General features: G+C 37.1%; 1 pseudogene; it reads right to left on the reverse strand.

Moving 5' to 3' along the window:
* Positions 1-1,009: 1,009 nt before the first annotated feature.
* LOC118894019 lies at positions 1,010-55,492 on the reverse strand (annotated as a pseudogene).
* Positions 55,493-72,089: the final 16,597 nt, after the last annotated feature.

Here is a 72,089-nt window from a genome sequence, read left to right on the forward strand (position 1 = left end):
TCATAATTAGTAACTCTTTATTCCTTTTCCTGAAGAGCTTGGAATTCTTTTCTTTACATCTTCCATTCTTTCAAGTTTCCCAGGACTCATGGGTATGGGCTGACTTTTAGATGAATTATTTCTCAGCTTTGTCTGGGTCAAACCAGTCTCACTCTTTCCCACTGTGTGTTTATTACATGCCAGGCCCTGTTCTGTGTGCCAGGAATTCAGTAGTGAAGGCAGAAGGCCATTGCCCCTGCTCTCTTAGGGCTTACAGCCTAGATCCTGCCTTCTTGAGCCAGATCTCTTGGCATTTTGTCTTCAGGAAGCCATGATGTTGAGTAGCTGTTCCTACTGAACAGAGAATCTTATGGTACAACTACCATCCCTAACGTCACTGTGTTGAGAAGTCCTCGCCTCTTACGTTTATTGTCTCTCATCATTCTAGCAGCCTATTTTAACTTGGAGGGAGAATTGCTTTTTGCATTCTGTTCAATAGCTAATATGTCCATTCAGTCAAGCAACACTCTCTCTCCTTCCCCAATTATATCCATGTGTTTAATGTGTTTGTGGTAAACTATTGCATTTTTTCTTTATAGGGAGGCAGAATATAAATAACAAATATTCTAATGAATACCTGACATCATATGGGCATGCTTGTCTACTGATACCTAACACAGATCTATTAAATACATGCAGATCTGCCTGGCTCCTAGAAACTTATAATCTTTTTAGCACAAACCTCCAGTGTTCAAATTGATCTCTTATCTTTGCTCTTCCTTTTCCCCTTGCCTTCTTTCTGCACTCTTTCTCTTTCCTTTCCTTTCCCTTCCCTTTTACTACTGTCTGACACTAAACAATGTTTACATCAATGGATTAGATTCATATTTCCTGTGATATTAAGCCTTTAGCAGAGTATTCAGTTTTGGTTTCCTTCAGTCACTGCCCGATTTTGTCCTTACAGAGAAACCGTAGAGCTTGTTGCCCTACATGATGATGTCAACTTTTGCTTGAAAATTTATAGTCAGAGCTAATTAATACTGCTGATGGCTGGAGACATTTTTCCTCTCGTGGCAATTATGTTGAACTTGGTCAATGTGATGGCTGGTTGGATGTAGCCAGGAGGCTGTTAAAAAAAAATAACAAAAAACTTGACGCATTAAAACATTTTCAACCATAAATTTAATTAAAAAAAAGATGCCTTAACTTCTCATTAAACTTTGATGTGCTATTCCATCAGGCTTGGGGATTTGTTCATTAGAAATCTCTGCTGAAACAGCTTCTGAAGTGTGTTTGATTCAACTGAGGATTACTATGTAAAAGGGGCATTTGGTTTACAATATTTTTAGGAGAGTTAACCTCCTAAAAGACCACTTTTTCTTTCCTGACTGAAATGTGCCAGAAAAACATTTAACTGTCTGTGAGTTGCTGGGACCCTCCCAAGCCTGCCCGGGTGAGTCCCATCTGCTATGGGACATAAAACTCTGCCAGACTCCAAGAGAACCAGAAAGGGAGTTGATAAAGGAAGCAGGAAACCTAAACTCTGAAGGTTAGCGTCATCCTTAGATGAAGTCCACATCAAGTATTTTAAATACCACCAGAAGACTCTCCAGATTGACTCTTGTAAACTTTGCTAAAGTGGTCTAGGAATCTGCCCAATTTATTACTACTTCATAAAAACAAAGTCGACCATGCAGAGGTCAAGTGTGCATTGAACTCTCTCAGTTAATAATTGTTCAAGACCAGAGTCACAGTTTGCTCACCCAGCTTCTTGCAGTCCAAAGTTCCACTCAGTTCCCTGTGATACTTGGAGGAAACCTCAGAGTTTTGCCCCTTCCTTTCTCTTAGATGCTTTCACAGTTGGGAACATTACTGTTTTCAGCTGAAAGAGCAACAAAGTGTGAAGTGGCTTTAAGGTTAATGTGCCAGTTTTGTCAGCTATCTGTTCTCACTGTCAGCTCTGGCTCAGTACACCCTCTACTCCACTTTCCCACAGCTGTTATTGCCACAGAGATGGAAAAGACCTGGAAAGACTACTTGGCTCAGGTTTCTGCCTTCAGCAAAGTATGGTCCCACTTTGCAGGGTCCCCCAAGAGCACACTCTGGAGGAGCAGTCTCTGAAGGGTGATTTCCAGTAGCAGCACAGTTGGCTGAATTACAATGCAAAGGAAATCATATTTATCTTTGGGGGTTTTTCACTTCTCTCTTGAGACCCTTTCCCATCTTCTCATCTTCCTTTCCCCCATCCCTTGGTGGTGGCGTTCTCTAAATGATCGGAGCAGACCATTGGCTGTCTATTCAGGCTCTCCATCAATTTCCTTTCCTTGGGCTCTAATTTTTAAATGTTACTGTGTATCAGAATCATTGTGATTGTTAAAGGAGTGATTGTTAAAGGAATTCAGGATGAGAGTTACCTTTGGGGAAGAGTTGAGGGGAGTAGAATGCAGAAAAAAAATTTCAGTTCAAAATGGGAAAAAAAACCATGCACAGACACTTTGCTGAAAAGGATATATAGTAGGTGGAATGGTACAGTCTCTCTAGAAAATAGTTTGGCAGTTTCTTTCAAAACTAAAAGTGGACTTATCGTTAGACCTAGCAGTTGTATTCGTTGACATTTATCCAAGAGAAATGAAGACTTATTTTCACCCAGAAACTTGTACACAAATGTTCCTAGCCACTAATTCATAATAACCCAAACTGAAAAGTACCCAAATGTCCTTTAACGGGTCAGTGGTTAAAGAAACTAGTATATCCATATCATGGGATATGATTCAGTAATAAAAAGGAACAAATTATTCATACACAAAATAACTTGGATAGACCTCAAGAAAATTCTGCTGAGTGAAAAAGCTGATTTTAAAAGGATAAATACTTTATGACTCCATCGATGTATTATTTGTGAAGTAGCACAATTACAGAGATGGTGAACATACTTGTGGTTTACAGTGGTTGGGAACTGGGGGAAAAAGGGATGGGTAGGTCTATACCCATAGTAACCTGAGGTAACCTGAGGGAGTCTTGTAATGCTGCAGTTGATTTTCTTGATTATGGTGGTGGTTGTGTAAGGCCACATATATGATAAAATTATATAGAGCTATATACACATATAAACACATACACACACATACACAGTGCATGTGCAACTGGTGAAAATAAGCTCTGTAGACTATTTATTGGTTTTGATATTGAAATATAATTGTGTAGGATATTAATATTGGGGTAGGCTGGAGAGGGATGCATGAGATTTCCCTGCACATTTCTGTGCAACCTCTCATGAATCTAGAAGCTTTTATAAAAATTAAAAAAAAAAAAAAAGAATTTTAGACTCATTCCAGATGCAAGAGGAGGGTTTTTACAAGGGTGAGAGTGTCAGGAGTTGGAATTCATGGGGGGGCCACCTTTGAGCACTAATTAACAGACATCCACAGAAAGTCATCTCAGATCGTCCAATGCCCATTTAACTTGCAGACTTGTGAGTTAAATAAATGTATGCCCTCTATGCTGCTGAGATTTAGTCGTTGTTTGCTAAAAGCATTAATATGACCATAACACAGGTAAGATCTATTTTTATTATAAAATGTATTCCTATCGTGCCCAATTAAATGCCCAAGGAAGACAAAGGTGATAACTTACATTTATCTGCATTTGCCATGATTTTTGATAGTATGCTTGGAATATGGTGATACTCAAGAAATATTGATTGCTTTCTGAATATTGATAGTTACCCAGTTCAAGCTCATTTTGATAAAAATATTCCTGAGTCCTTTATCTCATATGATATCAGTAATGTTGAAAATTTCTAATTGTGAGAAAGTAATGGATCTTACTCTTGAAGCTTGGGAAGACCCCATGTTCAAGATATATTAATAAATATGATAAATTTGTTCCAAAATTAATGCCATCATTTTTTTCTGGTGAATTCGTATGCTTTGTGAACATTCTTCAAAAAATGTGGCTATATAAACCATCATCTTTCCGTTTCTCTCTTGGCTGTCATGACAGAGACAAGTTTAATGTTCAGTAATATCAGGTTTCACATTTTTTTTGTCCCAAAACTTTTCTTCCCACTTATGCTATATATTTTTAATCAATCAACAATTTAATTGGTAAATTAATAATTTAAAGTTTTCATGAGTCAATTACATGAATGTTAGAACATGCGACACTTTGTTTCCTGTTACAGTTTTCTGCAAAGTTACTAGTTTTAAGTAAATTTAATTGACGGGTAGCATACATACAGAAAAGTGCACGAATCATAAGTATACATCTTAATATACACAAAAAGAGCGTATCAATTAAACCACTACTTTCATTAGGAAATACAACATTGCTATCATAGCAGAAATTCCTCTTGGTCCCCTACCCAGTCACTACTCACCACTCTCCAAAGGAAATCTCTCAGAAGTTTTCACTAATTCTAATCCCACAATTAGGTTTGCATGTTTTTGAACTTGGTATAAATAGAATCATACAGTATGTACTCATTTTTGACTGTCTTATTTTGATCAATGTTGTGTGTGTTTGGTTCATCGTGTGGTTGTGCATAGCAACAGTTCATTTATTTTTATTATTGTGTAGTATTCCTTATGCAGATATGACACCATTTGTTCATCTATTCTACTTTTGGTGGAAATTTATAATGTTGCACAGTTTGGTATTACTATGAATAGCACTGATAGGAACATTCAGGTGCATGCTTTTGGTAAACATATTTATGAGTTGCTGTGGAGTGCAATGATAAGATCAAAGAGGATGTCTAGCTTCAGCATTCATAGGTATCACCAGTTTCCCCAATTTACACTCTCAGCATCAGTGTGTGTGTTCGGCTCAGTCCATATCACTCTGGCTGACCCTTAGTATTATTAATCTATTTAATTTTAGTCATTCTGGTTGGTGTGAAGTGATATCCTACTGGGTTTTAATTTGTATTTCCCTAATGAGGCTGAGAAATTTTTCATATGCATGATGGCCATTTGGATATTTACTTTGGTGGAATGCCTATATGAACACTGTTGGTCCTCTGTCCAGAAACCCCTGGATCCTGCATTTCTTCCCCAGCTTCTGGGTATATTTCCTTCTAATGGTTGTACTTGAGACTAACTCTCTTCAGAGAGCTATCCTTGGGCTCCTGGAGTTTGCTTATTCAGTTAGCTTATTTAGATTTTTCTTTAACGTTTTTGGCAGATTTTAGAATCGAGGTTATGCTTGCCTGTTAAAGAGCTAGGAATTGTTTCTACTTTTGCAAACTCCAGAAGAGTTTGTGTAAGCTTGTAGTTTCTAGCTTATGAGAAGTCATACTGAAAAAGTGCTCGCTTTTCACCTTGAGTTATAGTTTTTTCCTATTTCCACATACCACCAATGATCATAATTCTTAAATTGGGGGTCTCTGAATCCCTAAGGGGATCTCTAGGAGTTATGCAAAGCCACAGCGTGAACACATCACATGCTCTAGGACATCCATTTACATAAAAACATAAATTTATTTGTATAATAAAACAAATATGAATATATTATGGAATGCATCCTGTAATAAGAATAGGAAACAAATAGGAAGCAATAGGAAGCAAAATTCATGTGAATTTTTAAGATAAAACTTGACATCACTTCTTTAGTCCTAGTCCTCTCTGGATTATGCTTACTCTCTTCTACATTAAGGGCACTTTAGGGTAAGAATTTGGAGAAGCAATGAAATAATGTCTTCCATAATGACAGGATGACATCATGGCAGAGTAGAAAGAATGTATCTTTTGTAATCAAGAGATGTGGATTCAAATCTGAGGTCAGTCTCTTTCTAGCTATATTATATATATATATATATATATATAGCTTGAGTTAGTTAGTTAATTTATTTATATTTCAACAACTATAAAATTGGATACAGTAAAGGATGATTATATTGCAATACATGTACAGTGACTAGATATAAAAGTTACTTCCTTTTAGTTTTACTAAAGTTTGCAGCAAATAGTGAACGTCGAGGTCTGGAGCCTGTGTCAAGGATGAAAATGGGAAATGGAGAAGGGGAGACCGGGAGAAATAGAATCCAGAACCTCTGGTTGGGTTGGAAGTCACTAGGGTAGAGGTAGGGAGCTGGGTAAAAGTGAGTCATGAGTTGTGGATTCAAGGTTTCTTTTAGTTGCTGAGCACCCTCTATACCTATATCGAGCCAGTTCTCAACTTTTAGTATAGATGAATGTTCCCGGCCACATTAATTTGTCTTTTCTTTGAACCTCAGCAGAACCTAGCTGTGCTAAATAAGTACTTGCTCACAGAATTATCTGTTTTCAAATATAATCTTGTTCCCCCAGGGAGACCGTAGGTTTCCCCAGGAAAAGTACCTATCCTCAGCATCTAGCACAGTATAGTCACATACCTAGTAGAGATTCAAATTGTCTTATTGAACATGGAATATTTGAAAAGTACTAAACACATTGAAACTTGTTATAAAGACTTGATTCTTCTCCTGTGAGTGAACACTTCCTTCATTGGTCAATAGTTTATTCAAAGAAATGCGTGGCATTTCTAATAAGATCTATCTGGGATATATGTATATATATATTTAAAAATATTTTTTATATATTATATATGTAATATATTTTATATATAAGAATATATATAAAAAACATATATATATACATATATATATGTTTTTTCTCTGTTGGTGTTAAGGAACTATGTCTCTCAAGTCACTTGTCTGCATGTTTCCCTTTCTCTCTTATGAAAAATACAGATACCATTGGAACCATTGCGGGGAGCTTTCATTTGTTGCAAATACATGAGATCTTATCACCAAATATAGGCTAGAAAAAAGTCATTTGGTAGCTGTTATACTAGTAGAAAGTTTTTTATGAAATTATTCTCAGAAAGTTTCTGCTTTGTTCATTATGAACAAACCATTTAGCCTGGTCTCTCATCATTAGCAGAAAGTAATTGTTGGGAAATGTTCTCCCTGCATTTCACATAAGCAGGACTGGCCAATGGTAGACTTGCTGCCTATGACAAAATATTTTCTTCTGTCTCCCATAGTTTCTGAAATTCTGATAGTCCTTTGGGATAATGATGTGTGTTTTTAAAAGCTCTCTGTTCTACTTCAGTTAAGTTATCTGAATGAGGAACACATCACTATATTAACATCTTGTTTATTAATTTATCAACTTGAATAGATTTGGGAAACTGGGTGTTCAGTTTGTTTAGAGATCAAGACAGTGGTTCCTTAAGTTTTATATGGAATTTAAGAGTTAAGAAAGGCTTCCTATGAAGGCCCAAATCAAGGGCCCTTGGATCTGGATATTTGGGGACATAAAGAAGGTAGATAAAGACAGAAAGGAAAATACACCTAAAAGGAACATAAACTTAAACGCTTAAGGTTTTCTCTCCTTGACCATTTTCCCCAAGTTTAAAAAACCTTTAGTTTAGTAACTACATTTATCTAAGACCTTTAAAATCTAGCCATGGAGGAAGGAAGTCTGTAATTGCTGTAGCAGAAATCACCAATTAGAAAGTCTATAAGTGCTGATAGGTAGCATAAAAGTGTGGATTGGACTTGGTGAGACCAGTGGTGAAGTGGAGACAGTACACCCAATAAAATATTTTTCTATGAACCTAATTCAGCTGGTGAACCAATCAGTTCCCACTGCCTGCTTTTTTTTTAAAAATTGAAGTATAGTTGATTTACAATGTTGTGTTAATTACTGCTATACAGCAAAGTGATTCAGTTATACATATATATATACAGTCTTTTTTTAATATTCTTTTCCATTATGGTTTATCATAGGATATTGAATATAGTTCCCTGTGCTATACAATAGGACCTTGTTGTTTATCCATTCTGTATATACAAGCTTACATCTGCTGACTCTAACCTCCCACTCCATTCCTCCCCTAACCCCCGCCCCCTTGACAACCACCAGTCTGTTGTCTACATCCGTGATTCTGTTTCCATTTCATAGATAGGTTCATTTGTCATATTTCAGATTCCACATATAAGTGATATCATATGGTATTTGTCTTTCTCTTTCTGACTTACTTCACTAAGTATGATAATCTCTAGTTGCATTCATGTTGCTGCAAATGCATTATTTCATTCATTTTTATGGCTTAGTAGTATTCCATTGTACATGTGTACCACATCTTTTTTATCCATTCATCTGTTGATGGACATTAAGGTTGTTTCTATGCTTTGGCTATTGTGACTAGTGCTGCTATGAACATAGGCATGCATATATCTTTTTGAATTACAGTTTTGTCCAGATATATGCCCTGGAGTAGGATTGCTGGATCATATGGTAATTCTATTTTTAGTCTTCTGAGGAACCTCCATACTGTTCTCTACAGTGGCTGTAGCAACTTACATTCCTACTTACACTACATGCCTGCTTTTAATGATTATTACTTTATTTTGGAAGAATACAGTTATAATAGCAATAGATTTTTTTTTTTCTGAGCTGAAGGGAAAACTTCACAGGGCATCCTACTATGTAAAAGTCAATATTCACAATATTGGAGGCTAGAGTAGGAAGCTGTAAATGACTCCTTTTGTTGATTTATTGACTAAGCCAACTTAAGGTAATTTATTGAGTCTTCTATATAGTCAGACATCTCAGAGATGATTTTGATTACACAAGATAAGAGTGTAAGATGCTATAGTAAAAAAGAGAAAACATTAAAGACTGGTGTTTTGGGAAGTATTTGGAAGTATTAGGTGTACCTGGACTTTTTAAGACGGCGACTTGGCACCATCCGATAGTTCACGTTCCATGAGGCTGCTTTAGAATCAGGTCTGGAAATACATTTGCTTTGCATTCTTGGAGGCATATCCAACCTTGTCAGTTTCTTTTTCTTTCTTTCCTTCAAGAAATCTACAGCAGATACCTGGACATCTGAGAGCTGTAAATGTTTAGTGCATAATCCAAAACCTAGCACATATTTTCAAAGGGAAGCGCTTTTACTACAAGTACTTGTCTCAGGTATTCTTGATGTACTTCCCCAGCTATTCCCCCAACCCCTAATCCATTGTCAGTTTCCCAGAATAGAGAGGTAATTGCATGACATCTCTTTTAATTCCACTGCATTCTCCATTTTCCTCCTTTTCATCCTTTGATGTTTCAAATTCTTTTGTATAATATGGAAACCTTCACCACACAATATTTTATTGACATGGTAACATCATACTTTAGTAAATAAAGCCACAAGTGTGAGCTGTGTTGTTGAATTAACCATCAGTTTAAGAGCATCAGTGGAAAATGCCCTGGATTAAATTCTTGACATTGTATTTTAATTTTCTTATACATGAATTTCCCTATATACAAATTTCACTTTTGTTTTCAACCATTAGTAAATCCCGAGAAATGTTTCTTCAAAACCGAAGGCATCTGATTTTTTTTGAGGTGTGCCTTCCAAGTTGGAAAAACTGATTTTTTTGTGTGGTGCTATTGAATATGGAAAGCTGTAGTACCATTTGGTGCAGTGATTTTTCCATGACATCTCATGGCTCTGCCAAATGCGAACGTTGTGGTAGTATTCAATATCTTCAGATTGTAAGTTAACTTAATACAGAGACTTACAATACTGGCACTTCAAAAACCCAGATGGGCTGCAGAGTCTCAAAAAGTTTAACATTTTCTGACCTTCTGTGGTTGAAAAGAATTGGACTGGAAGCCGGAATATGTGGGTTCTAGTCTTGGCTCTGTTACTAACCAGCTGTGTAATTTTGGACAAGTTAATTTTCTTCTATGATCCAGGCTTTTCTCCATTATAAAATGAAGAAGTTAGGCTAAAACGACTTCACACTTCTCTTCCAATCTAAGCCTATGTTATACAAGTGATCTCTGGGTTCAAATCCTAGATTTATTACTTGCCCCAAGCCTGCTAGGGTAAATTTGTTTCTCCATTCCTCAGTTTTATTACTGGTAAATGGGTATGATAATAGTAACTTGTGAGGAATAAATGAGCCATATGCAGAGACTAGCACATAGTTAGTGTTCAATAAAGGGTGGCTATTATTATTGTGAGTCTGGGCCTAGCAAATCGAACACTGAATTTGAGTCAAATCACTTATATTTGAGGCCTACATTCTCCATTGACCAGGTGACCTTATAAGAAGTGACTTAAGTTTGAGAGAAATAACTTCACTGTTTCCAACCTCCCCCACTTAAAATTAAGAAAAATTGATATCAACAACAAAAAAATCTGAGCCTTTAGGAGTTCATGTGCTATACAAACAAAGAAATCATGATATCATCCCTATCTTTATGTTCTTTTTTTATAATTTTTTTATTGGAGTAGAGTTGATTTACAATGTTGTGTTAGTTTCAGGTGTACAGCACAGTGACTCGATTATACATATACATATATCCACACTTTTTTAGATTCTTTTCTCATATAGGTCATTACAGAGTACTGGCTAGAGTTCCCTGTGCTATACAGCAGGTTCTTATTAGTTATCTATTTTATATATATAGTAGTGTGTATGTGTCAAACCCAATCTCCCAATTTATACCCCTCCTTACCCCCTGGTAACCATAAGTTTATTTTCTACATCTGTGACTCTATTTCTGTTTCGTAGAGAAATTCATTTGTACCAATTTTTTTAGATTCCATGTATAAGTGATATCATATGGTATTTGTCAGACTTATTTCATTCACTATGACAATCTCTAGGTCCATCCATGTTGCTGCAAATGGCATTATTTCATTCTTTTTTTCTGGCTGTGTAATATTCCATTGTATATAAGTACCATAGCTTTATGTTCTTAAACACATTTCTTCCTTAGGGTTCCTGCACAGCAGAGTCACATTTCATTGCAGAGAGGCTGTGTGGGAGTGATTAGAAGCACAAATTGATCTGTAGATCTTGAAAGTTTTTTTACTAAATGTAGTGGCACTTATAACTTCAGACTGAAGTTAACTCTGTTTCTATCAAAAACAGAAATCTAAGTTTTTTTTCTTCTCTTCATTCTTGTGTTGATCTCTATCACATAACCATGCACTTTAGGTAAATTTTATGACATGTCCTTGGGCTCTCAGGAAAGTCCTAGGCCCCCCCTCAGTTTCTACTTCAATGGTAGATGTCTATCTGGATTTCTGTTGAATGTACAGAGGAAATAGGCAAGGATAGCTTTGAAAAAAAATTTAGTTACATGGCTATTTAAATACAAATAATACAGAACTTTTTATAATGGAAAAGTAAAAACCCCCTCCCTACTCTATCCTTTCCATTCCCAACTCCACTCCTCAGAAACAACTACTTATTCCCATTTCTCTACTTAGTTCATCTGGTGATGCCTCTATAATCCTATTAACCATGCTACTATAACTACTGCTCAAAATATTGACTTTAGAAATTATTTAAAATTTCCTCCTACTATAGAGATGCAAAATTTCTCATTCACCCATCTCTGTCTCCAACTTATTGCTAATATATATTTTTTGCTACTCTCCATTTTTTCACTTCAACTTCTATTCATATAATTTAAATATTTATTTCTTATTCCATAAATCATATAGAATACTTTCTTCTCCACCTTGGAAGAAGAGGATGTATTTCTTCTGTCTATTCTTATCACTTATAATGAACTGTGCACAGTCAAGTTTGATGACTTCTGTGATTTGTCCGTCGATTGGTCTTAAAAGTTTAAAAAAATGTGCTTATATCATTATGGGAAGTACGTTTGTTCACTATATACCCAAGTAATTTACAATGATAACATATCCTTTTCTGCAGTTCCAGGGTCACAATCTCTGTGACTCACAAAATATTCTAGCCTTGGTATAAATTTCAAGTTTATTTTTTTGATATATATTTCACCAATCATTCAAACTCGTGCTGCTGTGTTATAGTTTGCCTTTCATTTGGACCATGCCTTTCTTGCACAGTTATATTTCTTTTCCTGGAGTTCTGATTGCATTATTTTTTTTTTCCAGTTTTTGCAGTTGTAGGATTTTTCAAAGTATCTTAGATGACTATTAAAATTCTGATATCCTCTTGGGCAGAGGTACGGTGGCTATCTCTCAAATCATATGTCTATATGACAATATGAAAAAAATTGGTGTTTTATTGCTCTGGTAACTGAATGCTGAAGAAGGCCAGGGGGCCAGGTTCAAAAACAATATACAAGAGCAGTGCTTGAGTTCTGGACTCCTCTTGAATCTTGTTGCCAAGACGACTGAATACTGCCTTACTTGCCGTGGGTACCATCACCACTCTGCCTATCAAAAATGGCTTTATAACTTTGAGCCACTTATTTCTGAGAGGTTGATGGTGAAAATAAATTCCAGGAGACACCATTGTGAAATCTTTGGTTCTACAGCGATTATAATAATAACAAGATGCTTAGCGGGCTTATTGTTGGTTCATGATGTAGCTGAAGCAATATTTTTGTCTTTTGGGAATTTTGAACTCTAATTACTCTGGACACAACCATGGGGAACATATTTACCTCTGATCTCTGAGGTCTTTGTTCATCGTGAATCTTTCCAGATTGCCGAATCGAATGATCTCTGAGAAGAATGTGGTGATGAATTAGATGAAGATCACAGCTGGCTGATGCGTAATTGCCACTTGAATTTGAGGGATATTTAAACATATTAAAGCTGCCAGATGGTATGTGGTTCAGACTGATATGCTGTGGGATCACTGCAGACAGAGACACTGGTTGTTTCCTGCTTAACAGTGGTAGTGGGTGGGTGGTGATGTGGATGTGCTTGAATATATTTTAAAACTTTTCATGATTTAAAAGCTGAGGCAGAATCTGATTCTACTGACTATAGATGAAAAGACTTTATAGTTTCTTTTGCTCAAATATGCTCAGAGATGTTCACTGGAGTTGGAACACGGGAGTTCAGACACTTCTGTGCTTTTTCTGAGGAGAGTCCTTGTCTGACAAGGTCTTCTTCTTCACCAAATGCCAGGCTTTGGTGAAGAAGAAACATATGCAGGAGAGAGAGTGAGAGAAAGGCTTAGCACACCTAACAGTTAAATAGATTGAACTACAATGCTGACATTAGCCAAATCATGCTAATATCCAATGCCTGAACATAACCCCCTTAGCCAGAAATTTTTTAAAATAGAAGATCTAAATGGTTTTAATGTAATTTTATCAAGCCAGGAAGGAAAACCATTAACTACTCAAGTCCCTAGTATTAAAATGACTCTCAGTCTATGCAGGCTACTGTGGATCAGTAGGAAGGAATGTCAAAATGGGTTCTGACTTCACCTAGGATGGGATAGAAAGTTTTAAAAGTTGACTTTGGTACCATCAAGGACTTGCTATTGTCAGTTCTACTGTTCATCTACAAATGGCTCAATTCCATGTAAAAATGTGTTCTATTTTTAAAAGTCAAATGGAATGAAGTTAGGCAATTGAATGCCCTAGAGTCCTTTTGCATAGAAGCAATAGAACAGACTAGAATTTTCTTCCAAAGGTGAAGTAAATTAATAATGTTTTCTGGGCAATGGGTAAGATTATTCATTCTGATTTAGCCTAAAGGACTCAGAACTTTTTTGGATATCTGAGGGACTTCCTTATGGAAAAGGGACTTGATTTATTATGTGTAGCTTCAGGGAGCAAAAGTCACACCAATGGGTAGCTGTTAGAAATCTCGGAGGCAAATTAATGTCCCATTTTTAGCAAATGTACAAGATCAAGGAAAGTCTTTTATGTAATAATTTAGTTCCTGGTATTACCTTATTTTTCCTTTTATTTTCTCTAATTTCCTCATTTGTTTAAATTTATTTTGTCCTATTTAATTGTGAACATTTTTCTAATAATGATACAGAGCATTAAATAAACAAATACATAAATAACCAATGAATGAAACCTGCAGTATAGCAGGTTTTCACTCAGTATGAGAAGAAAAACCAAAAAGAAACTTCATAGTAGTGATGTAGACATTGCTGGTTGTCACACAATATACCCATGACTACAATGATACAGGGTTATGCCCTTTGAGGGGTTTCAAAGATTTAGCAATCTCTTTCATGCAGATATCTTATCCCATGGATTCTTGTATAATGAAAAGAAAGAAAAATCTTTTGGACTGTAAAAATAAGAGTGAAAAGAAAAGATATACCATCGAGATCCCTTCTTGGACATATCATTGCTAATCTGTGTTGCTTCTGCAAAAGACTGACTTTTTCATTTGCTTCTGAACTGCCTAGATAACAATCACAAATGATTATGCTTAGAATTTGGAAGACAGCTGTTTTATAGGGAACGTGTTTTACATCAGCTCGTTTATGTTGCAGCCCCAAATTTGAGACAGAAAAAGTTGGAAGACTTGACCACAGCACAGCCAATCAGTAGCCAAGACAGAAAATAGATTTCAGCTTTCTGTCATTCAGGGTAATTTGCCATTCACCAGAATATGCTCATGATGACACATACTAAGGTATGATCAAGTTGTAGCTGGACGCGTACCTAAAAGGATCATTTTGATGGGCATTTTATAAAACAATAAAGCCAAATTCAAGCACACTACACAATTGCTGCTAATGAAAGATATGCAATCTCATTTCAAACTGGTATTCAGTGGACCACGCACACAGTCCACAAATGGCCACAAAAAGAGATTTGGTTTAAAAATAAATCCAATCTGAGCCCTACCTTAGATTTAATCTCAATAACAATCCCAACATAATGACATTTTCTGATATTCCTTTTGCAGATATAGAACTATTTGTCATCCCATCAGATTTTCCTGTTTCTCCATTAATTTTGAAGAATATAGAGAACAAATGTATGGACACCAAGGGGGAAAGTGGCGAGGGGGTGGTGGTGGTGTGATAAATTGGGAGATTGGGATTGACATGTATACACTAATATGTATAAAATGGATAACTAATGAGACCTGCTGTATAAAAAAATAAATAAAATAAAATTCAAAAATTCAAAAAAAAAAAGAATATATGAAGCCCATGCCCCAATCTATTGAGAGAGAATGCAGAGAAATGCAGCTGCTGTTATCTGAAGGAGGGATGCAGTGCACAGGGCAGATAGTAACCAGGTGAGGTTACTTGCATCCATGTAGTTTGGAGAGGAGTCAGAAGTATGCTGTAGGAGAATCTGGGCCAAGATGCAAAGGATCAAGCAATGGAAAAGAAAGAAAAAGAAGAATGGAAAATAGGAAGAAGTCTGAGAAAGTTTAAACAATTGGATATAAAGAAAAAAATTACAAGATTTAAAAAATTTCATGACTTTCCCCAAACAGATTTACAAGAATGTAATTACAGTTCAAAATGCATATACATTATAATTTTGTAATTATAATTGTAATCTTTGTAATTGTAATCTTTCATAATTTTGTCTTTTGCAATTATACATTTTGAAGTCAGAAAATAGAAAGTGCTTAAGAATAATGTGAGACAAACTCTTAAAGCATCAGCTTTCATCTAAATTCCAAGTGCTGTGAGGAACAACCATCCAACATGAATCGTGTCTGATCAGTTTTCGTTTTTAGGTTTTTGTTTTTTTAGTTTTTTTAGTTTTTAAAAAAGACAGTTTTCTTAGAGCTGTTTTAGGTTTACAGTAAAACTGAAAGGAAGGTACAGAAATTTCCCATATGCCCCCTACCTGCGCACATACATAGCCTCCCCCATTATCAGCATCACTCACCAGAATGGTATGTTTTTATCAACAATGAACCTACATTGATACATCATAATCACTCAAAGTCCATTGTTTACCTTAGAGTTCACTCTTGGTGTTGTGGACTCTGGGTTTGGACAAATGGACAATGTCATACATCCATTATTATAATATCATACAGAGTATTTTCACTGCCTTAAAAATCCTTTGCCTATTCTTCTCTCCTTCTGCCCCTACCCCTGGCAACCACTGATCTCTTTACTGTCTTCATAGTTTTGCCTTTTCCAGAATGTCATATAGTTGGAATAATATAGTATGTAGCCTTTTCAGATTGGCTTCTTTCATTTAATAATATTCACTTATGTTTCCTCCATGTCTTTTCATGACTTGCTAGCTCATTTCTGACTAATATTCCACTGTCTGTAGGTACTACAGTTTATTTATCCGTTCACCTGCTAAAGGACATCTTGGTTGCTTCCAACCTTTGGCAATTATACATAAAGCTGCTATAAACATGGGTGTGCAGGTTTTTTGCATGAACATAAGTTTTCAACTCCTTTGGGTAAATACCAAGTAGCACCATTGCTGGATCATATGTTAAGAGTATTTTTAGTTGTATAAGAAACTAGTAAATTGTTTTCCAAAGTGGTTGTATCATTTTATGCTCCTACCAGCAATGAATAAAGGTTCTTGTTGCTCTACATCCTCAACAGCATTTGGTGTTGTCAGTGTTCTGGATTTTGGCCATTCTAATAGGTGTGCGGCGGGATCCCATTCTTATTTTAATTTACATTTCCCTGATGACATATGATGTGGAGCATCTTTTTAATTACTTTTTCTCATCTCTATATCTTCTTTGGTGAGGTGTCTGTTAAGTCTTTTGCACATTTTTAATTGTTTTGTTATTTTTTTGAGTGTTAAAAACTTTGAATAACAGTCTTTCATAATTTTGTCTTTTGCAAATATATTCTTTCAGTCTGTGACTTGTCTTCTCATTCTCTTCACATTGTCTTTCTGTGCAGAAGTTTTTAATTTTAGTGAATTATTTCTTTCATGAATTATCTTTGATGTTGTATCAAAAAGTCATCACCATACCCAAGGTATTCTAGGTTTTCACCTATGTTATCTTCTAGGAGTTTTATAGTTTTCCATTTAAAATTTAGGTCTGTGATCCATTTTGAGTTAATTTTTTTGTAAAGGATGTATGGTCTCTGTCTATATTCATTTTTTTGTCCAGTTTTTCCAGTACCATTTGTAAGAGACTACCTTGGCCCCATTGTAGTGCCTTTGTTCCTTTTTTCAAAGATCAGTTGGCTGTATTTATGTGAGTCTATTTCTGGGCTCACCATTCTTTTCCACTGATCAATGTGTTTATTCTTTTGCCAATACCATACTGCCTTTTTTTTTTTACCATACTGTCTTGATTACCATAGCTTTATAGTAAGCCTTAAAGTCAAGTAGTATCAGTTCTCCGATTTTGTTCTTATTCTTTAATGTTGTGTTGGCTACTCTGGGTCTTTTGCCATTGCATATAAACTTTAGAATCAGTTTGTCAATATCCATAATACAATTTGCTAGGATTTTGAGCAGGACCACATTGAATCTATAGACCAAATTGGGAAGAACTGACATCTTGACAATATTGAGTCTTTCTGTTTATGAACAGGGACTATCTCTCCATTTATTAGTTCTTTGATTTCTTTCATCAGAGTTTTGTTGTTTTCCTCATATAGACCTTGTATGTACTTTGTTAGAATTATACTTAAATATTTTGGGGTGTGCTAATGTAAATGGTATTGCATTTTCAATTTCAAATTCCACTTGTTCATTGTTGGTATAGGAAAAGCAACTGACTTTTGCATATTAACTTTGTATCCTGAAACCTTGCTGTAATCACTTATTGGTTCCAGAAGGTTTTTTTTTTTTTTTTTATCAATTCTTTTGGGTTTTCTACATAGACAATCATGTCATCTATGAACAAAGACAGTTTTATGTTCCATCCCAATCTGTGTATATTTTATTTCCTTTTCTTGCCTTATTGAATTAGCAAGGACTTTCAGCACAATGTTGAAAAAGGAGTGGTGAGAGGGGACATCCTTGCCTTGTACCTGATCTTAGTGAGGAAGCTTTGAGTTTCTCATCATTAAGTATAATGCTAGTTATAGGGTTTTTGTAGATAGTGTATATCAAGTTGAGAAATTTTCCTTCTATTCGTAGTTTAATGAGAGTTTTTATCATGCATAGGTATTGGGTTTTGTCAAATGTTTTTCCTGCATCTATTGACATGATCATGTAGTTTTTTTTTTTTTTTTTTTTTTTGTCTCTTGATGTAATGGATTACGTTAACTGATTTTCAGAAGTTGAGTCAGCCTTGTATGCCTGAGATAAATCCCTCTTGGTTGTGCTGTATTATTCTTTTTATACATTGTTAGATTTGATTTGCTAATATTTTGTTGAGGATTTTTCCATTTATGTTCATGAGAGATATTAATTGGTAGTTTTCTTTTCTTGTAATGTCTTTGTCTGGTCTTGGTGTTAGGGTAAGACTAGCCTCATAGAATGAGTTAGGAAGTATTTTCTCTGCTTCTATCCTCTGAAAGAGATTTTAGAGAATTGGTATGTCTTCCTTAAAACTACTCAGTTTTTTGATGGATTAACCCCTATACTTGTTTGATCATGAGAATCATCAGGAGCAATGTGTAAAAATTCAGCTTTCTGGAGTATACTCTATCTACCAAATCAGATTCTCTAGCTAAGTAAACTGGTTATCTGTAATTTTAACAAGCAAACCAAGGTGATTTTTAAGATCTGACAAATTTGGAAAACAGTGCATTAGACAATGTTGCTTAGGAGCCAAAGCCATGGGCATAAGCCCCATCTCTGCAGAGAAGGTTTGGGTGGATGTGTTGGCCCAAGGTGACCCTCTCACTGTAATTGGTCATTGAACATAAACTTTCAGTCATAATAAGTTTACCCCCCAATTCATGGAACATTAATGAAAATTTACCTTCTGTTGGTTCTCATCTTTGTTTCTGAAGAACTGCATTAAAATTACTATCATTGTTACTATAGTCACTCTTTACAGTACTTCTTTCCCTGGAAAGAGAAAGTTAAATTAACTTTACAAGCCTCATGAAAGGCTTTATTTTAAGCCACCACACATAGCTAATTAACAGCATATGCTGTGTGGACTCCAGTGATTGCAGCCACAATAGATAATTTATGTAACAATGGAAAGAGAGTCACTCTGAGGCCTACTCCATTTCTTTTCTAGGGCTAAGAACAAAGGAGTGATTGATGCTATCGACTATAAGTACCTCCATTTGTTTTTGTATCTTAATCCATTTTATAGCAAAAAGAGCTTCACCACCTACAAAATCTCAACTTTCCTATTCTTTTTAAACCAGGAATATGAGTGTTATAAAAGAGATTACTGTTGTCATGAAAATAATATGTGGTTTATAAAGTCAAAACTATACCTTATTCAAATTACTACTTATGCTGTCATTTGCTTTGTGACTTTGGGCTTTTTATTTAATTTCTCAGAGCGTCAGTTTACTCATGTTTATAATGGAGGTATTAACACCTCCCTATATGGAGAATAAATGAGATAAACCATGTGTTGTGGACTGGATTGTTCCCCAGTCTTTATTCTCTTCCGCCATGTGGTCTTGCAATGCATAAGAATGAGTGATGTATACTTCCTACGCATTGATCTGGGCTTCATCATGCAGCTCATTTTGGTGGATGGAATGAGGGCAGATGTGATAGTGTGCCAGTTTCAAGCTAAGGCCTTAAGAAACCTTAGAGCTTACTCTTTCACTCTTATGATCTCTCATAAAAAGAACATGCCCTGAGAAGTCATTGTCCCTTCAGCCTAGAATGATCTATAATGAATACATGTGGGGGAATCCTGAAAATCCAAACTTCAACCTAAGCAAAGATGACCCAGACAACTCACAGACCCATCGGCAAGAAAAGTAAATACTCATAAGTCACTGAGTTTGGGGTAGTTTGGGATGCAAGATTATTATAGTAACAAAAGATGGCTAATTTATTATGTAATACTTCTGACATAGTAGGCTCACACAAGCATTAAGTCTCCGCTTAAATATTTTGTCATTTTAGTATTGTTTGAATTTAAAATACAAGAATATACAAAGGAAGGATATGTAGATATAATCAATAAATACATATCTACTATTATAGGAGCGATGATGGACAAAACATGAATGTGCATATCAAAATACAAGTATTAGGAGCATATAGGAGGTGGGTGGGATATTAGGAACTTTGAAAGGAGAATTGGCATAGAATTGAAATGGAAACTGTAGAAAAGGACAACTAAAGAAAAAAATCTAAAGCAGGTAAAAGAAGCAGTTCTTTGAACACTAGAAAATAAAATTCAGTTTGGAAAATGTTTCATTCAGATTTTATTTACTTTGCTAAAGTACCATGGCAGCATAAAGAATTTAAAGACAGGAGTTTATAAGCCCACTGGGAAGACAAGACCCACGGCCGTATAAGCTAGCACAGTAATGATGTAGCACACAACAGCACAGCAGCAAATGAGAGACTATGTACAAAGTACCTAGCCAGTGTCTAGCACAGAGTAAATGTTCAATATATTTTCCATGCTTTTCCCCTGGCTGGACACAGAAATATTGGCAGTTTCTCCCCAGTCAGGAAAGAAGCTCTTTTTTGACTGTGGCTCCTTAAACATAGGGCCAATATTTTATTAATCTTTGTGTCCTCAGTGTTTCATATAATAGACAAGCATATAGAGAAAGCACTCTACAAGCTGAAGGGAAAGAGGCAAAAATCTCTAACATACCTTGAATTCATCAATTGCAATATTTACCATCTAAGATTATAAAAAATTTGTTCTGTTTTTTTATTTTTTGGCCACGTTGGGTCTTCGTTGCTTCGCGCGGGCTTTCTCTAGTTGCGGCGACTGGGGGCCACTCTTCATTGCGGTGCTCAGGCTTCTCAATGCAGTGTCTTCTTTTGTTGCGGAGCACGGGCTCTAGGCACACGAGCTTCAGTAGTTGTGGCACACGGGCTCAGTGGTTGTGGCTAGCTGGCTCCAGAGCGCAGGCTCAGTAGTTGTGGCGCACGGGCTTAGTTGCTCCGCGGCATGTGGGATCTTCCCGGACCAGGGCTCGAACCTGTGTTACCTGCATTGGCAGGCGGATTCCCAACCACTGTGCCACCAGGGAAGTCACCAAAATTCATTCTTCTAAATTAATTTATCACTAAAGTTGGTTTATGCTTTTTCTGAACTTCATTTTTGACACTTGTAACTGACCTGCTCAAAATTTCTGTTTCCAGATACTGTGCTTCACCTTCTTGTCAAATAAAAGACACTCTATTCACATAGGAAAAATCCTTTAAATAAATACATTTACTTGCTTGATTGATGTACTTGTTTTACCTAGACATACAAGGAACTAATGAGTTTGGCATTCTTCAGTCTTGTGCACCTGTGAAATATAAGACAAAGAGCTCAGGCCTTGCCTTACATAGATTCTGTAAGATACCTTACAGAACATCGATTATGATTTGTGCAATACATTTTGCTAAGACCTTTAGAGGACATGAGGAAGAATAAGACACCCTCCCTTCTCTCAAAGAGATTACAGTTTAGGAAGGAGGATTGGAAAGACACACAAAGACCAAAACACAGAAAATGAAGGTAAAGGCCATAAATGACTTTAAAGCAGAAACTGCGTTTTACTTTCAAAGAAGGTCCCAGAGAAACCATTTGCCTACAGTCAAAAAAAAAGCCAAAGAAATAAAGGAATTTACCTACAATTAGTGCTTAGCTTATCATTCAGAAACGTGGCCAGAGTTAAGTGTGAAAATTCAATCTTGAATATGTACTATCTTAGTGGAGGTTCTGAGCATCTGACTGGTAAATGCAGAAGAGCATTCTCTGGGTACATTAGCAGAGAAATGAGATGTCAACCTGACGCGTTAATGAGTTCTTTAGAAGTCCTCCTGAGCATAGCTGCAGTACTAGAGTTTAAGAGGCATTCATCTCAACCACCTCTGTCCTGGAGCCTGGCATTAGGAATCAGGAAGGCTTTTATCTGATCAGGGGAGTGAGAAGAGTTCAAGGGTTTCTGGACTTGTGGGTTTGTCAGACTGGAGGCTGCTTGTCTGTGAGGCATGACCACTGCCTGGATCTACACTGTGATTAGATTGAAATGAGGACGCTTTAATGTTGATATATATTATTTTAAACATTTTCCCTGATTTCTTTTTATATATCACTCTTCTTCCTAAATTCAAATTGCTTATCTTTATCTCCTTATTTTAGGAGTTTTGACATTGGATAATGAGAAATAAAACCATATTTTAAGAACGATAGTCGTCATAGCCAAATAGACATTAAGCTTATGATGGAACAGATTTGTATATATGTCAAAACCCATTTATTTTTCATATCCACAAAGAACATTATAAGGAAATAGGAATATAAGAGATTAATGTAAAAAAGAATTTCATAACCAAATATAAGGCTGTGAATTTTCCTTCTCTAAGTTTAGTTTTCTTGTCCTGTTCCTTTCTGCTTAGGTCTAACTTTAGTATAGAGGTAGCCTTGATGAGAAATTATTTCTTTAGAAACTGAAACAAAAGTAATAACCTTCACCTGACTGCATTTAAACAGTATATACTGGATCCAGTTGATACAGGCTCACAAGATTTTACAAACCTACTATTAATCATAATCGCTATTTAAAATTAAATTATATAGAGTTAAAATTAAATAAATTATACTAAAAACAAAGGTAATAAATTCTCAAACCTCATCCCTTTCTAATGATTTTACTGACTTCTTGAGGTTTCTTACGTCTTTGAATGTGGAAATTCCATTTAATGGCGTGTTACTGCACCCATCCTTCCAACTCTGAATTCAGTGATGCTGAATTCAGTGGTGTTGATAGCTTGAAGCCAGCCATGGTGAGAGTATTTACACCATGGAAATCGGCAAGCGCTATGATAAAGGTTTGATTTATTGTTTTGTTGATTGTCTAGACTTAAGAAAGTACCTAAAGGAAGAAAATGTTAATAATGAAAATTAAACTTAAAAGTGTGTCATGTCCAGTGCTGAAGCTGAAAGAGGGTTCAGTTTTATACTTAGAAGTTGTACAAAAGTGAGAATTAGTTTAATTGCACACCACATATCATATTTAATGATGATAAATTTATTGGGAAAAGAATTACTGGATTGAGATGCAGTTCTATTTGTCACATAATAAGTGAATTTGCACCATAGGTTGGCTATGGAGAAAAGACTGGCAAAAATTAATGGAAGCATTCTGTGACAATCAATTGGCTGCATGTAATTTATAATAAATAGTATTTCATATGTTACTTTTTATAAATTGTGTGCCACACATCTTTTAATAAACTTGTAGAAAATTACGTACGTGTTTATATGCACACATTTTTCCCCCTGAGAACTGCTTGTTAAACATTTACCACACACCACTGCAAAAGATTACCTGAAAGAAAAAAAAAATTACCCTTCCACTTATAATTTTGAATATTTGAATAAAATATTTCTTAACCAAATCATTATTAAGCTGGGGAATTCTTTAACTTTTTTGTTTTGGGGAAAAGTAAGGCATGAGGGAAGGAAAGAAAACATCTATGGATTAAAAACAGCATTTAAAAAACACTGAACCAGTGACCCCTCAAGGTTGTGTTTAGTTCTGAACTAAGTGACATTGGCAGCTCAAGTGTGAGTGGATTGTAAATTAGATTCAGTACACGCATTTTTTTCCCCTTAGTATTTATTGTCCTTCTCATGAAACATGACATTATTTTAAAAGTTTAAAATTTTGAACCTCCCCACCCCCAGAGTTTGAGTCAAAGCTTTTAGGCTTAGAATGGGATTTAGAAGGATAAGGGGTTTCCCTTTCATCCATTGGAGAGATGTGGGAACTCTGACATTGGTGCTTCAGAGAAAAAGAATCATTTTCATCAAAGCCAAAACAAGGGGTTAAGCAATAGACCAGTTCTTTCAGGCAAGGTAATCGATATGTTAAGGTAACAATGTTATTTCTTTATCAACTATTGATAAGAGTAAGGTATAATATCTGGTCTATAGCTGACATTGAACAAGAATGCGATTAATCTGTCAATGTAAACATGTATATTAATTTTGGGGACTAACTATCCTTGACATGATTAAATTTTGAGAAGCACTTTTAATTAATGGTATTTGAGGACTAGGACAACAAGAGCCAAACTTATTTTTGCATTAATTTAATTCACTGTGTTGACTATCCCTTGCTGGATAATGAGCCATCCCAAAACTTAGTGGCTTAAAACAATGCTTTACTATGTCTCACAGTTCTGCGGTCTGGCTGTGGAATGCTTATGCTGCACTTACTTGACATCACTCATGCTTTTCTGAGGGGTCTTCTGAGTTGGAGTTAGAGGGTCTTATGTGTCTTCATCTATATGTCTGTGATGGCTGAAGGCTGGGACCTTTCCTTCCATAGAGTCTCTCATTATTCTGTAGCCCAGCCTGAGCTATTTTTCATGGTGACTGGACTTGGTCTCAAGAGTTAAAGTGGAAGCTGCCAGCCTTTTGTTGTATAGGCTTGGAATTGACACAACCTTACTTCTGCCACATTTTATTTGTCAAAGAAGCCGTAAGTCCAGTATAGATGTAAGGACAGAGGAAATGGATGCTTCCTCTTGATGGGAAGAGCTGCAAGGTTGCATTGCAAAGGTTCATGGGAAAGATTATTGTCACTCTCCACAATCAACCTCAGCCACATCCCCTGGAACATCTATGATGGTTGTTTGATAACTTTCTTTTATTTGAGTCTCTATTGTTAGTTATATCATAATAATTAAGTCAGCCCTCCTACAAATGTTGTCTGAGAGTACATTAAATAACATAATTATCAATAGTTAAAATACGTGGTATCTTAAGGACAAATTGTTCTGGCTAAGAGACAAGATTGACTCAGTGGTCACCCTCTGATGAAGTGCAAAATGTACATTTGCATTAAGTCTCTGACACTGCTGATCACCGAAGGCTGGCTATCAGTGATTTCGTAGCTTAGTGCTTGACAGACTGGAATGTCCTTTCTGCCCAAACTAGTTAGAAGTTTCAATATTTGGAATTTGCCTACCATTACTTCCTTTTCTAAAAGCCAAATTGTCTGACCTTTTAAATTAGAAGAAAGTGTCATTGCATTGGCTTGAATGAATTTTGAATATTTTCTTAAGAAAATTAAAAAGAAAAAGCAAAAGAGAAGTTCAGAGGTTGACAGAGTTTTGAGGTGTGTGGTTGTGATGAGAGTTGGCATGGAAGTAATCTTTTCTTTAAGAACTAAATTCCTATTCCTGATGCACCTGAAATTCTGGGTCCTGGATCTTACTCTTGCAGTATACAGGGAAATCAAGACCACTGAGGCAGAATGCTATAGTGGTTGTTACAGGGGAGAGAGAAGAAAACTGGCTTCTTTTCTGGGAGGGAGGCAGTGAGAGAAGAAGAACAATCAGAATTGGACTCAGTTTGTACTGGTTTACTAACCGTAAACTGAGGTGTGCGGGACGTTTTTAAACACAGAAGTTTTGATGTTGCAGTCCACATGACTGTGTGCAGGAGGATTTTACTGCAGGAATCCAGAACATAGGTTTTGGGATAGGACGGACCTGCCTTAGATGACTCGTTCTACCAGCTGTGGGATACTGGGCAAGTTATTTAAGTTCTTTGAGTCTAGAGATAATAAATAATAATAATAATATCTACCTTGTTGTAATATCAACAACAAAGGGTTGCTGTGAGTATGAAGGGAAATACTGTTAGCAATTAGTACAGCAACTGGCTCCGTAGAGTTCTAAATAGCTTAAAGCTACAGTTATTATTAGCTGTAATTAGGTATTAAAATTAAAAACCCATAATTTTTTAGAAATTATAAAGCCAAACATAGCCCCAAATAAAACTATTAAAATGGACTTATGAGATATTATAGACCATTATATTTAAGTATGTTCTTCAAATTTGTATTTATTTTGAATATAAATTTACAACTCTCCAGTTTGTATTGGTGAGTAGGATTAGGCTAACAAAAAGGAAAATATAAAATTATTGTACCTACTGTAAATTCTGAATATCTCAGTTAGCTACCTTGAAATGCAATGTTTGTGTTGGAAAGTCCTCTGCCATAAAGAGCATACACAATCTTACAGGGTGGGGTGAGGGTTACAGAGTTTTTTATTTGATTTTAGATTCCATTCATTTCTTAGTAAGACATTTGTTCCCTTCCTGATCTCTTATTTGAAATATTCTTTCAGCTCTTCTCTAATTGTCTAGTGTAGGGCCCTTTAGCTGATGCTTTTTCTTAGTTGTATAAAGCATAAAGAGATTTTTCTATAACCCTCCCACCTCACTTCACTAGATGTTAAATTGGTAGCATGGGAGCTTTCTAAGAGCTACCAAAATACCTGAAGTTTCTTCTATTGCAGCCCCATAACCTTCATAAAGTACATTTCTGACAAGAACGTTTCTCTCTCCAAAATCTCTTTTGTTCTTATTTGTATTTCCTGGCCACTTTACTCCATGAAAAATGACATTACCATGACAGAAAATGAAATCACAGCCACTTAAAAGGTTTCTTTCTCAGAAATGTTTTATAAAAAGTAGTGGGAGTAGGTATGGGCCTGAAATGGGGTTTTCAGTCAGTCTGGTTATTCCATCTGAAATTACGTTCCTCACACCTACCCCCAACCTCTAGGCATGTATTTACATGAGTCAAAATGCACTCAAGAGAGGAATCTGCCAAGAGGAAATTTAGGATTAATGTTCCTTGGGGGGAAATAGTGAGGTGAAGATGACAGCACGGTGCCTGGCCAAGGATCTTCAGCTGCTCCTTATTTAGTGTCTAGAGCAGAAGCTGAGAGGCTTGCTATCATGACGGCATCTTTAGTATTTGGGTAGGCGTATGCTTGGAATTTACGTTCAAAAGTCCACGTAGAATTGGGGATGTTGGTATCCTCCTCAGTTCTGTGTTGAAATATGTGAGGTCTGATGAAGGATTGTTTTAGCTATGCAGTGCTGCATAACAAACCACCTAAAAATAGCGACTTAAAGCAATAACAGCTTTCTTTTGCTCACTTTTCTGCATTTTGTGCGGGGTTTGGCAGGAATAACTCAGTGCTGCTCAACGAGGTGTCAGCTGGGGACTTTCTAAAGCTGGGGCCTGGAATGATCTGAAGGTCTCTCTTTTTACACATCTAGCAATTTATACTGGTTGTGGGCTGAAACCTTAGCTAGGGCTGCTGGTGGAAACACATGGCCTCTCCACGTGGCTTGTGTTTCCTCACAATATGGTGGCTGGGTTATAAGTGCCAGCATTCTAAAGGGGAGAGTCAGGAGGAAGCTGTATCCTTTCTGTGATCTAGTCTTGGAAGTCACACAACATCACCTCTGCTTTACTCTATTGCACTCAACAGCCATTAGCTTCCCAGGTTCAAGGGGAGGATAAAGAGAATCTACTTCTTGATGAGGGAGTGGCAAAATCCTGGAAGAGCATGCGGGACCAAAAGTAATGCTGTGACCAATTTCAGAAAATACCATCTTCCATAAAGACTCATGTGGTTGCAGTAGTTCATCACACTTAAGCAGTTTCAGAAGTGCTGAGGAGACATTAGGGATGCAGGTTTCTCATACAGTGTTTAGGCACCAGTTCTAGTGGTGCAGTGTGCCTTTTTCCTGGCTCTTAGGCAGAAGATAGCACAGGAGATCCAGATAAGGAAACAGGAAAGGAATGATGCTAGTCTTTTATGCAGCTCTCCAGGAAACCCTGAAGTTTTTGAGGCAGTTAATGCAAGTGAAGGATATTAGGCACGGAAATGTGTGTATCAATGCTAATGTGAATTCATTTGTGCCACAGGCTGGTAAGTCCTAGAGCAATGCAGGCTAATGATAATATCCAACAATCACTAAGAGTAGCTTTAATCCTCTATGGTTTTACACCAATGACTTTGTTTCTGAATATCACAGAATTATTTTCTTTCTTCCTGAATCCATCTTCAGATTGACTCCTTCAAACTGAAACCAAAGAGTATTGAATCCTTTTAAAATCAATGAGCAGTTGTCTTTGTTACCATGATTTTACAGAAATTTATAGATAACCTGTTAAATTCCTTATTTGTACAATGGCATTTGTGTAACTGCATTATTTGTTATAACTGCATTCCTGTCTTGTCTCTTGTTTATTTGGGTAGACATTAGATCATCCTTTAAACAGTTTAATCTCTAAGAAGTGATTTCAGAGAGATTTGACTTAATTTCTGCTGGAATCACAATTGATACAAGTTGAATTTTAAGTGCTTTCATTTTTGCTGAAATCCCAAAGCACGGAATCCATGTAGTCACTTCCATCATTCTTGACTGATGTCCGCTGCTTACCTAAAGCAGAATCATTGCAGATTTGGCAGTCAGACCCTATATGCCTACCAACTCTTCTCCCAGTATCTCCTCCTCCTCATTAAATACGCTGTATTGAACAATGCCAGAACCAGTGCTAGACCCCTGGGTGTCTAATTATTAACTTCACTCTCTGGCACAGCTGTTCACTATGACTGCTTCTATGGCTTTTCACAGCAACTCTTGGCAGTGTTCTGCCCTCTATCCTCTAGTGACTTCTTTCCCTTAGTAATCTGTTAGAAGGAAACTTAGAAAGCTTTTCGAAAAAGCTGAGTAAATTATACTTACTGGGTTACTTATATAGTATGCTTTAAGTAGATCTTATTTAAAACGGGGGGGGGTTAATAAATTAGAGACGCACCTCTTTTTTTTTTTTTTTTTGAGAGTTGTTTCTTTGACTCTGTAAACTTTATACTATAAGCATACTGGTTTGCCCTTAATTAAATTCTCAATCAACTTACCCAAGAAAGAAAATTAGTTTTATTAGGATGTGGTTTCTTAAATTTACTTTGGAAGCTCCCATATTTTTATGATATATGCCATATTAGTCGTGGTTTTCAGGCACATTGATTGTGAGTTTGAATAACAAAATATGATTTACCTGACATAAAAATTCATCATAAAACTAGAAGTATATCTGTGAATTTTTCCCCATTTATCTGCTGGCCTAAGTTGGCTCAGGTTTAGCATGTTTAAGTTTGCTAGGTGTGAAGGTTAATTTTACATGTCAGTTTGTCTGGGCCACAGGGTGCCCAGATATTGGGTCAAACATCATTCTGGGTGTTTCTGTGAGTGTGTCTTTGGATGAGATTAACATTTAACTAGATAGACTGAGTAAAGCAGATTGCCCTCTCTAATGTAGGTGAGCTCTATCCAATCAGTTGAAAATTTGAATGAAATAAAAAGGCTGACCATCCTAAGAGAAAATTCTTTCTGGCTGACTGCGTTCAAACTGGAGCATCACTTTGTTCCTACCTTCAGACTTTAATTGAAACATCCTCTCTTCTTGGGTCTCGAGTCTGCTGGCCTTCAGATTGGAACTGTATCATTGGCTCTCCTGAGTCTGCAGCTTGCTGACTCACTCTGCAGATCATGGAGCTCGCTTGCCTCCGTAATTGCGTGAGCCAGTTCCTTATGACAAGTCTATCTATCTATCTCTCTGTCTATCTATCTATCTATCCATCCAACCACACTCAAATACACACACATCCTATTGACCTGTTTCTCTGTAGAACCCTAATGCACTACCAGTAGGGAACCTCAGAGTTGGAGCCACAAGCTGTAATGAAATTCCCATCCATTCTTCATATAAAACTTCTGAGGTATACACAGTTTAAGAGACACCAAAACTGAGGCTGAAAGAGGTTAAAAGGCTCTTCCAAGCCGTGATAGTAAAGGGTGGGCTCAGGATATAATGGAGGAAAATTCAAAAACCATGATTCTCCCACCAAGGTGGCATTCCTATGGGATAAAGTAAGCTGGTTGGTCCTATCAGTGCTGACTATCTGCAACAGGTCTCACCTGAAGACAGGTGAGGCAATCATGGCAGCTCTCCAGGGGAACTGGGATGGCACAGTGATGGATCCACCATGGGCCAGATCAGTTTGAATCTGAACTGGATCAGGTAGTCTATACCTGACATGCTACCTGATGTCCCAGTGCCTTTTCAAGTAATGAGATAGATGATACTAAACCCAATATTGCAATAAGAAAGAAGAACCTAAGTAGGGACCTTGGAGAGCTTTATCTACAGAACCACAGGAGCTACAGGCCTTTATGTAGCTAAGTACGATGACCAAACTGATCTGGCCCATGATGGATGCAACCAGGTTGATCAGGAAAGAGACCCAGAGGCCATGGTAACTCTGCTGTGACTTGTTCAGTGTCTTCAAGAAATGAGAAAGTAGTTTTGATCTGCATTTCTCTAATAATTAGTGATGTTGAGCATCTTTTCATGTGTCTCTTGGCCATCTGTATGACTTCTTTGGAGAAATGTCTATTTAGGTCTTCCACCCATTTTTTGATTGGGTTGTTTGTTTTTTTGATTGGGTTGCTTGTTTTTTTGATATTGAGCTGCATGAGCTGTTTGTATATTTTGGAGATTAATCCCTTGTCAGTTGCTTCATTTGCAAATATTTTCTCCCATTCTGAGGGTTGTGTTTTCATCTCAGTTATGGTTTTCTTTGCTGTGCAAAAGCCTTTAAGTTTAATTAGGTCCCATTTGTTAATTTTTCTTTTTATTTTCATTACTCTAGGAGGTGGGTCAAAAAAGATCTTGCTGCAATTTATGTCAAACAGTATTCTTCCTATGTTTTCCTCTGAGTTCTATAGTGATCAAAACTACAATGAGGTATTACCTCACACTGGTCAGAATGGCCATCATCAAAAAATCTACAGACAATAAATGCTGGAGAGGGTGTGGAGAAAAGGGAACTCTCATACACTGTTGGTGAGAATGTAAATTAATACAGCCACTGTGGAGAACAATCTTAAAAAACTAAAAATAGAACTACCATATGACCCAGCAATCCCACTACTGGACATATACCCTGAGAAAACCTTAATTCAAAAAGAGACATGTACCACAATGTTCATTGCAGCACTATTTACAATAGCCAGGACATGGAAGCAACCTAAGTGTCCATCGACAGATGAATGGATAAAGAAGATGTGGTACATATATACAATGCAATATTACTCAGCCATGTAAAAAGCGAAATTGAGTTATTTGTAGTTAGGTGGATGGACGTAGAGCCTGTCATACAGAGTGAAGTAAGTCAGAAGGAGAAAGACAAATATCGTATATTAACGCATATATGTAGAATGTAGGAAAATGGTACAGATGAACCTATTTGCAGGGCAGGAATAGAGATGCAAACTTAGAGAATGGATGTGTGGACACGGGGGTGGGGAGAGGAGGGTGGGATGAACTGGGAGATTGGGATTGATGTATGTGCACTGCCATATGTAAAATAGATAGCTAGTGGGAACCTGCTGTATAGCGCAGGGAGCTCAGATCAGTGCTCTGTGATGACCTAGATGGGTAGGATGGGGGAGGGGTTGGGGAGGAGGTCCAAGAGGGTGGGGATATATGTATACATTATGTATACATATAGCTGATTCACTTCCTTGCACAGCAGAAACTTACAGAACGTTGTAAAGCAAGTATTCCCCAATTAAAAAAAAAAAAGAACTGAGAAGGTAGCTGGTAACGAAAGAGATGAACTTTATTCAGATCAAAGATTAAGCCTCTAGTCAATTACAGGGACAACTCTGACGGATAATGGGAGGTACTGATCAATTCCTGTCTCTCCGTGCCATGACGAGGGGGAGAGGGGGCAACATGTCAGGGCCTGCCTTGGGTCCCCTGCTTTGTTCCTCCCCATTTCCTCGCTTCTGGGGCTATGCATGGTTCCTGCTGCCACTAGCTCTGACTGTGTTCTGAAGCTGTTCTCCTCCAGGCAGGAGCTTCTGCCCCAGCCTGAGGCAGGCTGTAGGGTTATGTTCTATCACTGAACCTAGAATCTGGTGGCACAGTTGGTAGCTGCATCACTGGGCTACCAGATTTGTCCCAGATCCATCCCCTCTCCTGACTTTCTTCCTTGGATATGTATGTCTTCCTTTTCTCTCTTTTCCTTGGTAACTGTGTGAAAAACGAGCCTTGGCCCTTTTATTTAGTTCTTCAATTACTTATCAGGTGTGTCTCAGCTGGAGCTCTGACCAGCCCCTGATAGTGGCTTAGGCCTCTACCTCACTTTCCATTACACCTGTATTTGGAATTGGGTAGATTTTTATTTCCATCTGACCTGCCTCTCAGCTGTTTCTAGACCAGGGACATTGGCTTGAGCTGGGGTCTCAGGAGCTGGACTTGGAGGAGGGAAGGAGTGGGAGTGATCCCAGGCAGGGTTCAAAGGGAACAGAATCTAACATCTGGAGGAGTTAGGGCTGAAGTGGAAACTAGGGCAGGTTCAAGATATCAAGTCAGGGATGTCGGAATTACAGCATTAGTAACTAAGAAATAGGACAAGTGATAGGTTTGGTAGACAGAGCCTGGCTGGATCTGCAGAACCCCAGTGTCCCGGAGGCTGAAGGCCTTGTGGAAAATAGCAGAGAGCTCTGCCTCCTGTTGGGGTGAGTGGTTAAGGCACCTTTAGGATCATACAGGTTAAATGTGTGCTTCACCTTTTTGTAGCTGTGTGACCTTTGGTAAATTACATAATTCCTCTGAGTTTCTATTTCTTTGTCTACAGACTGGCACTAATAATACTTGCTCACGGACTATTGTGAGGATTACAGAGAGCGAGAATAAGGTTACTAACCATCGTGGCCTGCATAAGTGCTCTCCGTATGGTCACCTTCAGTACAGCTCTATTACTAACGGTGTGGCCTCGGGGAACTCATTTCATATTTTTGGGCTTCTGTATCTTGTCCAATGAATGAAAAGGTCAAATTAGATCATCTCTAAGTCCTCATCCAACTCAAACATCCTAAAATCTATTCTAAACTCTTACTTGGCAAGGGAGTCTTGCTTTCTAAGACTATCTTGCAACCACCCTGCGACTCAGGCCCAAACCCACAAATTAGATTAAATCCCATTATTTGAAAAAAAAAAAACAAACTCTTTTGAAACATTAAAGCCTACATATATATTTAAATAACCTTGTCAAATTTGCTCTCCCTGCAGAGAGCTTTTCATTATTCTTTTTCATTAAAATAAAAATCCCTCTGGTTGACTTTCTAAATGTGTTTTCGTTAGGCTTTCGGCCTGTTAACCATTTTCAACCTAATATTAAACCCTGTCCTTCTAAAGCTGAGTGTTCTGTTACCCCCTGAGAAGTCACCCACGATGATGAGAGAGTGGGCACTTAATATGCTAAATAATAATAATATAAAATCGAAATGTGTAGTGATCACTGGCTGCCCAACAGGGGTCTGTCACTCACTTCCTTTATCAGTCATTTTTACTGTAAAATTCTGTGTTGAGAAGGGAGGGGAAAAACCCTGCACAGCAAGTGTCTCCAGGCTACAAGCTGTGGAAAATAGGGTATCTAATATCCAGAAAATGAATATGCAACCTCCAGAGAAACATATGCAATGAAGGGAAATGGATTCTCAGATTAGGAAATTTAGTACCAAGTAAGAAGGGGACCTAATTTGCAAGAGAAAAGAATAGATGTAGTTGATATCCTCCCTACTGATAAACTGCTCTTGGATATAGTTTTTCCTCTTCTTTATTTCAAAAGCTTTATTTTAAGTCAAGGGTTTCCTGTTCCTTTATGTTCTATAAACCAAGCCATTCAGATAAGCAGCCCTTTGCTCTATCAACTAATTACTTTCTGATTTGCTTTGATCTATTATTCAGGCAGTAAATTCCAGCTTCATTGCACCCATAATGTAAAACCCAAATGTAATCACTGTTGCGAAAGAGGATGACTGTAAAGTTGTCCATTTGAAAGAGGGAGGCATTGCCTTTTTCTCTGGAAGTGTAGAATGTGATACATACACTTTCCATGTCATTCGGGCAATTGACTTGTTGCAAACCCAGTTGACACTCTGGTTCTTTTTGCCAGAATACAATCATTCAAGAATCATGCTTTTAGAATTATAAATTATATGTGATGCTGTACTATTTCTGTATCATGATATAATATGATATGATGGTTAATTCATGAATTAAAGTGTTTTTTTTTTTTTTAGTATGGCTTACAGAATCAGTACTTCCTAATCAAATCTTCACATACACTATCAGCTTCACTACAAAGTTGTTTTTTCTTTGGCTCAACTACGTTAAAAAATATTCCTGCACAGATTATTATTATTTTTCCTAATTCATCTGAACAAATTGGGTTTCTAAATTAGAATTCTCTTAGAATCTATTAAATCCACATCACTCCATATGTTCAAAGCCAAGAGAGTCACTTGTGAGAATGTTAAAGGCTACCATGATTACTTTTACTTTGATCTGTGTGAAAATACAATTCACTCATCATATGGCTTTAGGGAAAAAATCCATTTTTCCAAAAGCCCCATGCAAACAAGAATTTCAACTCTTCAAATGACGCTAAAAACTAAAAAATATTCTGACTATGGGCTTTTCTTTGAAATTCATTCTTTGTCATCTCTTTTCCTCTCTTTCCCTCTCTACTTTCTCTCCCCCTACACTCTCTGCATATGGAGACATGTGGACTGTGCCCTTATTCTATGCTTCAGACTGGTTCTGAGCATGGAAGGGATTCTGCAGAGCATGAATTCCAAAGCATTCAGATCTTTTATGGGCATTTCTCCTCCAGACATTGCCTGGATAGCTTTTAAGATTCTAGGCACATTAAAAGAGCGGTTGACCTTATTAGATTAGTTCTTCATTAAGCAATGCTTTAACATGCATTACTGAAGCTCTGTCATATGGCCTTAGAAATAGTTGATCATCTATTCAGAACTATCTATCTTTGTGATTCTTAAGCAGTTCACTCTCTCACACCCTTATCCCCCTACTCCCAGTACCATGTAGCAACTTTTCTAAAAAATTTTATCTGGTTTCCTAAAGTTATCTGTGTTATTCTAGAGCATCAAGAATTCAGTTCACAATAAAACTGCCATTTTTTAACCTACATTATTTACCTGGCAAGAGCTTTGGAGCAAGGTGACTTTTTTGCCTTCCTTTTGAGAGCTGGGGATTTGATAATAATTAACTTTCTTGATAACCAGAAGGCAGTGAGAAATCTGAAGCCCATAGTACCTGTCGTATAAACTGGCCAGCAGCCTTGTCAGTTGTTCTTTTGTGAAAGGAAAAGAATGATTAAATTGTATTCTGATCTTATCTATTATGAAAGGGTTCCCGGCTTATAAACTGGATTGGAAGGATTTGGTGCAGTACAAATAAGACTGGATGTTGGTGGTAGCTTGTGAGCTTTCTTAGTCTTTGGCTCCTAAGAGCAGAATTATATGACTTTGCAAATAAGGAGGTAGTTGGTATTTAAAGTCAATATTGCTACCATAAAAATTAACGAGTGTTCAGATTTTTATATTATGATACTCCTGCTGTTGACAAAGCCTGACCTAATTCAATTGCTTTAAAATTTCACTGCAAAGTGCTTTTGGAGTTGCCTTGTTCGCCTTCTTACTAGAAAAAAAATCATCCTTTTTTGGCTGCTTGATCTTTAACTCTCTGAACCAATTTCCTCATTAGTAAAATGGAAATAAGTATAGTTTCTGCCTCTTAGGTTGTGATAGGATTGAATGAGATCATATAAGTGGATTAGGTGAGATAATATATGTAAAATGTTTTGAATGGTGCCTGATGTACAGCAAGCACTCAATAAATATCAGCCATCGCCATCATCATCATCATTATCATCATCATTGTCATCGAAGCCATTTGGCTCCTGATGAGTTTAATTCTGAAAATAAACTGTTCCTCCAAACTTTAGTAATTGGAGGGTGGGAGGCTTACTGGAAATTGTACTTTTAGGTTCCTGCCATCAGTCTGGTCACTCTAGAAATGCGCTCATAGTCAAAATAACTCTTGAACCCTCCTCCTAGGTAGAAGGAGAGAAATGCTATTAACTGTGGTAGGGCTGTATGTTAAGAGAAAAACTATCTTTATTCATCTATTCCCCAAATATCAGTTTCCATTGACTTGTAGGAAGTAGAATAATGACAGAACTTTCCCAAGTCCACTTGGCTCCACGTCCATCTTCTAGGTTATTAAAGTGTTCTCGGAATCTTTATTTTCATCAAATCAAAGTCCCCTAATTGCACAGTTTATATAAGATCTCATAGGACATGTTCCACTGCAAAAATGTTTTTAAGGGTGACACCCTTAAAAAGGGCAGGTGTGAGAAGAATGTTTTTGCTTTTTTTGGACCAGTCTTTAATGTTTTTGTGTTCTATTCAGGAAGACTTCAGTGCATATTTCTGAAGTTTATGAGATCATAGAACATATTACTTCTACTGACGGTAAATATGGTGCTTTTGAGTGGGGGAACAGGGCTGAAGCTATCTAGTTCTGGCCAAAGGAAGGGACATTTCCTAGTTGACAACTGTGGAGCAGTCGCTCTCCTGGGCATTTTACCCTCCACTAACTTGGTACCAGTGAATGGAAAGAGCTGGTATTATAGAGCATCCATGATATGCAAGTTACTTTATCTAATAAAAGCTGATATTTATAGAGTGTTTTGTATGTGTATTACATAATTCAACTTATTTTATCCTGGGATATAAAGTCTCTGAAGTAGATTCTCTTATTCTTCCTGTTTTACAGATGAGCGACTTGAAACAGAGAAAAGTGACACAACTTGCTGAGGTTACCCAGCTAGGAAGAGGCAGAATTGAGACTTGAAGCCAGGAAACCTGGCTCTTCACCACCATATAATCCCCACAGCAACCCACTGGGTGGATATCACTTTCTCATACTGGGCAAACAGAAGCTTAGGGGAGTGAAGTAGCTTGAACTTGCCTTCTACCCTCTACCCCGCTCAGGTAAGAGTGTGTCATCTCACACATATTAGTGGCCAATTATGTCTTGGTTAAAGGTAAACAAAAAGCAGGTTTGGGTGTGGTTATGCCCACCTGTGGTTGTCTGCCAGAGCCCAGCATGCTGTTGCAGGTGGAGCAAGGTCATGAAGGTGCTCAGGAGGGGTCAGGGCAGGTGTGAGAAGACAATGAGGTCTGTGGAAGGACATCCGAAAATAGTTTGCAATTCTCCTAGCACATCTGCTGGCTAATGAGGAAATGACTAAAGTCCAGAAGGTGGACTGAGCTTGTTCTCTAGGGCTGTGACCCCTGCTGGACCCTGCTGACGGGGGAGGCTGGGTAGCGTCCTCCTCCATCCTGAGGGTTACTAGCTAAGGAAACTTTCTCTGCAGATGCTATTGGTCAGACTGCAACAAAGGTAGGAGAAGAGGGAGAAGAAGAGAACCAAAGCAGGGGAGACAGGAGGAGGGAAAGCAGTGGGAGTAAAAAAAAGTGCAGAAGACAAGGTAAAGAAAGGAACCCAGTACTGGAGTTTATCTACCCCTGTCAGAGGGGAGAGTGAGACTGCCCCGGACCCAGAGGTCTCCTGTTCCCCTGCTCCTGGGGAGAAAGCAGGTTCCTTCCCCGCCGGACTCTGAATCCTGCACCAGCCAAAAAATTCATTTGAAAAATTAAATTATGTCTGAGGTGCCAACACCCCTCCAAATGCCCTGGAGGTCAGAACAATCAGGATTTAAATTAATTGCTTCATGGAAAAAAACGTTTATGAGAACAACGCTGATAATTTGCTAAAACTAGGGTATGTTTGTAACTCTTGGAAATGAATTGCTGGTTACAAGAATTAATGCTTATAGAGAAATTGTGATTGAAATCCCCAAAGTTAAGTATTAATGCCTTCAAGCAACTGGTAATTAGTGAAGAATTGTGCACTTACAGTCAGTATTACATTCAGCACTTAATTATATACTGTCTCAAATTGTTTCCCAGTTGTTGCATGTATGTTCATCTTGTCTCCCCAGACTCGATCATAAACTCAGTGTGAGCAAGTGCTGGGATTTGTTCTTTTATTGGTGTCTCCCGCTGTGCCTAGCACAGCTCTAAACGCACACAGATACTCAAAAGTTGATGGATGCTGATTGGAATAAATCCATGAGCTTAGGAAAATTTGGCCTTTGGAAGGGAAATTTATTTAGTTATCCCAGCATGCCAAGAGCAGGGCAGGTTTCTCAGGAGAACCAAGAAAGTGAACACATTATGTAGCTTGAGATTGCATGTGTTAAATGGAGAAGAGAATTTGAAAGGAGACATCCTATCTGAGTGAAAAGAAACTGTAGCTGACTCAAGGTCAGGGGCTTGCTGTGGAGCAGCTTGATTTGGATTTTGTTGATTTACCTACATTTTACAATGTCTGAAAATAGTCATTAGGCCTGGAAGGGGATCAGGAACAGAGGGCTTCAGTGCTGCATGGCCACTCACAATTTTCCGGGCTCTCCATACTCTTCAAAAGCTTTGTCTATGATTTCTTTACAAAAAAGCAACTGAAAAACAAGGCTTTGCTACTATCCATTTGTGAGGGACAAAAAAAACAAGGCTTTGCTCCTATCCATTTGTGAGTGACAAAAATAAAAAGTATTTACCATTTTGTTTACTAAGTTTAAGTTCATTTCTCTATGTCAGAGGCATATGAATAATCTCAGCTGTCAGGGACATTCACTTATATTTTCATATTTTTCAGTAAGTAAGTCTCCATTTTAAAAACATTTAATGCATTCATCTTACCAACAGCTGTCTTTGAAAGAATACTAAAGATTATCAGTCTCATATGTGTTCACTTTAATTTTTTATGAAAGGTGGCAGTGGTAATGGAAGGCTGGGAAAATATAAACAAATCTACTGTACAATAATTGAAAGGTAATTAAGAGATGACTGCAGATCATACTATTTCATATCAATTCCAGGTAAAACTCTTACACAAAGGAAAGGCCCCCTATGAACCTGCCCATATCTGTTTCTCATAACTCTTTCCCACTGCTCTTCATATTACATACTATATTTCAGTGACTTCAAATTGCTTATGGCTCCCTGTATACAACACATTCTTCTAGTTCTGTGATTTTGCTTGGCCTAAAATGTCCTTCTTACTTTTCTTGGTAACTCTGACTTACCTTTTTTTTTTAACTTTTGGGTTTTATTTATTTATTATTTATTTATTTATGGCTGTGTTAGGTCTTCGTTTCTGTGCGAGGGCTTTCTCTAGTTGCGGCAAGTGGGGGCCACTCTTCATCGCGGTGCGCGGGCCTCTCACTATCGCGGCCTCTCTTGTTGCGGAGCACAGGCTCCAGACGCGCACGCTCAGTAGTTGTGGCTCACGGGCCTAGTTGCTCCGCGGCATGTGGGATCTTCCCAGACCAGGGCTCGAACCCGTGTCCCCTGCATTAGCAGGCAGATTCTCCACCACTGCGCCACCAGGGAAGCCCCCATTAATCATGTTAGAAGGAAGAAATGAATCAAACAATGTGATCTAGTAGAAAGAGCCCTGGAATGGGATTTGGGTGCCTTTAATTGGCTCTTTGACTTCTAACAAGCTGCCTAACCTCTCTAGTCCTTATCTTGATGAGAACAAGAAAGATTACCAGAAGGGAATTTAAATTCCACTGTAATGAATTCTTTCCTGGTGTTTCGATGCTACGTTAAAACATTTAAAATTATCTAGTACAAATAGAATACCTGAATGAATGCAAGAGCGGAAGTGGAGAAGGAGAGATTAGGATGGAGTGGGTCTCATCAGGGACAACTTCTGGAAAGTCCTAATTCAGTCTTGAAAGAAGTGATAGGGAGCTTTACAGACTGGGATTTAAGGGTGAGCTGAACTGCCTGTTTGATTATTTCATTCTTTTATGTATCTCCTGTCTGTGGGAAGTAAAGGAAGCAGAAGAGTACACCTGACATCAAGCTCAGATGTTCATACCTTAGTTACCAGGGGTACATGGTAAGGCGGAAGCTCTGTCAACAGAAATGGATCTCCTGGGGTGCCAAGGGGTTTATTATGCTTTGGGGGCTCTCTTTTCTCCCCTTGCGACTTTTTGAAAAAAAAAAAAAAATATATATATATATCTTAAACCTCCTTATATGAAGTATTATCTTCCCAGATATGTTCTTGTTCCCTCTTCTCCCACTCCTTGCCTGCCCTAACATCTTTTATCTGCTGTCTCTCTTTTTCTGATCTCACCCACTGCCTTTTTTCTTCCTGTTTCACTTGACTTCAGGGTGACCATGGCAAATGCAGCAGAATGGCATTAAAAATAAATGTCCCTTCAAAAAGTGTAATTAGCTAAAAATGGCTTTATCTTTTCTGTTCCTACATCTGTTGTATTTCCTTTTATATTGTAAGTTATTCAAGTATAAACATTCAAACATATGAGGTGCTTTGATTTTGGCTTACTTGCCTGATAGCAGTAAAACATAAGATGTTGTTTTAGGTTATAGGGAGGGAGAGAAAATTCATTTTTTTTTTTTTTTATCATTAACCTGGTCCACAGGGGAGAAAAAAAATGATAGGGTCTTGACCTTACTCTCTTTCTTTCATGAAAGAAATTCAACATTTTCCTTCATGCTCCCAACCCCTTTTTAAAATAAGAACCAGAGAATGTAAAATGTTACCCAGTAATCACAGAAAATATTCTAAAGTTCTGCATGATGGTATGGTTATTTTAAGGAAGAAAGAGACAAAGGAGATGATAGGAGGAAACACTATGAAAATGAAGAGAGATATAGAGAGAGCTTTACATATATAGACAGAGACCAGTGGGAAGGCAAGAATGGTTTAATGGCAAGAACGTGTGCTTTGCTTCCTAATTTGTGTTAGTTTTCATTCCGATTTGCTACTTTTTTTCTGTGGGACAATTTACCCAATCCATTTCACCATCAGTTTTCTTATTTATTAATGGGGAATAAAAATGCATATTTTACTGGGTTACTTGTGGGATTAAATGAAATATCCATTCTATAAATATATACCGAGTCACTGTAATGTTTACTGGTTTCTGCTGTAACCATTTGTTTCTGGTTCTTATCTGACTCCTTAATCAATACTTTTTCTTATGGTCACTGCTTTTTTCCATTTGTCATGTTGTTGATTCCCATCTCATGGTACTGCAGGAGACCAGAATATGCCACCCCAGACTATGACTGTAGGAGACTATAGTATGCCACTCAAAACATACCTCTTTGACATAAGGATTATTTTGAGCTAATTATTTTTAGAAATAGCAGACAAAGGAGAATCTCTGCAAAGTAGAAGTTATCTTTTCCTAAGACTATCTCGCATTTGTAAAGATAAACATTTGTAAGAATATTCCCTCTCTATACCAGAAAGAGGATGATTCTAAATCATAAGAGAATCCTGTCAGTGGAGAAGGCACTAATATAAATCTGCATTAAAAAAACTTTACTCTTGTCTGTCATACTTTTTCCTGGTCACCTTCCCATAACTGGCATCCACCCACACCCTCCTTTCTTTGATTTAGCTGAAGATGATATTTAAGCCTGAATTCTAAGCCACCTCTTTGAGTTACTCATTTCCCTGGGTATGTCTAATGTATATATGGGATATACATGTTACTGTACTTCTGTGTGTTTTTCTCTTGTTAATCTGTCTTTTGTTATATGAGTCCCAGCCAAGAACTTAGAAGGGTAGAGTCCCTGCATGTAAATGAAGAAGAGGAAAGACACAGGAGACATGGTTCATAGGTGATTACCACATCTTTTAATACAAAGTTTTGAGAGTCATGTTGCTTTTAACAAATATTATAATGACATTCTTTCCCTTCAGTGTGTGTGGATGTGTGTGGAAGGTACAATATTTATCCAAGAGCTGCTGATTTTCTATGCTGAAGAGAGACAAGGACAGTGCAGAACCAGACACTGAATATCATTTAATCCTTCAGCTGGGCCTTTATTTGACCTACTGTTTCATATACCTTCTCAAATTAAATGTTGTTATCTGGATGGGATTATTAGTACAGCCATAGTAGGTATGAGGCAATAAGAGATTCAGGAAACATACTACATTCCATTTAATTTTATCTTTCAATTCTAGTGATATTTTCATAATCTTTGAAGACATTTTTATGGTAGAATGAATACCTGTGCAGAAACCAAAATAACAGAAATAAATGGAAGAACATGTGGCTGATTCAACCACATTAAAATTTGAAGTCAAACTGGGCTGATTAATACTTATGGCTTGAAAATATGTCCTTGGATTTTGTCTAACAGTATCTAATGTGATATGCAATGATCAAATGATTAGATTTTCTTAGTTATTTAAATATTGAATAACTTGAATCTTTTATTTGAAAATAAACGAGTCTTTAAAAATTCAATTTATCATTTCTCATTTTTCCCTTTAGGATAATAAAACAGCATTTACATGTTTGCTTATGTTTACATAGAGCTCAAGTGTGTGATTACCGTAGTTAGAAATCATTGTTGTTTTGTCCGTGTTAACTTAGTACTTTTAAAATGTAAGGCTCTAGTAAGTAAAGGTGCTGTACCATGGTAGGTATTCAAGTACCTAACGAGTTCCGTGGTCACTGAAACTGTGGGTATGGAGATTTGTGTCTTTGTCATGAGCTGTACTAGCCTCAGATGGGATCTAGAGACAAAGCTTAAAGATATGTATTTTAAGAGATGTATAAGTAATAATTATAGTTACCTCTATTAAGTACTTATTTTTTGGCAGACAGAGTCATAAGTATTTACATATATTATCTCATTTTGTACTCTCAACAATTCTTCAAGCTAGCTATTTTTTTTGTTGTTGTTAGATTTATTTATTGATTGATTGATTACTATGTTGGGTCTTCGTTTCTGTGCTAGGGCTTCCTGTAGTTGTGGCAAGCGGGGGCTACTCTTCATCGCGGTGCGCGGGCCTCTCACTGTTGTGGCCTCTCTTGTTGCGGAGCACAGGCTCCAGACGCGCAGGCTCAGTAGTTGTGGCTCACGGGCCTAGTTGCTCCGCGGCATGTGGGATCTTCCTAGGCCAGGGCGCGAACCCGTGTCCCCTGCATTAGCAGGCAGACTCTCAACCACTGCGCCACCAAGGAAGCCCCAAGCTAGCTATTTTTATCACTGATTAAAAGCTGAGGAAACTGAAGTTCATTGGCTTTACAGAATTTGCAAATATCTCACATCTGCTAGGTGGAAAAACTGGGATTAAAATCTGTGTTTGTTTGATTCTAAAACTTGAGGTTTCTATCTATTAGGTTAATTGATGTTCTAGACATTTAACCAGATAAAAGAAATTTAGTAACTTCTTTGGCATTTATCAGTTATTTCATTAAAAATATTTTTGCAGCTGGGAACTCTGCTCAGTATTCTGTAATAACCTAAATGGGAAAAGAATTTGAAAAAGAATAGATACACGTATATGTATAACTGACTCACTTTGCTGTACACCTGAAACTAACACAACACTGTTCATCAACTATACTCCAATATAAAATTTAAAAAAATTTTTTTTAAAGAAAAGATATACTAATTCTGTAAGACTTTGTACCTCTTCTCTATGGCAACATTGTTGCCACTTATCAGTTTGGAGTAGCTGAAATTACCTGAAACTTTAGTGCAGAGAAAATCAAGAGCAGGGTGTCTGAGACACCCCTTTCAGAAACAAGCTGTGACCTTACCTAGGGCAGGGGCAGGGCGGGCATCAAAGGTCTATCTTCGGTGTGCAGAGCTACCTACAGAGCTCTCTTTCCTGGCCTGATTTTAGCTTGATCCCATTGCTTGTCATTCCATCTCTTCGCCCTAAGCACCTCACCAACCCGGGGATCTTGGACTACAGATTGAATAAATGGGATTAGCAAGCACATATTTTGTAGTTCTCATTTTGTTTTGGTTTGGTTTCTGCATGAATTGGATATTTACACATTCCTACTTTCAGCCTCATACACAGATTAAGCAGCTCATTCCCTTTGCCCACCGTCTCAATCTCTGCAGTCTGCTCGTGGTTTTCGTTCATTCTAGAACTGAAAGCACCACCCCCCCGACCAGTAAGCATATTATTTTATTTTTCCTAGACTTCCTAGCATCACTTCCTAGTATCTCTTCTGGCCTCCACCCAAAGAGGAAGAGAAGTTCCGGGCCCAGGTTCCCTCTACTTCGCGATAATCCTTGAGGTCCTCTGTGGTAAAGCAGCTTCCCGACCCCCTGAGCAGCTGTGCTCACAGTTTCCATTCACAGACATTTCCGTGAATAGTTTCTCATTTGGGGGCACCCTGACCCCGTTCAGATCCTCTGATTTGTTTCCCCCTCCTTTCCTTTCCTTCATTTTTTCACACAGCCATTTTCACTGCCCTACTCCTTACCGAACTTTTCTTAATTCTCTATTTTAAGTTTCTCTAAGGCAGGCCCTACAACTTTTTATATCTACTTCTTTCTGATCTGTCAATCTTTTTAAAACTTCTTTTTCCCCTCTCATATTTATTTGATTTTGATGACTATGTGAGCATTCTCTGAAGGCTTCTCATCACACTTTTCACTTTTTTCTAAACATTATTTTACCCAAAACTGATATTTGTGTGGTTATTTCTGCCCCATCCGGGGCCCCCCAGATTCTTGAGACACTTCATCATCTATGATTACAAAGAGGGTCAATGCTGAGCTGTATTTCTGCCTTCAGGTTTCTAGTGTCCCAGAAAGCTTATTCCTCACATAAATTAATAGGCATAGAGGCAGCCTTGGTAGAAGTTAGGTAGTGCTATCTGTACATAAGGTTAAAACTGCATAGAGTCCAAATTAAGCTTGAAAAAAACCTCTGAAATGTCCACAGAGTACAGAATAGATGCTTTTTAAAACTTGCCACCGTGTACAGTATTATGCATCTATAAATATGCAATGTACACAGTGATGTTCTTTTTTAGCAGGAACAAGTGGTTGGCTTGTGTTTAAAAGCTATGGTGAGAAAAAAATATAGATGTGCATGTGCAAACATATATGTGTGTGTGTATCTATACATATATAGTAATCTTTAAATATTTGAATCACATTCAATACAATAAAGTGATCACACACACAGAGGCATAAGGGAAATGAAAAAGATTAAAGTAACAACAGAAGATGCACATCTCCCATCTCACACTCATTCTGGGTATGGTGTGTACTTGCTGGATGTAGTGGTCAGCAGAATTATCTGCACTATTTAAATTATTTTTCTCACTTTTTTTTTTTTTTTCTCCTTTTTCTTTTGGTTACTTACTTAAAACAGGCAAAGTAAAAAAATAAGTAAACAAGTAAGGTCCAATTCTCCTGAATTGGTGATTACATGATATAACAATACCAGATTCATATTTTAGAAATCTTATTTCATCTAAACATAATGTCTAGTAATACTAGTTCATGTATCTTTCCAGCAATTTCAATCAAGTTTTCTAATTCATTTAACAAGGATAATGAGAGGGAAATTCATGGTTTACATCTGTACCTTTTATCTGTAGTTCAGATCAGTGCTCAACTGGTGAGAATCACTCACATTGTTGCAAATCTGACAAAATCTTGCTAAGAGAAACCTCTAAAATGACAGATACCAGTCTTGTTATTCAATTCTGCTTCACTGAGCTTAAAATAATGATCAGACTTGAACTGTCACCTCTCATTTCATTTCCTGTTTCTTCTCTCATATGTATCTTCATATACACAATCTAAGACAGTGACTGAGGCAAGCGCTGTCCCTTCTGCCTGGCCTCTGTGGACCCTGCACTCAGACAGTGGTGGGGCTAGAGTTTTTAGATAGACGTGTCTTAGGTTTGTCAACCTGTTTAGAAGGTGAACTAGATTATTGTTCTGAAGCCATGTTTGCTGAGCTAGCACCTTCTCTTTTCTTAGTTCCTGCGTTCTTTGGAGGAACCCTGGGGATTAAATGGTGAGAGGCTACAGCTACTGGTTTGCTGCTTGCCTGGACTAAAATTCAAGCCCTTTCAAAATCCTAGGTTTCACATGCATAGAGATTTCTGTTCTCATTCTTTTTTTTTTTTTCTTCTTTCACAGCAAATATTCACTGAGCACAAGATTTTTTAAGTCATTTTTAGTTAATCTGCTTCTGATAGTTAATAGACATTTTTTTGGTCGTTGTTATTTAAACCCTGAAATATAGATCAACTTACAAACTCTTTCTCTTTTCTGTTTCTTCCAGCAGAAATTTCTTTTGACTATATTTAAGCACTTGAGTTTATATCTTATTTATATCGACATAAATTACCTGGTTTGATAATCTTTTCCTGTATTTAGCAATCTTCTCACTTTAATAGGCTTAGATCTCTCACATTTCATTGCTTGGCCTATAAGAAAATTTCTTCCAGCAGAAATTTCTTTTGACTATATTTAAGCACCTGAGTTTATATCTTATTTATATCGACATAAATTACCTGGTTTGATAATCTTTTCCTCTATTTAGCAATCTTCTCACTTTAATAGGCTTAGATCTCTCACATTTCATTGCTTGGCCTATAAGAAAAGGGGTAACAGTATGGCCTATAAAAAAAAAGTCAAAAAAAAAAAAAAGTCAAGAGTAATAACAATAGTCCCATGTATTGAGGATCTGCTGTATATCAATACATCATCATCACTTTACACCTTATCCCATTTAATCCTCACTTTGTGCAGGTTTTTGCCTACATCTTATTGATGAAGACACTGGCACCTCGAGAAGTTAAAAATTATAAAAGGTATTTTGCTAACATTCATTCACAATTATGTATTAAGCTCTTCCACAAAGCTAATTATACACAATCTTTTATTCTTCCTTAGAAGTTTTACGTGTTTGGCTTTTTTCTTTTTTCCAATTATATTGGGTTTGAGGGTAGAGACCATGTTTCATACTTTTTCATGTCCTGACATCACTCAGCTAATAATTTTCATTCAACAAGTAATTATAAAATTAAATTATTATATTTAGTCATAAAAATTTCCCCTCCACTTTGATAAGCATGTTTGCCATGTAAATAGAGAAAATCTCTACTGGATGCCATTGCTGACAGTTTCCCTGGGGATCAGCGCTGAGTGCAGGACAATACTGTCACAGATGGGCCTTGTATAAGAAGGACCAGAAGAAGTAATCACTGTTCACTCTCTTACTTTACTCTTAATAGGGGAAGTCATTTATATTTCTTAATTTATGTAATGCATTCTTCCAATGCCACATGAGAAAAACATGAATTTCCTTTTCAAATTTTAGTGTGGTGAGTAGGGGGCAGATATTGAAGTGTAGTAATTGTATCCCTGAGATGGATACCAAATGTAGAAGCTGGTCTAAAAGAAGGGCGGGGCCTCTTAGCTCTATTTTTTTTTTTTTCTCTTAGTTCTATTTACCTTAGTTCTTGCATAAAGAGCACTTCTGCTTCAAAAGGTCTTGGGCCTTTACAGAACCCTATTAAGACCATCAAGAACTGAAGATCCCAGTGCTATTACCAATGAGAATTTAGGGCTGAGATCATTGAGAAGTATGTCTTACAGATGAGCTAGCTAAACATTGAAGTATCAAACTCCAGAGTGTCACAGAATCCTCATGTGCAGGTTGTAATAAGGACTTTGGTACACACTCCTGAAATGATTTCGTAACTTTTTTCATTGGGAGTTGTCTAAACTGAGTCATTACCTTGGTCATCCTCTGCCTGTATTGACCTCCGTTCCCAGCAGGCAACCTGGAGGGACTGGTGTTTTCATTTTTGGGTGTGGTAACATCATCAATTTGAGAAATTTAAAATTCTTACTTAAAAAAGCAGTGGTTTTCCTCACAGGACTAACTTTGTGGAGAATGAAAAAGAAAGAGGGCTTTAATGAACACATAACTGTGTCTTGATTCTGCCTTTCATTTTTTTTTTTAAGAATTGACTGTTGTTTCTACTCTCCTCCTACTTAACAAGAAAAAAAGAGTATGTGTTTGCTTTTGGCACAGAAAAAAGAGCAAAGATTTGGCCTCCTCTAGGTTAATTTTTTGTAGCAAGAGAAAAAATGGTGGATGTCATGTTAGAAATTTTGGAGTGAGAAAGTGAGAAGTAAAGAGCAGCCCTCTTGGTTACCGAAACCCAACTCAGCACTCTTTTGGTTACTAAAATCCAACAAAAAACCCTTAAGGGAGCATAAGTCATGGGAAAAACGGGGTAGGGACAAGGGGAGCACCAAGGATTAGAACTGGGGACTTCACTGCTGTCAGGGCTCTCTTTCTTGCCATCTTTCCTCTTTGCTTTCCTTTAGTTATTGGTCTTACAGTCTCTTATTGCAATCAGACTTTCTCCATGACTCAGAGAACAGAACCACAAGCAAAGTTCCAGTTTAGTGACTAAAAAGAACTTTCTCTATTGGCTACTTATTCTGTGAACCATCCTGTAGAGGGATGCTCTTGGCCTGGTTTATGCCATTTACTTATGCTTGGACCACTCAGCATGCCAGGTCACCACGACTGGATTCTACACCTGGTTTGGATAGTCACGGGCCCTTTTCTTAAGTCCGAGGTGAATGATACTGTGATTAGCAACCTCTCCAGCAACAGCCATGTGGTTGGAGTTTGGGAGGACTAGTTTGCCAAAGAAAATGAGATTTACTTCCAGAACAAGGACAAAAAGTAATGGGTAGGTAGGTAGATAGGGAAGGGGCAAAAATTATAGTTATCGAATACGAATCTACCGTTTTAGATTTCTACACTGAATAACAAATTGCCACAGACTCAGCAGCTTAAAATACACCCATTAATGATGCTCTCACAGTTTCTGTCAGAAGTCTGAACGAGGCATAGTAGGGTTCTCTGTTCAGGGTCTCACAAGTCTGAAATCAGGGTGTCAGCTATGACTGCCTGCTAATCTGGAGCTCAGAATCTTCTGACAAAACCACCTACAGGAGATATTGCAGGTTCAGTTCCAGACCACTGCAATAGGTGGATATTGAAATAAAGCGAGTCACAAATTTTTGGTTTCCCCGTGCGTATGAAAGTTAGCTTTACACTCTACAGTAGTCTATTAAGTGTGCAATATCATTGTGTCTAAAAAAAAAATGTACATGCCTTGATTAAAAAAGACTCCGTTGCTAAAAAAAATGCTAACCATCATCTGAGCCTTCAGTGTGTCGTCATCTTTTTGCTGGTGGAGGGTCTTGCCTCGCTGTTGATGGCTGCCGACTGATCAGGGTGGTGTTTGCTGAAGGCTGGGGTGGCTGTGGCCGTTTCTTAAAAGAAGACAATGAAGTTTGCTGCATCAGTTGACTCTTCCTTTCATGAAAAATCACTGTAGCGTGCAATGCTATTTGAAGGATTTTACCCACAGTAGAATTTCTTTCAAAACTGGAGTCAGTTCTCTCAAATCTGGCCACTGCTTTATCAACTAAGTTTATGTAATATTCTAAGTCTTTTGCTGTCATTTCAACAATCTTCACAGCATCTTTACCAGGGCGAGATTCCATCTCAAGAAACCACTTTCTTTGCTCATCCTCAAGAAGCGATTGATTATTCATCCCTTAAAGTTTTATCATGAGATTGCAGCAATTCAGTCACATCTTTAGGTTCCACTTCTAATTCTAGTTCTCTTACTTTCTCCACATCTGCAGTTACTTCTTCCATGGAAGTCTTGATCAAAATCATCCGTGAGGGTTGGAATCAACTTCTTTCAAACTCCTATTTATGTTGATACTTTGACCTCTTACCAAGAATAATGAACATTCTTAATGACATCTAGAATGGTGACTTCTTTCCAGAAGGTTTTCAGTTTACATTCCTCAAGTCCATCAGAGGAATCACTATCTGTGGCAACTGTAGCCTCATTAAATGTATTTCTTAAATGATCCTGAAAGTTGAAATTAATCCCTGAATCATGGACTGCAGAATGGATGTGTTAGCAGGCATGAAAGCAACATGAATCCTGTTGTACATCTCCATCAGAATTTCGGGAGACTAGGGGCATTGCCAATGAGCAGTAATATTTTGAAAGGAATCTTTTCTCTGAGCAGTATACCTCAACAATGGGCTTTAAATATTCAGTAAACCATGGCATAAACAGATGTGCTGTCATCCAGGTTTTGTTGTTCTATTTACAGAACACAGGTAGAGTCAAGTTAGTATAATTCTTAAGGGCCCTAGGATTTCTGGAATGGTAAATGAGCACTGGCTTCAACTTAAAATCACTAGCTGCATTAGCCCCTAACAAGAGGGTCAGCCTGTCCGAGTCAGCCTGTCCTTTGAAGCTTTGAAGCCAAGCATTGACTTCTCCTCCCTAGCTATGAAAATCCTAGATGGCATCTTCTTCCAACAGTAGGCTGTTTCATCTACTTCGAAAATCTGTTGTTTAGGGTAGACACCTTCATGAATTACCTTAGCTAGATCTTCAAGATAACTTGTTGTAGCTTCTACATCAGCACTTGCTGCTTCACCTTGAACTTTGATGTTATGGAGATGGCTTCTTTCCTTAAACCTCATGAACTAACCTTTCCTAGCTTCAGACATTTCTTCTGCAACTTCCTCACCTCTGTCAGCCTTCATAGAATTGAAGAGAGTTATGACCTTGCTCTGGATTAGGCTTTGGCTTAAGGAAATGTAGTGGCTGGTTTGGTCTTCTATCCAGACCACTAACTTTCTCTATATCAGAACTTCCGCTATATCGGTAATAAGGCTGGTTCTCTTTCTAATCATTCATATGCCCACTGGAATAGCACTTTTAATTTCCTTCAAGAACTTTTCCTTTGCATTTACAACTTGGCTAACTTGCAACTTGGCCTTGCAAGAGGCCTAGCTTTTGGCCTGTCTCAGCTTTCAACATGCCTTCCTCACTAAGCCTAATCATTGCTAGCTTTTGATTTAAAGTGAGAGACCTGTGACTCTTCCTTTTACTTGAACACTTAGAGGTCACTGTAGGGTTATGAATTGACCTAATTTCAGTATTGTTGTGTCTCAGGGATTAGAGAGGCCTGAGGAGAGGGAGAGCGAAGGGAGAAAGGCCGGTCAGTGGAGCATTTGGAACACACACATTTATTGATTAAGGTCGCCGTCTTATATGGGCATGGGTTAATGGTGCTCCAAAACAACTTCAATAGTAACATCAAAGAACACAGATCACCATAACAAATACAATAATAATAATAATTATATAATAATAATAATAATAATGAAAGGCTTGCAATATTGCAGGAATTACCAAAATGTAACACAGAGACATGAAGTGAGAAAATGCTGTTGAAAAAATGGTGCCAATAGAGTTGCTTCAGGCAGGGTTGCCACAAACCTTGAATTTCTAATAAACGCAGTAACTGTGGGGCACAATAAAATGAGGTATGCCTGCAGTGGTTTGTAGAGTTCCATTCCTTGTGGTTGTAGGACTGAGGTCTCTCATTTCTTGCTGGCTATTAGCCAGATGGCATTTTCAGGGAATATAGGCCTCCTGCCATGTGGCCCTATCCAAAGCATGGCAGTTTGTTTCTTCAAAGCCAGCAGGAGACTTTCACTGTGAATTTCCCTTTTAGAGAAGGCTTGGATAACTCTTTTAAATGGCTCACCTAGTTAGGTCAGGCCCACCTAAAACCATCACCCTTTTGATTAACTTGAACTGATTTGGGACCTTAATTATGGCTGCAAAACCTCTTCATCTTTTCCATACAACTTAATCACAAGAGTGACATCCATTATAATCACAGATGGTACTTATACTTATTGGGAAAGTATTATATAAGATATGTACTCTAGGGTGTGGAAATCTTGGGGCCTATCTTAAAATTCTGCATACCATATCTATGTACCCTAAAAATAGATATAATATATAATAACAATAGGGTGGATATTCATATATACACATGTACAAACATATACACATGTACATACATATATATCAACAAATTATTCAGAGGTATATTTAGATTGATACATTTGGGATAAGCTTTATTTTTGTTTGCAAATTCCAATTAGTATTATGTTACATAAAGTTACTTCTTACATTTTCACTTGGAAATGTTGCATAAGAAGTAATATCTAAGCTTCCTTCACATGAATTTTTTGTCTTTAATTTTCTCTCACCTGTGCCTTGAAATTTCAAAAATTTGCTTCCAGCTGTCACTATTATCTCGTTTCATGGCTCTGTCTGAGGTGTCCTAGAGAAAATGATGGTTTTCAAAGTCCACTAAAACCAACTGCAGTATGTAAACCAGGGTCTTGGCCCCCAACCAATTATGGAGTCATCCCCACTTCTTAGGCTCTTGCACTGGGCCAGTGATTGCTTTCAGGAAAGTGTGAATGGCTCTGGTTTTGGCAGACTTTAGAGGTTGTGGTCTTTGAGGAATCAAAGTGTTTCAAACTATGCTGTTTAGGATATAGGCAGTACCTGGAATATAACTTTTTCTTACAGTGCTGAAGTTTTTCTAAATAATTATCAAAAATATTTTATTAAATATTTATTTTGCTCCTCAAACAGCATCAATTGCTCTACAGTTTGGGAATATCAGATGGACAGAAGGAAAATGCAGCTAGTGGCCTAAAGTTGAGACTTAGGAAATCTAGGGCTTATCTGGATCCATATATTAGTTAACCAGTCAGGTAAGTGCTTCCTTTTTTAAAAAATCTCCTTTTTCTTTTTTTCTCTTTTTTTTCCCCCAATGAATATACATGCTAAAGTGATTAACTGAATGGTCTTACAATCTTTGTCTTGGGTGAATTTTTAAAAAAATGTATTTTAAGAAATGCTTCAAGTCAAAACACCACCACTGAAAGCTGCTTATTAAATTACAAATAGCTCATTGAAGATAATGATGATGGTGATGTTAATGATAATAAAGATTTTCGCTTGTTTTGAAAATTTCAAATGCTTTTGAGGGCTGTCGATAACTGCATTTAAGCTGTATTTTCTGATTCTGATATACTTTCTATTACTGTGCCATAGGCAGTAATTTCCATTCAGTATATTTTGTTGAGAGAGAGAGAAAATTTTACCCCCTTTTCTGTAATCATATAACATAGCCTTTAGATTGAATGAAAATTAAAAAAATTATAATTCCAAGAAATTTCTTGGTTGCCCCAAGATATTGGGCATTGGTTGATATTTTGAGGCAAATACAGTTGGCAGTCATCAGAATCTTGTTCCTAAATTACTACACTAATAAACTCTGAGAGCACTCAAGAGTTCCTGGAAGAACTACCCTTTCTCCATCATTTACTATGCAGAACAATTGGGATTATTGCTGACTCATTTGGGTAGATACCAGGAAATGCCTCTCCTTCGCCTAGTATGGGACATGATCTAAACCATTCGTAGGGTATCACTTCAGGTGTTTGAGGGGGTAAACACTGACCAGGCTTCATCGTTATCATCATCTGTGCTTGCAGAGAGCATGTGTGATGCTTAATAAGTGTGGGAACAGGGAGATCAGTCATTGGTCCCCTGTCTCAAATATCTAATCTAGTGTTAAAAAGAATACGTATCTATCAGTATCTTCAGTACGTTTTCAGTTTGCATCAGAATCAAACTAGGAAGGAAGTTATTTTACTTATGGCAGTGTCTGAGAGTGCAATTCTGGGACAGAGTATACACGGAGCTTAGGTCGCTGACTACCAGAGGATAGTACTGCTTTCAATGGTTTTCCGTTATCTAGAGCTTGTCTGATTGTTGAGTGAGAAGAATTTAAGGTTTTTTATTTCTCCTCCACAGCTTCCTGACACAGCCTCTGCAGGCATGTGGAATTTGTTTTTGCTTCCTCACTTTTGCTCCTGCTGTTTCTTCTCTCCTTCCCACTGTGGAAATACTTCTTATTATTCAAAACCCAGTTCAAGTAACATTTCTTCCAGCCCGTAATTCCTTAAGTTCTTATTCTAATTAATTCTACCTCTAATCATAAAATGCCTAGTATTGTTATTTGACATTTTATGGATATCCATATTGCCTCCATAATGAGATCATGAGTTCTATGAAGTTAGAGACTCTCTTTTATGTTATTTTAATTTTTGTAACCTCTCATTGCCTGTAGTATAGAACTAGATGTTCAACAAAATCTTTTACAATCCTAATCTGTAGATTTCTTTCCCCATTTCAATAGCTGCTTAAATTTATACAGCACTTTAAAACTTGTAAAGAGCATTCATGTATATTTTTAATCGACACTGATTGATTAAATAGAATGAGTGGCCTTCATTACCTAAAAGTATTTTCCAAATGTGAAATGAGGGGAAGCTTGCTGGCAGAAGCCTATGTGAGGGAGGTTTATTGTGAATAAAGGGAGAATCACAGGATGAAAAGCTGGAGTGGAGCTTTTGGTAGCTCTGAACCCCAATGGGGATTCAGAATCTGACAAAGTTCTACCATCTATTTTTTTTAAAAATATGTTGTTACCTGAACTTATGGGTACAGAGTGGGGGAAAGAGTGGGTGGGCAGGGATGGATGGGGAGTTTGGGACTGACATGTACACACTGCTATATTGAAACTAGATAACCAACAAGGACCTACTCTATAGCACAGGGAACTCTGCTTAATATTCTGTAATAAATGGGAAAAGAATTTGAAAAAGAATAGATACATGTATAAGTAAAAAAATTTTTTTTAATTTTAAAAAAGGATTGGCACAGAAAAAAATGTTATGTGATATTGCTGAGAATCACATCAACCAAATATGAGTAAATTGTGTGATAGAATCTAGTTGAAAAGATTTTACTCATGTTAAGTCAATTATGACTAAAGGCTGTGATGAAAAATTAAAATGTTCACTGGCATTGAAACAACCCCATTATTTAATGAAAACTTTGCTGCAGGGACACTCACTTTCTCGTCAGAAAGACTCCTCCGTTCACAGCCCTCAGAACATCTGAGGGACTGAGCTTGTTGGCCAAAGTCCTCACAGCACTGGTGAGGACAGCACAATATGGGAATGTGAAGGAGGGAGTCGGTTTACTCAATAAAAGGGAACATCAAATGCAAGGGATTTTATCAGTTGTAACCTTGGTCAGCAGGTTGCCTAACTTCTCTTGAGTCTCCGTTTACACCTCTGTAAAATGAGGGGCTTGTTGTATAGGTGCTATTCATACAGTTTTAGGACATAGAATATCTTTTCCTCACCTCCATTTATATCCATAACTGCCCTGTGAGACACATTAATATTTTCATCATTTCATAGATAGGAAAAATGATAATCAAATTAAACACATTTGGTGATTTAATTAAGGTAGCACAGCTCGTAAGTGGTAGGGTGAAGAGTTCAATTCTGAGCTTCCACCTTCAGATACTCTCCCTTTTCTGTCACCTCAAACTGCTTTGCTATTTGTAGTGGGAAGACAATGTGGATTACAATGATCTTTTTGAAAAGATTCCAAGTAATACAAATCAAAATATTTTATCAAGTTCAAAATAACTTGGCTTAGTATTGTCATTAATTTGCAACTATAGAATTTGTCCTGATCTTCTTCACCCTGAGGGTAATGGTAATGAAAGAAGAGACTTATTTTTGTATGATTTTTTTTTTAAACACAACACGGGCAATTGATAGTATCAAAACTCCTGAAGGGTGAGAATTTAGAATTTCTCTTGTTCTTCATATCTATTTCACTTTTTAGGTTCACTGTCAAGTCAGTACAAACACATATCTGAAAACAAAACTTACTGGTCGTGACATTATTACATATGATTTGATAACAAAGCAAATCCAGAGCTGATGTTTTCTATTAGCCTCTAGCCCTGCCACATAAGCTGCAGATGTGGATGAATCTGGACATTTGAGCTGAACTGGCTACAGAATTGCATTCTTAGCAGTACCTGTGAACTTCAAAGGGAGTGTCAAGCCACCTATCAGTAATATAGAAATAAGGTAATAGTCATTTACTAAATATCTTAATGGAAATGATTACCAGTAAATACAGTTAAAAACTTCGTAAACAAGGAAGCAATTTAGTGAAATGTGGCTTATTTTAGCAGAAAGATTTTTTGACACATAACATACTTCATAACAATGTATATCAATGTCAAAAACCCACACTGCTTCATAAGCCATCTTACAGCTTGCATCTCAGTAATTTTAGCATATTCCCAGCAAAGATGTTACACAGCTCTTGACAAAAATGTTTTCCAAATGTGCTCATTGCAATTCTGAGTTTTGTGAAAATGATATGTACTATTGTTGTGTATTATATATGTTTCCCTTTACTATCTGTTATTATTTTTATATTATCTGTGTTATACTTCATCATGAATACAGACGACTGCACCAAACATACATTGTACAGCTCAGTAATTAACACAATGATTTGCACAACTACCACCCAGGAAGGAGGCACAGAAGCCTCCTGTGGGTCTCCTATAGATCATGACACTCCCTCCTTTCTTTTCAAAGGTAACCACTATCCTGACTTCTAATAGAATAGTTTAGTTTTGCCTGTTTTGGGAATCACACATCATACCTTAGTTTATGTCTGATTTCTTTTGTTCAATTGTTTGTGAGACTCATCTTTGCACTGAATATGGTTATATTTCAGTTATTTTTATTTCTATAATAGTATTTCAATTTATGAACATACAATTTATTTTTGTATTTTATGCTGATGAACATTGGGGATGTTTAGGTTTTGGGGCTATAACAAAAAAATGCTGTCGACTGCTGCTACCAACCAAGATGGAATAACAGGATGGGATAAATCATTTCATCTGAAATAACAACAAAACTGGACAACTGTTTTCAAGAGGTTGGTCATCAGACAATGAAGGACAGTGACCCCCATGAGATGGAAATGCATGAAGTAACCGTGTGATTATCCCAGATTACTGTCTGGAGAGTTTCCAGTCTATGGTGCAGGAGGGGGAGTCCAAGTAGACTCCTTGAGTTTGTAAGGGGGAGTGTAAGAGTGGAGACAGCAGCACAGAGAGAACTCTGGGAATCTTGAAGTTTCCCCTTGAGTACTCAGGAGAAAACTAATCAGCACATACAAGCAAGCAAACTACCTGAGGCAGAGGGAAAGAACCATCTTAGAGGGAATAACACTTGGTACTCACACAAGATGGAAATACTGCCCGATCCCCTTCAGACTGGAAAATCTGATCCCCTTCAGACAGGGCACTGGGATGGAGTACATTGCTCTGGTCCCACCTAACAAATCTTAAAAGCAAGACCAAGTACATAATTTGTGGGACCCAGTGCAAAATGGAAACGCCAGGCCCCTTGTTCACAATCATTAAGACTTTCAAACTGTCAAGAGTAGAGTACTAAACCAAGCTTAGAACCTCTCTAAGCACTGAGCCCTGTGTGACTGACCAGGTCACATGCCCAAGAAGCAGCCCTGCTTAAAAGCTAGACCAGAAAAGATCAAACTTTTTCTATGTAACTTAACTTTGTCTCTCTAGCCTTTATAGATCTGTTGCTCTTGTCTGCTTTTGTATTTCTTTCATATTGTTTTGATTCTTCACAGGCATTATTATTTTTGATTGAATGCTGGATAATGTATGTGAAAATTTTTAGAAATAATTTATAACCTAGAATGATAATATCTACCTCAGAGTGGATATATGTTTTTTTCTGGCAATCTGGGACAATAGAAAACTAAAATTTCCTTCATCTGTTTTCAGAGTTTGAGTTATTCAGTACTGGGCTTTAGTTACACCAAGGGCTGATCTACCTCTGGTTCAATCTTACTCCTAGTGTGTAGTCCTTCATGGTTTCAACCTGAAACTTGCATTTTTAAGAGATTTTGACTCTGGCAGGCCCTGAAGTCCAACCTTTCACTTTTATTTTTTTCCCCTTGGTCCCATTAGTTCTGATCAGGTTCTTAGACTTTTTAGCTGCCTCTCCCTGAATTGGCAGTTGCTTCAAGGGAAAACTTGGCCCCTTACAACTAACAAAGGACAATTCTAAAAATCACTGTAGTTGGATTTAAGCCATAGCTTCGTTTTTAAGAGGAAAAGGTAAAATAAATTTCGTGGTTTCCATAGTGTTAGATGCTTTACAAATCTCGTTTTAACATTTAAAAAAATCCTACCAGTGGGGAATAATATCCCCATTTTAGAAAGCCGAAATCTCAGTGTCAGATAAATTAAATAAGGTAGCTAATACCACACAGTGTGTGATAGAGTCACCATCTAACCTCGGTCTTGCTAACTTCAAAGCCTGTCTTTAAATAAAACTACATTCTTTCATTTAACATAATGTGGATTGCAGATTTTACAAGTAATATTTATAGTGTTATGGAGACTGCAAGAACTAAATTTAAAAACTGCATTTAAATGAGTAAAATAGCCAACAGTGTTAAATGTGGTCTTCCATGATGACACCCTATTTAAGGACTGATTTTAAAGTTTATTCTAATCGGTTGAATGGATGATGGCGATTTCTGCCCTTGTATCAGGGAAGACTCAGTGGAAGAACGTTTTACAAATGCTTTTTCAATGATACGTTGCAAATACGGAGTATCTACTAGACAGCTAAGCAGATGTGTGTGTGCATGTGGGCATGTGTGTCTGATGGAGATCAGAAAACAGGCAGGTGTCTTAGAATCATTCAGTCCATCTTTTAGCACTGATCCTCTGTATTGAGTGGATCTGTTGGTTGGAAATAGTGATAACCTGGCGATGCATTACACTGTGATGCTGTATTTGAACGGCTTTGAAGGCCTTACTAAATCCCTGAGACCTATGTTTTTATCATAAACTCTGACATGAAATCCAATATGATCTTTTTATAAAATTGTGGCTGGACAATATTTATCATTTATAAATGTAAGCACATATAACCAGGCTGTTCCCCTCTTATTTTAAGGACAGCGTTAGCGTATTAACACATCCAAAAGAAAAAGACACAAATCCAATTTTAAAAGGACTGAAAGTGTTTTGGTTTACAAATTCAGTTACACCACTCATCATATTGAAAACATCTTTGAAATTTTCCCTTAAGAATCTCTTTCCAAATTTCCACTCCACAGAAGAGCTACCTAAAGTTCTGTCTTTCTTATCTTTCCCTCCCAGTACCCCCTCAGGTGGCTCAGGCTCAGTCTTTGGTATGTAAAGCTGAGGTCACTGGATGACCTGCAGTCTGAATATAGCCCAAGGGTATTTGGAGTTTGGCCTTTACAGAGTGTTAAAAAATTTTGAGTTAGTTGCCAACCTTTGAAAGTCAGAATAGTTCATGTTAAAATCCAGATATCTCGGCTTCCCTTGGCAAACCAGATCTGGTGACCCTATGCTTTCTTCCCTTATGGTACTTTTCACTCTATGCTTCACGGCATTTAGCAGCTTCCGCTTGGCCACTTCTTGGACATTCAAATTGGCAACCTTTGTAGTAAAGTGGGCCAGGCTGGATTTTGCTTCTCTTACTTGCATTCACCTTACACAACTAAATATAAATGATACATTCATGGGCCTATATTCCTTAAAAAGCTGGGAGAGGGGTGTTTGAATGGGTGAGCATTAAGTACTTATAATTTAAATGTTCCCTCCCATCACATAAAAATGAAGGGCAAGTGTCTGCCCCTTAAAAATCTCCGTGGTAGTGGAGCTGTTAGGTGTCACCCTCAGTCTGGGCGGACACACCTATTAGCATTCCCTGACCTATTTAGGGCAGGTATCCTTGAAAGGGAGAGGGGCAAGGTTGACATTTGGCTGTTTTCTATCTAAATCTGTCAAACATCCACCCTTATTATGTGAAATTCTGCCTCACTGGTACTGAACTGTTTCATGCTCTAATGTATGGGTAGCATTGAGACCTCAATTTTCCCACAGGATCTCTATAAAAGAGAATTTTCATATTTTTTTCACCACATATAATACACTGATTTGCTCTGAAGTTCAGCATGCAATTTTTTTCTCCACAGGCAAGCTTCTGAGGCATTTTGCCAAAGTAAGTATTTGAACGGTGACGTTTTCTTAAACAACAGAGAAGTTAAACTGAAACTCAACTATTGATGGTGAAGGCAGAAAAAAAGCAAAGAGCTATAGGCACTCTCCGGAGCCCTTAATAAGAGAAGTAGGGAATATGTATAGGTTAGCAAAGAGGGAATAAAAGAATCAGGAGATGGTCAGATAGTGGAATATAAAATATGCATGCATATAATTTCTAGCATTTGGGACTGAGAAATAAACAGCAAAAAAAAAAGAATTTTTAAGATTTGGAATCTTGTGGACATTTATTTATCAAGCTGCTAGAAGTTAATGGCTTCTAGATGCAGACTCTGTTTTATTTTACAGAGTTTGATCTCCTAGGCGACTATCTTATTACATTCATAATTTCCCACATTGCCTAATTTTAAGGTCTTTACAAATTGTAAAAAAAAAAAAAGTTGCTTCAGGATAGGTGTTTAGATTTTGCAATTTAAGTTTATGTCAGACTTGCTATAATCTAACCACGCTGCTCCCCAGCCATTGTGATCTTGCTCTATGATCTAAGGCAAGCCTTTTGTTTTTAGATTTTAAAAAGTTGTGGTAAAATATGATACACAACATAGAATTTACCATCTTAGACATTTTAAAGTGTACAGTTCAGTAGTGTTAAGTGCATTTACAATGTTGGGCAACCAATCCCTAGAACTTTTCTTTTAGGACTTTTAACTTTCATCAGAGATGTAACATCTTTAAAATGAGTCATTTTAAATATTAATTAGCCTTTCAATGCAATAATACTAATGTCCTTCATAAAAGGGTTGATGAATTCTTTGATATCTGCCTCAGGATGTAATGTGCTTTTTGGAATATGCAGTGTTTTGTCACAAGGTAAGTATAAACATAATATTAGTGAAATACTCTTTCAGCATGATTGATTCCAAATACACAAAGTGATGAAAGAGCAAATATCACTAGGTACCTTAAAACCAATGTCTTATATGTATCTTTCCATTGGCATCTCTCCAATCTCCTCCAAGACAAAGTCATGCTTCCCTCTGCGTGTGTGACTCGTACAGAATTTTGAGGAAGTTTAGACATGCTTTTTTTTTTTTTCTTTTGTCCCCTTCTGCTTCCTTTCCCAGATTCCTATCTTAGTTCAATTTCTTCCCTTTTCCTGATTCTCTTTTATCTAACTATTTCATTTCAATATTTTATAGTGATTCATTTTGCTTTCCTTTTTCCTGATTTTCATATTCAAGATGGTATTTCTTTCTTTTCACTCCTTTCTCTTCCCTTTCCTTTTCTTCCTTCTCATTAATTCTTTCACTCATTTATTTATATTATTACTTATTTATTTTTACTTATTTTGTGTGTGTGTAAAAATGAACTGCCATGTGTGTTGTTCCATCAATTTTCATAAAACGTAAGATATAACCTTGAAGATAGGAAACGAACTGTGTATGACCTAAGTGTTCCCCACTTGCATGGTCTCCACCCACGAAGGAGCAGGGTCCAGCGTCCCCCTACTTCTTCCCCTTCCAAGGGTCACCCTCCTCAGGTGTGCAGTGGTCTGCCCAGCACGAGCTCCAATTTGCCTTCAAACTCCTGTGACTGTTTTCTGCTCTCCACCCTGTATAGTTCTAAGAATGCACCAGGATCTGCAGAGCACCATTAATACAAGACTGTTGTGTGTCACGGGCTTTTAGAGAAGGTTGAGGATATGGCAGTGATTACAGTAAAGCCAGAAAATAACTTCACCTAAGTGGTAGACATAAATTTTCCTGGAAATGTATCAGCCTTTCTCCATCAGAGGGACCTTTTTTCTCATGAACAGTGTTTCTTCTAAAGCCCTGGGCTCCCCTGTTGATATTCAGGTTTTTATTACATATGGTTCTACTTCGAGATATTTGAAAATCCTAAATTTCTCTAAGCCAATCTAAATCCAAGGACTATATTGTCAACATAATGATACCTCTCTACTTTTGCATCAACGGGGAAACTTTATGTTCATAATTTTCAGAGTAAAATTAAAACTTTGTAATAGTTTAACTAAGCATCACAGGACAGAGAAGTTTTATTTCATCAATGTATTTTGAACAAATCAATGAAGTTATCCACTCTCAAAGAATGAAGCCATTAGTTTCAGTCATCAGAAAAGAGTTAGTTTTTTTTGTTGGTTTTTTAATTCCACCAAGTGACAATATATCCAACTAGCTCAAAATATAACTCTGGTTCTGTTTTCAGTATTCCAATATAGCCCAACTTCACTTTAAAAAAATGTATGGTAACAAAGGCATTAAACATTATCATTTAAAAACCGAAAAATGTACCATAACCCCATCATATTAACAGAGCATTTAAAAATTTTTCTTTGTTCCATATTCATAGGTAATTTGATGTAGTTGCCCTGAGTGAGTTCTACTTTTAAAGTTATTTCATTGTAAACTTTCATACAGAAGATGTAGCTAATATAATTAATAATTTAATAGCTATATAATATTCTATTGAAAAGCATCCATATTCATTTAGCCATTCCTTAGTTAAACATACCAGTTGTTTCCAGTATTTTGCTATTTTAAATAATGCTAAGGTAAATAGCTTATCCCATCATTGAATAAATACTTATTGAATGCCTACTATATCCCATGTACCATTCTAGGCAATAAAATATATGAGTCAAGAGATGAAAATTCCTTCCCTCATGGACCTTATATCCACTGGGAAAGAACATAGGAAATAAATTAAATGAGCAAATTATGTGGTATACCTGAAGATGATAAGTGCACTGGAGAAAAATAAAGAGGGAAGGGGCTGGAGAATGTAGAGGGTAGAAGATGTCATTTAATAGGATGGTCTGAGAGACCTGTTGAGAAGGTGACACTTGAGCAGACTTAAAGAAGTGAGGAATAAGTCACAGAATATCTGGCTTGGGGCAGGAACATGTCCAGCATGATTCTGGTCCTAGGAAGAGCAAGGAGTTCACGTGACTGGAACAGTGGAAGAGGAGGTCAGATAAGTAATGCAGTCCAGATCTTATATAGTCTTGAGGAATTCTGTAAGGGTTCTGACTATCTTTCACTCTAGATGAGAAAGGGAGCTATTGAAGAGTTTTAAGCAGAGAAATGATATGCATTGACTTGTTAACAGAATTACTCTTGCAACTGTGTTGACTCTTGTGGGGTAATAGTAAAGGCAGGGAGATCAGTTAGGAGGTGCCTTGGACCATGGTGGTAGCTGGGATGTTTATGGAGGGTAGTCAGATTCCATATATATTTTCAAGGTAGAGCTGGCAGGATGTTTACAATGCCACCATCAATATAAATGTGTGCTTCCTAACATTTGAAACACACACACACACACACACACACATATATATATAAAACAATTTTCTAATATTGTAAAATCATTCTAAAGTTTACTTTTAATTTCATGAACTAACAAGTGTGAACATTGCCCTACATATTTATTGATATTGCCTGTATTGATAGTCTCTTTCATCTTACTTTGCTCACTTAGTTATTTGAAGCTTTATAGGCATTCTAATAAATATCAGAAAATCTTTACATATTTAAAATAATAAAACATATTTTACTTACAGTATTTACAAATTTTATACATCATATATTACCTGACCACCCCAGCTTTTGTTTTCCTTTTTCAAAATACACTAGAAAATAACTGTGTGATATAAAACTGATCAGCTAATCAAAACTGCACAAAATACTATTTCAATTTTGGTACCCATTGAGTAAAATATTAACATCTTAAATATTATGGTCTTTCATTCTAAAATGATATTCCTGGGGGAGAAGAGTCAGAGGTCCAAAGAACCCAGCACTAGCTGTGACAGCTGATATTCTTTGGCTCCTTGTGTCATTATGTCTGAGCCTGGTGCTGTGGAAGGCCTGAACCCTGTGTTGAGCAGCTTGCCATCTGCAATAACCACTCTGAGTAATCTTCAAATGCATCCTGCTGCTGAATTCTTTGTCTTTTACATCATTTGGTATTTCAAGCGATCTTAAAGATATTACTCATATAGGGTATTCATAGATGCCAAATTCCTTTCAAGGACCACATGCTTAGTTGGTGTATTAGTGGGCTGGGGCTGCCATAACCAAGTATCCCAAACCTGGTGGCTTAAAACAACAGAAATTCTCTCACAATTCTGAAAGCTAGAAATCCAAAATCAAGGTACCACAGGGCCATGTTCTTTCTGAAGGCTTTATGGTTGAGTCTGTTCCATGCTTTTTTCTTGGCTTCTGAGTTGCTAGCAATCCTTGGCATGCTTTGGCTTGTAGACACATCATTCTAATCTCTGCCTCTGCTGTGTTAACCAAAACTTCAGAAACAGAGACCTGATTGAAATAAAGAGGTGTTTATTTGGAGTTTGTTAGGACTGCAGCCCAGGAGACACAGATTCAAGAAGCACTTAAATTGTGTTCTGCTGGACTACAAAATGGGGGAAGCTTATAAAGGCAAAAGAAAAGCAAGGTTATATAAATTGTTTGTCAAGAATTAGTGTTGGAGCTTAAAGGTGCCTGTTTAGCAAGGATGGGCGGGGGTTTGAAATGATTACAGAATTGTGAAGAGTGGGTGGTGGGATTTTGAAATGACAAAGTTGCAGCTAGCAGCTTCTAGTAGATGCTGTTTTGAGAATGGCTAGTAGTGACCTTGAGTTTGATACAGTTCAGAGAAAATTCAAGTTCTCACTGATGCAGAAATGTGTCTGAAATTACATCCGTGTTGGCTACCAGGCTCCATTTCGGGTGCCTGAACCATAGTTACTCCATTTTGATTTTTAAATGATCTTAAATATGCTATCACTTGTCATGTGACATTCTCTCTGTGTGCCTCTACATCATCTTCCTTCTCTGTGTCCCTTTTCCTCTTCTTATAGTAGGATTAGTATATTGCATTAGAATTTAATTTAGTAGGACCTCATTTTAACCTGATTACATCTGCATAGACCCTATTTATATATAAGGCCATATTCACAAGCTCCAAGGGTTATGACTTCAACCTATATTGTTGGGTAACACAATACAACCCATGAGAAGTGGTTTGAGAAAAAGAAGTAGTTTCCAAGAGAATCAGGCTAAAAAATGTATTCAGAATTAATATTGGGCATAGAATCTAATAAGAACTTGATGAGATTAATGAAATCAGAAGGAGAAGACACAAATTCTCAGCCTTACTGTTCACCCACCTTTCAAACCTCAGCTTAGTTCTACCTTTTTACTGAAGGCTATTGAACTACTCTGAGGATCTCTCATGCAACAATATTATTTATATTATATATCTTAATTTTTAATAAAATATTCTTTTGTACTGTACCCTAATTGATTCAAGTGTTTTGATTCTGTTTTCTCCAACAAAATTGCAATCTTTTGAGGGCAGGCATCTTGGTATTACATCTTTCTGGGATCCTCTTGAAATTTCTATTAGAATGTTAGAAACATACAAGTTCCCCCTAAGCATTTACTGGTTTAAACTGAAATATGTAGGGATTTGGTTAGATGGGCAGTAAGTTTGGCAGTGAGTTATTTTCCCAATCAACCATTTAGTACTCATCTTTCAAGTCACAACTAAGGTGTCCCTTCTTTAAGAAGCTATTGCTCCACTAATCAAAACTGCATTAAGTGCCCCTCTTATAGATCCCATACCACTCTGAGATATGCTTACCATGCCACATTTTAATTTTCTGGTGACCTGTCCCTTTCCCCTACTGGGTTGTGAGCTCGACCAGGGCAGAGACTGTGCCTTGTCACTGTTGTATTCCCAGTGTCCAGAATAGTGGCTAGTCTATGGTTGGCCCCTAATAATTAATTGTGGAATTAACTCAATGAATGACTAAACACTAGGCTGACTCATTTCCTCTCCCCTGGCTTTATTTTCCTTATGTGTTAAATAAGGGGAGAGAAATGGTGATGCTTAACAGAGCCTGCCTGCAGTTCCAACTGAGGTTAGGTAAACATGGATGTGGTTAGACAGCTGTACCAATAAGTGTGACCTTCCTTTCTGTAGGGCTTAGAGAACTGTGATTAGGCTATTGGTCTCTACTGTGGCTCTGGCCAGGTTTGCAGAGAGCTCTATCCTGGAGTTCAGTTTTACACAGGCTCTGAGGGGGAATCCATCTGACATTGTTAAAGTTCAAGTGCATAAAATGCCAGGCATGACAAGACAAAAAAATATGCTGCTGGTGACAAATAAATAGGAGCCAAGAGACTCAATAGTCAACTTCCATCAATTTATTTCCATCTGTTCATATCCACTTAACTACCCTGAGTTTATTTAGAGACAATTATCCATGGCAACAAACTACAGCAGTCCCTCTCATGAGTTTGTAATTTTTTCATTTAAAAAACTCAATGAAAATTCAAAACCAAGAGACACCACAGTGTAACTCCCAAACTAGTTACTGTTAATTATATAATAAGATTATAGAGAATGGACTTGAGGACACAGGGAGGGAGAAGGGTAAGCTGGGATGAAGTGAGAGAGTGGCATGGACATATATACACTACCAAATGTAAAATCAGTATCTAGTGGGAAGCAGCCGCATGGCACAGGGAGATCAGCTCCGTGCTTTGTGACCACCTAGAGGGGTGGGATAGGGAGGGTGGGAGGGAGGGAGACGCAAGAGGGAGGAGATATGGGGATATATGTATATGTATGGCTGATTCACTTTGTTATACAGCAGAAACTAACACACCATTGTAGAGCAATTATATTCCAATAAAGATGTTAAAAAATAATAATAAATTAAAAAGAAATTTTAAAATAAAATAAGTAAATAAATAATTAAATTAAATTAAATTATATCTGCCAAAGTGAAATGCACTCCACTCCTTTATAAAGGCCTTAGGAGGAAGAAGTGTAAATTTCTTCAGAAAGAGACTCTCATGTAGAAGAAGATTATGGATGAAGCCAACAAATCATACTTGGCTACTGCTTTGAAAATCCTGAATTTCTTCATCTTATCTGAGCAAAACCAGTATTCATTACTGTCAGTTATATGAACAAATCAAAATATTGGGCTTTCCTCTCATTGTTGCATTAGAAACAATTCTTAGTGGACCTTTTAATGTGAATTTTCTTTTCTTCCATCTAAGGCATTTGACAAACTAATTAGCTGGGCAAGAATGTGATGCACCAATAATTAAGTTTAATGTATCTTTTGGCAAATAATCCAGTTTGAAGGTTTTATAGATTTGAAATTTTCCATCTTTCTGGGCATTTCAATTGGGGTATTTACTATTATCTCATACTCAATTAATCATCCTTCCAGCTTGTTCTACCTTAACTGTTGCTGTAAGTGATATTGCTATTTCTCTAAGCATCCTGACTGGAAACTTTGAAGTATTTGTTGTAGCCTTCTTTTCATTTAGAACATTAATATATGTCAGCATTATTTATGTTATTAAAAAGACATCATTTTTTTAAAAATTGCTCTTTACTAGGTTTCAAGTGCCTATTCCATTCTTTTCACTACTACTATAGCGACCACTGTCATTGGAAGTCATGGAGCACACCAGAGCTCTGTCATCTAAATGATTACCCCAAACTGGTCCTAATGGTTCAAAATGTTCAACGGGAGAGGAGCTTATATCTCACAATTAAAGAGAAAAGAAAGCCTTATAAAGCAAATTGGACTGTGATTGTGTAAGTATTAGTGTGAATAGTTTCAAATCAATGTATCAGTGACTGCTTTCAGCTTTAAAGAAGAGAGGGTTAGCGCACAGAAGGGCTAAATGCATCAGGAGTAGGGACAGGCCAGGTTACCAAAGAGAGAAGAGGGTAGTAGAGCAGCAGTTCTATGAGCACTAATGACAGATTGCAACAACTTTTCGATTGTTTCTTAGTGGTTCCTTCCAATCTTCAACTATGGATAGGAAAACCAAAGCTGGGGCCCTGCTATTTTGTGTTAGGGAATATCTCCCCAATTCTACCATAAGATCACCTCTCTTTTACCTGTTGGTAACATCAGACTTTGAGCTGGAATTTGAGAAAGGGGCTCTTCCACAAAAGAAAAAATGTTTAGATACCACAACTCTAGAATGTTATAGGTATTTGTAGAAGAAGCACTGAAATGGTGGTTGGGGGACCCAGGTTTATTCTAGCTCTGTCTCCTCCCACAGTGCCTCCTTTGTTTAACCTCCTGAACCTCCCCTTCTTTATGTCAGTTGGACCAGGATCTATGCATCTCATTAATTAGAGTCCTTCCAGCTCTTGACACCTAGACAGGGAGATGTATTTTGCAGCATAATTTGATTTTTATCACTCCTCCTTTCTGTTGTCATCTCTTAAGTAATTTTAATTTGGGGGCACCTGTAATAGTAGGGGATGATTGAGCCTGGTGATCTGTGGTTAATTATAGGTAAGTGGCATTTTGAGGTGTGGCTGTGAAGTGGTTCAAGCATATTTTAGTTCTAATTGCTTTACACTAGGTTATCATTAGGAGAACTTGTTCCAGAACTTCTCTCTCCTACAGCTTATAGAAGTGACCATAGACATTATTAAAATTATCTGGGATCAAGATATCACTGTCAGACAGTTGTCATAGCAACCCATGTAATTTTTTACCTTCAGACCCATCTGGAAGTCCTGATGCTGGGACAATTGGCCCTGCATCTCTAAAGTGGAGGAGGTATGATCTCCAGGGATGGGACCCAGGAGAGCTAAAGAGAGGGTGCCTGGTACCTGTTTTTGTAGTGGTTCATCAAACCCACCAAGCAGATGCCCATCTCTATGTTTATAGAGCCTTGTCAGCACCCAGGGATATCTGGCTATACTAATGGGGACTCTTTTTATTTTATTCTAAGTGTTTTACAGTGTGAAGTTTCTTGGTAATGATCTGCATAAATCTTAGTGAATTTTTTTTTCCAAGAGCTACATTTATGACAGAAAATAAAATAAATCTGCCAGTCCAGAGATGCAGATTTAACTCTCTTTTACTGATTTCCTTTGTTATTTACAAGGATATGCAGGGAGCCTATAATGAGGAGACTTTCTAGAATGTGAGTTGTAAGGGAATTTTGCACCTTCCTGGGATATAGAACACATAAAAAAAGAACTAAAATAAAGTAGGGGCTTTGACTCCAAATGATTATGTTAGAACGTGTTTGTGACCCACGAATGCTCTGAGTTTGGGGTGAGAAATGGCAGGATAGAATCTAGTTCATTGATTGACTCCTAATCCCCTCACGGCACAGTAGTAACAAGGGAGATACACAAATCCAACGGGTATTTTAACTCCATTCATTCAAATATTTAATCAGTGCCTTCTGTGCACCAGGCAGTATTTTAGGCTCTGAGGACATAGCATGAATGACATGTGGACGATGTCTCTGCATTCATGGATATTATTTTATTGTAGGCAAGAGAGTAAACAAACAAGTATTCCATTACTACATAATGTAATATTAGGTACTAACAATTCTCTGAAGAAAAAAATAAATTTGGGTAAGGTGATAGAGCAAGAAGGTTGAGGGTTAACATTATACAGTGTGGTATTGGGAGTCCTTTCTGATGAGGTGACATTTCAGCAGATAACTGAAAAGTGGGGAAAGCAATAAAATTGATATTTGAAAAAAAAACTCTACATTTTTCATTAATCTTATTTCAAAACTGTGATTTGACCATTCTGTTTCCTATACCTAAAACATCCTCTGCCTTGTCAAATTTTGGCATTTAAGACCCAGTTCACGATACACATTGGTTCTTGGTGCAATCTAGTACAATCTTGGGTAAAATTCCCCTTTTTGAGTCTAAAGATCCCCTTCTTGACTTTCACCATGAAACTAATAACTTTTTCTCCTTCTTGGGAAAAACAGAATTAATACTTGTGACAATGAAGTGGATTGCATGAGGCTTTGTAGGCCCTTTTTTTAAAAAAATTTATTTATTTCTTTATTATTTATTTTTGGCTGTGTTGGGTCTTCGTTTCTGTGCGAGGGCTTTCTCTAGTTGTGGCGAGCGGGGGCCACTCTTCATCGCGGTGCGCGGGCCTCTCACTATCGCGGCCTCTCTTGTTGCGGAGCACAGGCTCCAGATGCGCAGGCTCAGTAATTGTGGCTCACGGGCCCAGTTGCTCCGCGGCATGTGGGATCTTCCCAGACCAGGGCTCGACACCGTGTCCCCTGCATTAGCAGGCAGATTCTCAACCACTGCGCCCCCAGGGAAGCCCTGTAGGCCCTTTCTTAAAAACAAAATATTATAATGAGTAATTCTAGCAACATTTTTTGTGAGAGCTTTCTTTCACAGAAATTATTCTTCATAGATTTGTAATGCTTTTATTAAAGACTAAAACAAGTCTATCCACTGCAACTGCCTCAAATGGTGTTCCAGAGTTATGAGTGAATGTTTTCCACTTCCCATCATTCCTCTACAAGTGAAGGTAGTCATCTCAGACCCACGTTTGGGTGTGGCAGGTAGAATGTCCTGTCTGTCCCCAACAATAAATAAATGGATGTCCGGAATGCTTTGGACTTTTTTAAAAGCAGATTTTTAAAAGACTGTGGTACAAAATACCACATAATATAAAATTTACCATCTTAACCATTTCTAAGTGTATAGTTCAGTAGTATTAAATATATTCACATTGTTGTGCAACCAATCTCCAGAACTTCTACATCTTACAAAACTGAAACAGTTTTATTGATATAAGATGTTGAATACATTTCACATTTAAAATGTTCAATTTTATAAATTTAGATGTATGAATACACTCATGAAACCACCGCTACCATCAGTATAGTGGACATATCCATCACCTGCAAAAGTTCCCTCATGCCCCTTTGTAATCTCCCCTTCTAGTCTTCCCATTCCCTTGTCTTCAGGCAACAACTGATCTGCTGTCGGCTTGCATTTTTTAGAACTGTTTCTGTCACTCAGTATAATTAACTTGAGATGCATCTATGTTATTGTATGTATAAACAGTTCATTCTTTTCATCATTGATTAGTATTCCATAGTACCAATATACAACAGTTTGTTTATCCATTTACCTGTGATAGATTTTTGGGTTGTTTCTAGTTTTTATAAATTATAAATACATGAGTATTACAACTACAATTACAAATACATGACAAATACATGACAAATACATTTGTGTTTAAGTCTTTGTGTGGATATTCTCTTATTTCTCTTAGGTTAACAGGTACCTAAGAATGGAATGGCAAGATAATATGCTAAATGTATGTCTAACTTTTAAAGAAACTGTCAAAGTAAGTGCTTGAACCATTTTACATTCCTACCAGTTATATATAATAGTTCCAATTCCTCCACATTCTTGCCAGTACTTGGTATGTCAGTCTTTTAATTTTAGCCATCCTAGCAGGTGAGCAGTTGTATCTCATTGTGGTTTTAATTTGCCTTTCCTTAATGACTAATTAAGGTGAGAAAAAGAAAAGATGATCATCTTTTTATGTGCTTATTTGCCATTTTGGTGAAGTATCTGTTGAAATCTTTGGTCCATTTTTTTACTGAGTTGTTTGTTTTATTATTATTGAATTTGGAGCTTTAAAAAATATATTCTGGACACAAGTCCTTTAGCAAATATATGAATTCCAAATATTTTCTCCCAGTCTGTGGCTTATGTTTTTGTTCTGTTAATTGTGCCAGAAAACAGAAGGTTTTTATTTTGTTAAAGTCTAATTTATGTTTTCTTTTCTTGTATGGATGATACTTTTGATATTACTTCTAAGAAATCAACCTAATCCAAATTTATAAAGATTTTCTTCTAGAATTTTATAGTTTTAGGTTTTAAATTTAGTTTTAAGATCCATTTTCAGTTTTTTTAAATGTATAAGTATAAAGTTTTTCTGCTGTATTTTATTTTGTTTTGCTTATTTGTTTTTATTTTGACATAAGCATATCCAATTGTTGAAGTACCATTTAGTGAAAGGCTATTTTTTCCTCCACTAAATGGATCTTTCCTTTGTCAAAAGTCAGTTTTCTATACACGTGTATGTTTATTTCTGAACTCTGTTTTGTTGCATTGATCTATTTGCCTATTTTTATACCAATTCAACCCCTCTTGATTACTATAACTTGAAGAACTCTTAAAGACCTTTCAAAGCTGTTTTAACTATTCTCTGCCATTTGCATTTCCATATGAATTTTAAAATTAGCTTTTCAATATCTTCAAAAATACTGTTGAGATTTTGTATAGTATTGTGTAAAATATATAAACCAATTTGTGGAGAATTGGCATTTAAAAATACTGAGATTTCTGACACACGAGTTTTGTATATGTCACTTTCTATGTTTTTAGAGATCTTTAATTTCTCCCAGCAATATACTGTAGTTTTCAGTGTACAGGTCTTGAACACATTTTGTTAGATTTACCCTTAAGCATTTCATAGTTTTTTGATGATATTGTAAATGATATTTTTAAATTGAAATTTCCAATTTTTTGCTAATACTATACATAGAAAAACAATAGATTTTTGTATGACAGTCTTTTATTCTGCAAACTCACTTATTAGTTGTAGTAGTGCTTTTGTACGTTCCATAGAATTTTCTACATAGACAATTTTATTTATTTATTAGCTCTATGTTTTTTGTAGATGCCCTATATCAAGATAGGGAGACTTCTTTCCATTCCCTTTGTGCTAAGAATTTTTATCAGGAGTGTATGTTGGATTTGTCAAATGCTTTTTTCTGCATTTCTTAAGAATAGCATGTGGTTTTTCTTTTGTTAGTTTGAAAATATGGTGAATTATATTGACTGATTTTTAAATATTTTGCATTCTCAGTATAAACCGCAATTGGACATGCTTTATATAT

Source organism: Balaenoptera musculus, chromosome 4 (genome assembly GCF_009873245.2).
Source record: "Balaenoptera musculus isolate JJ_BM4_2016_0621 chromosome 4, mBalMus1.pri.v3, whole genome shotgun sequence".
NCBI classification, from domain to species: domain Eukaryota; kingdom Metazoa; phylum Chordata; class Mammalia; order Artiodactyla; family Balaenopteridae; genus Balaenoptera; species Balaenoptera musculus.